Below are 72,089 nucleotides of genomic sequence, written 5' to 3'. Positions count from 1 at the left end.
GTAGGTGGGAAAGACCTTGGGAGACAGGGGGAAGAGACGCTGCTGAGGGAATGGTCAGATAAGAGACAGCATAGCCCACAGCTGGATAATGGGTGAGGCAAGAGGCTCAGGAGGGACTCTCCCTAGTTTCTCAGGCTGTAAAGGAGATGGCATAAGGGACGTGGTGGCATGGCTTAATGACGCTGAAAGTTGCCGGCCAGAAATGGTCGACACTTCAGCAGTTCAAGCCCAGCTCCGTGTGGCAGAGTGAGCTCCTGTCTCCTCCCCAGCTTCTGCCAACCCAGCAGCTCGAAAGCATCTGCGAGTAGATAAATGGGTACTCTCACCCCGGTGGGAGGAAAAACACTGGTGGCACCTTACACGGGAGACGGGACCAGTTGCTGGTAACGTGGAAGTCACATGCGCCCGAAAACGGCGCAAAGCAACAGAAAACCCCGCCTTCTGTGCTCGCCAGCTGGGCTCTGCTCTAGGAAGGAGGCAATGGCAAACCACTTTCGAAACACCTTGCCATGAAAACTACAGGGACTCGTCCAGGCAGTCGCCGCAGAATCAGCCATGATTGAGTGCAGATAAAAAAAAAAAAGGAGATGGCGGGAGAATTGTCATCATTAAGTGGGGCGGTCATTAAGCAAGGCATCACGTGACTGCACATGATTTACATTTTTTGTGGCTGTCATCAAGAAAATCACCATGTTCATTAAGTGAATCACATGGTTCCCCCTTGATTCTGCTTGCCAGAAGCCGGCTGGGAAGGTCACAAATGGCAATCACATGGGACACTGGGACACTGCAACCATCGTAAGTGCAACTGGTTGCCAACTGCCCAGATCACAATCATATGACCGCAGGAACACTGCGATGGTCGTAAGTGCAAGGACCAGTCGTAAGTTGCTTTTTTAGTGCCGTCATAACTTCAAATGGTTACTAAACAAGTGGTCATTAAGCGAGGACTACCTGTAATATAGCTTTACAATAAAGTAGAATTAGCTTATCCAGTCATGTTTCCTGTCTGATCTACCTGGTAAGGCTGACACTAAGACTCAAAAGGGCCATGTATGACACTTAAGCAGATCAATGAACTGGGTCAGTTTACCTAGCAGGAAAATGTGCACACAAAGCCAATTTTGGTTGGGGTTAACCTTGGTTAGAGTTTTGTGTGGCTAACCATGCTGGGCAAACCCACCTGTTTGGTTAGATTGCCACTTGATCTCTTGCGCATATCCAGAAAAATGAGTTAAATCAATAACCCAATTAAGTATATTTGACTAAATGTTTGGGGTTTTGAGCCAGAGAACAGAATGCAATATACCAACAACTGTTAGGGTCTGGGTTTTCAAAACACACTTAGTCCATGAAGCTGCAAATTCCTTCCTGTTGGGTCTGACAGCGTGCAATCATGCCAAAAGTGGTCAAGAGCCACCCTTCTGGGATAGAGGTCCCACCCCTTCCTCCAGTCTTATGAACCCACGAACCCTTGCACCAAACGAGAACCAGAAAGGCTGCAGACCATCTTTTTTGCCTGTTCCCTATTGTCCAGGCAGACAAGAGTGGTTGTGGCGGTGGTCAGTCAGTCTGCAGCCATCGGGCCTCAGCAGCGAGTTTCGCGTATGGAATAGAGCAGCTGGCTGTTTTTTTCAGGCATTTAATTGCTCCCTCTTTTTTCCTTGGAGGATTCACTGGGTGAAGCTCACGCACTGTCTCATCGTTGACTGAATTTCAGACAACACAGCTAATTGGAATGGGCCATTTCATTTACAATTGCCCTTGTTACAAGTTGGTTTTCAGTTGTCTTTGAGAGCGATTCAATGCTCCTTCTTCGGCCCGATGCTGACTTGGCTACCGGCTCACACCACATGCTGCCCCTGCCGTTCATCCATTTAGGGCCATAATGTGTTCCCCGCCAGGACATACCAGGTCATGTCTTTGGTCACAGAAACAGAAGCCCACAAGCATTTTTAAAACCTGCAAATAAACAGAGATTTTTAGAAGGGAGGAGTGGGGGGAAGCCATGAGCCTAATCCTCTCAAGGAACATTCCGTCGCATCCATTTCAACTCTGCAAAAAATGAGGCCTGTCCTTCACTCTTTCCTCCAAAATGGCTTTGGTCTTCTGCCATGGGGAAGTGACATGTATCACCCTCCACCTCCAGGAATCACAGCAAGTTGCTACAGGACCCAAGTCCCCCCACAGTGAAAACTACAGATGATTGTGGAGGATTGATCAGTTCAGGTTGTTAGGTTAGGTGTCCTTTCTTGCCAGGTGGGCAACTACTAAGGAGAAGGGAACTAAGCATCTTTTGCAGTCTGTCTTTCCAGCCTGATCATGTCCAATCGGACTTTTTGATCCAAGCCATTCAACCACTGTCACTTCCTTGAAGACATTTAAAAAGACAAACCAAAGGAAAATCTCAAAAAACAAATGTCAAGAATTTTTTTTTTATTATTATTATTATTATTATTTAGGAGTCTCCAACTCCTGGTTTTAGATACCAAATACTGAAACTCATATGAGAGTTGCCGTATATTGTGCAGTCAAATGAACAGTTCAGAAGTGGTGGCTGTGGTGGTGCTACCAAAGGGAGCTCACATCTGAGCTCTTCTGGATGGGCAGGTGGTCTAAAAGTTAGGAATGACTTAAGCCACCCTGTCCAAACTCGGGCATCATCAGCAGATTCGTGTTAGAATCTTGGAAAGAACTGTTGGTGTTCTGGAAGATCTTCTCAGCTACAGATGAATGAAAAGGTGGCTTGGATGTAGGTGCCAGGTTGAAATTGGACAGTGCCTGCTGGAACCCAGCAGCATACTTTTGAAGGTCATTGCTGAGCCAATTCACAACATTGGCTTCTTCCGAGGAGCCTTGCTTGAAAAGACAGACTGTGTTGATGGCATTGTTCCGTTCGTTATCCTTGATCACAATGACATCTTTCTCTTCCAAGTTCTCCAAGGCCAGATCAAAGTCATTGGAGGACACTGAAACAATGCTGGACTGACTGGTGGTCTTCTTGGCTTTGTTCTGGTCCTTCTCCTTTAAGCTCAGGCTAGCTATGTCAATGAAGCACACCACCTCGCAGTTCTCATCCCTGGGAATGTTGTGTTTGTATAAGTCTACTCGACACAACCCTGCCTGGCTATTTAACCAATCAATTTCCTGAGCCATCTTTGTGACTTGGAAATGGAATAGTAGAGGCCTGAGGTCTTTGGAGGGTTCAGTTTTCAGTTGGCTGGCCTGGATGACTCTGCCAGGTTTAAGATGCTCCCTCCTCACTCTGCTTTTTTCTGCTGCTTGAGTGCAGAACTCTTGTCCTTAGAGTGAACACCTGGTTTCTACAGCAGCAGTGACATCACAAACCAGCAGTGTCCACCACCCACCAGAGATACACGTGCTGTATTTCAACAAGAGGTTTGCTGAGTCTCTTGAAGGACTCAAGGCAAGAATGGGGACCCGCAGGTTTTTGAGCTGTAGCTCCAAGCAGCACCACCACTGGTGAGGGATCTTGGGAGCAATAGCTGAGCAACTTCTGGAAGTCCATTGGCTTTTGCACTGAAGACCAAAAAACCAAAGCCAACAATGACTTTCTACATACTTTCCTAAATGCCACTGTTTGATATTCATTCTGACTCTTTGGAGCCAATCTTTTTTCCCTTTCTTCTTTAACCTTTGCATGTCTGGTCTCCACAGATGGTATCAAGGGCCAGTCTTCCTTGTTTAAAAAAAAGGGGGGGGGGAGAGTTCTTTAATAATTTATCCACAGGTTTTGGAGCATAGAAGACCAGTAGGAATTTTTTGCAACTCAATTATCGCCTGCAACTATAACAGGCTTGTTTTTGTTTTGTGTTTTAGTGGAAATGCATTAAATTACATTTGGTGGGCAACTGATGTCTTAAGAATACTATTCTCTGGGGAGGCGTTTATTTTAAGCAGGAATGTTATAATTCCTCTCTCTCTTTCCTTGGTTCCAACTTTCAAAAGCTACTCTAGATGTGGCAGAGTCCTTTTCTCCCCCCATTCCTTTGCTTTATGGTTGCTCTCTCTCAAAATACTGATTGCTTTAGATAGTATGGAAAGCAACTAGTGTTTACAGTGTGATGGTTCAGTAGAAGAAATTTTGGCATCGTAGACTCCAGATAGTTTGACTACTGCTGAGAAAGCTTTGTGAAAGATTCAGTTCATCTTTGATGAACATCTTTCATGTTCAGGTGGCAACATCTAGCCCAGGATCAGCAAACCTCTTTCTCTAAAGGGCCAGATCCCACCTCTCCTCCACCCTTCCCCCAGCCACAGCTGGCAGGTCTGCAGGGCAAGGAGCACAGCAGCCATTGGATGGTGCCAGCACACCAGCAAGGAGGCTGATGATAGGCTGCTGCTGCTGGCACTGCCCAAAAAGCCCCACCCCTACCCCTTGCCTTGGGAGCTGGGCTCACATGCTGTATAAGGACAGGCGGGGCAGATTTGGCCCATAGGATGTAGTTCGCTGACTGCTGATCTAGCTGAAAAAAGAGCAGTCCTGATTAACAGGTGGACAGAGCTCACTTACTATCAGTTGTCCCCTCCCACTTCACCTCACATCTCGACTTGGCAACCGGCTATTTTTGGGCACGGATTTCAAACTCTTTCAGAAGAACACTACGCCCACATTCAGAAATGGTTTAGATATGACCAGTAATAGGTGTGCGAAAGAACTTAAGATTGCTCATCCTATACCCCCTTAACACCCTACCTGTTTGACAGACAACCTAAGGGGGAGTGAAACCCACTGTTCTAAGCATCCACATCAACACATCCCGTCCCATGGTAGGGAGAATGCTCTCCTACTGGCAGGTGATGCTTGGTGGGCGGGGGGAAGCTAAGTCAGGGACATCCACCCATCCTTAACCTGGCCCTCAAGAAGGAAGGGAGGAAGGGAGGGAGGAAGGAAGGAAGGAAGGAAGGAAGGAAGGAAGGAAGGAAGGAAGGAAGGAAGGAAGGAAGGAAGGCAGGCAGGCAGGCAGGCAGGCAGGCAGGCAGGCAGGCAGGCAGGCAGGCAGCATTTTCAAGTCTCATTACAGGAGCAGGGAGTAACTCATTTTATGCCAATATATTTTACTGCCTGGTTGAGGATAACTCAGCCCTAATGAAGAGACCCTAGTCATCTACCCCAAAGGAAGTTAAGCTTAGGCCAAAAGAACCCAGTCATGCATAGGATTAAACTAACTCCGCCCAGTGAGTCATGTCCTGGGAATAATTAAATCCAATTAAGTTGACCCATTTTCCATCTTTAGGCCTGTGCAAATTTAAAAAAAAAAAAAGCTGGAGAGAAAGATTAAGTGAAAATGTAAGCCTCTCCTCTCTATTACAGAATGTGGATTGCTTGCAGAGGCCAAGCCTTGTCTTCTGTTGCCTCCCTGACAATGGGGAAAAGTCTAGTGATGTCCTTAAGCTTGTGCGTTTTTGGAAAAAGTGGATTATATCTCCAAATAATTGCTTTTGACCCAAGGAGTGTGCTGGCTGCATCCAGAACCACCATAAAGCAATTTGACCGGGTTAGTGGATGGATTAAGTGTGTTGTGAGAACAGGACCATTGGGCAATTACTGTATGCATTTAATGTATCTGTACTGCTGGAATTTATTTTTTTAAAAAATAGCTAGAGTGGACTCAGGGCCAGAAGACATCATGTGACCATGAGAGGAAGAGCCATTTTTACCTACCGCTAAAACTGCAAAGCCTTATATATTGAAACAGGTTTCAGAGCACCCCCAAGGCCAAATTCCAGGTTTGCAAGAGTCCTGTAAAGCGCCTTCTGTGTTATGTGTCAAGGTGCAAATTTAGACCACAGGAACATCCATGTAAATATGCATTGCAACTCTCCCTACCCGATGTCTAGATATGTAGCATTTCTCTTTAAACTGGACAGTCTGCAAGAGATTGGCATCTGCCCAGTCTCTTTCTTAGTGTTATCTGCTTTCTCGCTATTTTGAAAACATCCTGTTTTTGAAAAGCTAGCCATTCCATCAAAAGACTGTCCTTGTAAAGCAGGACACAGTGCCAAGACAGACAGAGCAGTTGCTAAATGTCTGGGGCATAGGAGCTTTCCCGGAGAGAAGGGCACTAAAATATTCTGCACTTCTTGGGATCTAAAGAGAGAATGATAAACCACATTAGAAAAAATGCAAGGAAAAAAGGGTGTCAAAAAAAGTCGGGGTGGGAGGAGAGGATCCTCTTTAGATAAGTACCAGATGGATATATTGCCAATCAGGTGGAAACAAACTGCAGACAGGCTGAGAGCCAACACTTTTAGCAAACAAATCTTAAAAAGTACAAAGCTTCTCTCAAGGCAGACTGGAGAGAAAAATGCAGACAGAGCATCAAATTAATTGCACTGCAAGAGACAGTAGCGGGTTGAGCCACTTCTAAAGCTAAACTACCTGAATGAGGCGGCAATTAAAATGAGAGAACCACTTTGCATATTTTCAATAAATGTATTTTGAACAGTACACTTTCCAAGAGAGGTCTAACTTTTGAAAACACTCATTCTAAGGCAGAAAAAGACTTGCACCACTTTGGCTTGGTAGCAAAGGTAATTTAATTACGCTTAGGAATGAGTGACTAAGTAGATATAACTTTGCTTAAGTCTCATAAACCTCAGTGGGAACTAAGTGCATCTTTAGCTGAATTCACAGGCCTCATTAAGCCTAAATGTGTTTGGTTGCTGGCTTAACATTCTGTGTGAATGCAGGCACCTTGTTTGTAAACATTATTTCGCATTTTATGGGTTCTATGAACCCAAATGGTTGTATTTTACTCTGGAAAACCAGGTTAAGAAAGCTGTGACTCACTGTATTGTAGAAGGATGGTCTACTTGAACCCAGATCTAAATAAAGTTTTTATTCTCAAACTGGGCAAGAAAGGTGGTCCCCACATATGACCCACATAAAAAGGGGGTGGGCCTTCAATCTTGGGGCCACACCCACCAATTTTACTTCTTTTTTTTTAACCTCTCCTGCAGACACCCCTATATTCAGCTTTGAAGAACTGGTCCATCTGATAGGTTCTTTTTTATATGTTCCCCTAAAGTTCTGTTGAGCAACATTTAAGATTATCAACCAAAAAAAAAGAGGTGGACCAAAGCTGTGGGGAAAAAAGTTCAAATTGTCTTTCTTAAAAAAAAAACACAACAATGGTATCTGTGTTCTGGGACTTAGTTAAATCAGAGGTCAATGCTGGAGACACAAACCCTTTACTTATTCCTTCCTGTGCTAACTGCTCAAATTTCAGGACTGCCAGATTAGTTCAATGCCCAATTTCTACTTCACTTAAAAATAAAATAGAAGTGAATTGCAATATAAAACAAGTCTCTACAAAGTTTTCTTCTATATACACTGTGATGCATGTAAGATGAGGTTATAACAACAGATTACCAATCCCTTTTCAAAGCCACTTTTTCCATGAATCCTTTGGCAAAAGGCTGCTGTTCTCATGGCCTGGGCAGACAAACTTTAGCACCTGTACAAAAAAATTAGCATGTCTTGGTTCCTATTTGGCTTGCCAATCATTCTCACTCTATCTTTTCTGCCTTTTTTTCCCCTCTGTTTCAAGTCTTAGATTATGGGTTTTATCAGGATAATGCTGCAATAACAATACTAAATAGTAATGATGTCATGAGTGATGTTGCAATCTACGTGGTTGTGTTGACTAGGAATAGCAACCCCCATATATATGACTATGTGTGAGTGTGTGTGTGTTTGTGTAGAGAGACAGACAGACAGACATTAAATCTGTTAATTCTGGGGATGACTCTGTTCCTCATTTTTGTGTACATATCAAGTTCAGTTTCTTGAATGTGAAGGGTGGTGTTTTGTTTTTTTTAAGTGTGCTTATTATGGGCAAACTTTTCCAAACAAACTGTTTTTAGTTTTGCTTAATGAGGAACGGATGGACAGAGAGATAGGTATCCTATCTATTACAACCAAAGGTGCTTTCCAAAACAGTGCAATAATATAAAGGCCATAAATTAGTCATTACAAAGTGCACATATTAGCACAATACACATAAATCTTGAGTAAAGAAAATGAGTATACGTACACATGCACAGACAGACATATACATACCCACACAAAACACACACTCTAAAACAAGACAGACCAAAGAACAATGATGTTGTGATAAGCTGGTGGTGCAATAGCTAAGTCACAAAGGCAGGCTAGACATGATCTTGTTCCAAACTATACACAGGATCAGGTAAAACTTTATAACATTATATGTCATGGAACTGTTTTTGTCTGACAGCAACAGGGAAACATAACAGCTCTGATCGACTCAGCATAACGTGCACAATTTTTGCAAAGCATTTGCCCTACCATAATGCAGTTCTCTATATTGTGTTGATGACTTTGTTGTTGTTGTTCAACACATTGCAACGGTAGGACAGGTTCACATTCTGAATAATAACCAACTTGGTTCATGTGCTGGTCTCAAACCTACATGTGTGCTATGAACCAGTGGGAGTTAAACTGATACCAATGATCTATACATTTAATAAATTTGCTTTTGTGTTTTGGGTCCAGTGTGATATAAACTCACTCATCATGGCTTAATGTTACACATGAATGAGCGATGGTAGCATGTTTAACAAACCATGGTTTAATGAAATCATGACGTTGTGCTTTGTATGAACACAGCCAGGGTGACTTCTGTGTTCATAGAGCTGAAATTGGTTTGGTTGGTTCCATAATATCTACTGAATTCTGCCTACTTGATTGAGAAAAAAATGTCCTGGGTTTCAAAAAATGTCACATCAGTAATTAAAGGGGGGGGGGTCAAACTGGATTTCCTTTTGAACATCTTGTGCAGGAATCCCCAGGCGTCTATACTACACCCTACTCTGTGTGTTCTGGGGGGCAGGGGGAACAGAAACTTGTGATTTCCTGAGACACAAACTCTTTCTCTCGCTTCTGACTCTCAGCTATTACCCACAAGTTTAGTTTGGATCCAGGACCTCAAACCAGGGAGTATTTTTAGACATTAATGATCTGCAGATATTTGCAAGTGGCCAAAAGTGAAGCGATGCAAAAAATGTTTTTTTAAAAGGGGGCACCAATATAAAAACAGACAAGCGGTTCTTGTTTTTCAAGCCATTTAGGTAAATAACGGTGAACAAGCAACCCAGATTCTTTAGCGTTATATTTGGAGAAAGCAGACCTGTTGTCCACAATGGCTCTATCAGGCTCGCAGGATCCCCACCCCGATGAAAAATGCAGACCTCCTGTGTTTGTTGGAAGCCATCCAGCCCTCTGAATTTATGGCAGACCACTGACCACCTCTTTCTTGGCACTCTGGGGAGGGAAAACAATAATTTCTTCCCTTTGTTGCATTGGATAGATTTCCAAATATCTCGTCCAAGAGTTACGAAAGGCAAGAATTAAGGCATATGGATTAGACTGCATTTCCCAGCACTTGAGCACAAAATAAAATTGATAAACAGAATCCCATGGAATGGATTTTCACAGTAGCATGTAATCTATGGCCCTCTGCTGTTGATGACCCACAGCTCCCATCATCCTCAGCCAGCCCAATCAATGGTGAGGCATGCTAGAAGCTATATTTCAACAGTAGCTGAAGGGCCACCAGCTCCCCGACTTAGTAGAATCCAGTGAAACTGATGAGTGAAACCCAGTGAAACATTGGCAAAACTCAACATATTGAATCAAACGAAGGAATGTCCTGCCAGTCACTCTGTTCCCCTAACACCGTTACCTTGATTTTCCATTCTTCTCACCCCATATGCACACACATATATGCAGGCATACATACAATGGTCAGTCACCATACTGTGGCCACCACATCGCTGTCTTCATGGAGTTATTTGGGGTCCTTCTGTCAGCATTAGGTGTTCTGAAAAGGTTCCTTTGTGTTTCTACATGTCTCAGGACTTTTCCCCAAATGTGCAGATATGGGCTTTCATATCATGAAGATCCAGAATAGGAGGAATGATAGAGAGAGAAAATGATGAGTGCCTTTCTAAATGCTACGCAGAACTGTTTTATGGAGTTTCTGCTTTGGAGCCATGGCTACTAATCTCAACAGTGGCTTCCTCCTCCTTATCTAAGCCAACCCCCTCCCCAGGTTTTCTTATTTGTCCTTGTTTCTGATTGTTCAACATTTCTTGGGTTGGGAAGACCTGGATAGCAGGATACCTCTGGTACTGTTGATTTTGGCCTGGTTCATGTGATATGAATGACTCATCCATCTCCTCTCAGTGTCATTGAATCCATTTTGGTCCACCAGCAGTAACATGAGCTCATTGTGGGCCACCCATTTTACAGTTCTCCCAACCAGGAGGCTAGGAGACAGTAGCAGTTTCTGGATCCCTTTTGTTCCTCCTATTGTCGCGTGACAATAAGATTAAGAAAAGTCTACAGCAGTGCAACCAGGATCGGTGCCCAGCATAACAGGCAAGGTGGTCTTATCACATAACCATATCTGCCCCATGTTCACCTCTCCAAGTGGCTAGGAGGACAGGTGAAAGTCAGAACAATGACAGAGATGAGATCCCTAGAACAGAAGGGACCTGTCTAGGATACTATATTAGTCCTGGGAGAAGAAAGGTTCTGTTAAACTAGGACCCACTCCAAAATCAGCAGTTCAGCTTAGTCAACAAGGCGGGCCACTTGGGGGAGTCAATTTAACCCCAAGCAAGGCTAGGTCTGTTTGGGGCTAAAGGTAACTCTTTGGAGTTAAAACACTAAGTCACAATATGAGATGGAGGAGTTCACACCACATTTTCCTGCCTACTTTTTGAGTGGTGTGAACAGGACCTGGTTGTTCTCATCATAACAAAAGCCCTTAAATAAACTGCAGATAAATATTACTTTATTTCTCATATTCCCATCCTATCCTTTCTCTAAGATGCTTTAGGATGGGGCTATCCCATCTATTCTCACCTTTTTGTAGGAAAGTGGTTGGCTCCAAATCATCCAGCACGTATCCCAGTTCATACAGGACTTTGAACCTGGCTCTTTCCTGTTTCATTGTTTCCGCTCAGACACGCCAGCAATTAAATCACCCTGGTTGTAGATAAAATCAGGGGAACAGAAGAACCAGACACATTGCAAACCCAGATGAGAAAACCCTTTAGTTGATCGCTACCTATTGTTATATTTCTCAACACAAAATAAGGCACAAAGGGAGAAATGAGACAGTTGTTAAGACTATCTTAGATTGGCAATAATCCATGGGCTTCAGGTTTTCCTGTATTGTCAGCCATTAGCAATAACGGTATAAAATATTGCTGCTCCATTGAGGACATTCTTAGCACACAGCCATTCTTCTAGCTCTGCGTCAACAAGTTGTTCTTGTTGTAGGGGAAAACAGGAGGGAGAAGCACTGTGTACATTGGTTTCAGCTCAGAAATGAAAGGTGGATATAAATCTAAAAAATAAACTTGGAAGCTTAAAAATAAATACTACACCCCAGACAATCACTTATTTTAAACCAGAAAATGTTTAACTCTGAAAAAAAAAAAAAGGCCATTTATAACATGGTCATGGAAAACTGCAGCTAAAGCCAGAACAAATTTGTTTGCATATTTCTGAAGCGTTTAGCTCCTGCTCTTTGAAATGCAAATAGGCACACTGAATCATGAAAATGAGACAAATTTGTAGTCTTTGGCCACACTCATACAACAGATGGAACTTAGTCCCTCAATTTTCCACAATACAGTGAACCCTAAACAAGCAAGAACTAAATACAGATAGTCCCCAGTTAAGAACGAGTTCCATTCCCAAGGTCTGTCCTTAAGTCGAATTTGTACTAAGCTGGAACAGTATTATTGTATAATGCTGTAGAAGTAATATTGTGTAATGAACTCCAACCACTGTGTATGTAACTCAAATCACTATGTCTTTAACTCAAATTTTGCTACAGTAGGCTCTGTTCTTAACTATGGGCCGTCCGTAAACCAGGCATTCTTAACCCGGGGACTCCCTGTACACAAAGAAGTAGAACTATTGAGTATGGATGATTCAAAGGTTTGTGTTTTCCCTTAAAATTACATTTGTATTCACAACTAAGCATATTTGTGTACATCGGAAGTGTCTTTTATTTCTTTTTGCTTTTTTTAAAAAAAATGGTTTAGTTCCCTTTTTAAAACTCTGTTTTAGATTTTGTTTTGATGTTGTGTTTGTTGAAAAGGGCAAAAAGGGAAATGAAATGAAATGAAAGTAACTTTGACAAAGCTAAGATCTTCCTATCTCTATTGTTACACTCTTAGTATTACTAGCTTCCAAAGAAAGTGAAGCCGACCAGGGTAAATTGGTCACAGGAGCTTCAAAGGTTTAGTTTGAAGATTCAGTTTAATCGACTCGCCCTTTCAGATCAAAACTTTGAATCAAATGACTGGACTGATATGATAATGCAACAGAATGGATCATTTCAAACTCATTCAAATATTCAGTGGATTTTTATGCCTGCACAGATGTACTTTTACTGAATCAACTCTTTCAACTGAATTAATTCAGCAAATCAAATTGCAATTTCAAATCAAGTAAACTGATTGGGATCCTTCCTGTTTCTCTTGCTTTTCTTGGTCATCGCTAAATCTGTACCCATATATATTATTTGACATGCAGGACGGTCCACGGGGCATGGTCCAAGAAGTCACAATGGTGGCCCTGATGGTACAATCAAATCTCAGACCATTTTTGATGTGTGTTATAAGAAAAAGGCTGAGATTTGACTGCAGGATTGTGGCTACCATCTTGACGTTTTGGACTACACCTTGCAGAGACCCCTGGCTGCATGCCAAGCTCTTTTAACAGGCCCATGAAACAACCAAGCATTTGTGTGTGCTGGCACGCCACCTTTGTCGATTTTCATGGTATATCCTCTGGGGCATCTTTGCTCACTTTAGGTGGCAGTTCCTAGGCTGATCTCAGGAAGCTAAGCAGGATTGGCCTTGGAGTGAGAAACCACCAGAAAAATCACAGGATTCTAGGTCACCCGCAAACTCCAAAATACTAAAAACTAAAACAAAAATCCAAGAACAAGGCTTTGGCATACCAGTGCCACATGATTTCTTTTTTTATTAAAAGTTTTACAAAGAACATAAAAGCTAACACAAACGAATAGTAAAAAGAACAAAGAAAGAAAGAAGAAAGAAAAAAAGAAAAAGTGCAGAAAGAGAAAAGAAGAAGAACAGAAGAAGCTTCCAATTTACTTTGCAGCAAATGTAAGTGCAATTACAAAGTTATCTCTTATTCTACGATTACAAAAAAAAGCTCACTTTTTCCTATTATCCATTTTTTTTCTAATCTTCAAAACCACAAGTCATAAGTGCATTTTTTTCCCATTTCATGCAAAAGGTCCATAAGCCAGCCATAAATGTAGATATCGCTTTTTCTCTGATCACAGAAGTCAATTTGGCCATCTCCGCAAGTTCAATCATCTTCACCAACCATTCCTCCATTGTGGGTAGTGCTGAACCTTTCCAACCAGTGCTGCGTTATTTCCAAGAAAACTGCATAGATACATCCAGGTAGTTACCAGGAGTTGAGGTTGACTCAGGGAGATGTTATTAAGGATTCCCTGACTTCTTTATTTCTTCCATTTGACATTAACGCCAGTCCTTCAGGCAGCTGAGGGGAACTCCATCGTGTCCCCTGGAATGCAAGAGCCATCGCTCCAGTGACAAAGTGCTGAACTGAAGTTGTGCCCCTCTTCCCCCAGCGCAGACATTGTCTCTGGCTCAAGCTAGTTACCAGGTTAAGGCAAGAATGCCAGGAATTTTGGCCTCCCTGTTCCTAGTCTGCCTTTGCAATTTGGCTGGTCCTCCACCAACTGCATGTAAGTCATCAACCCAATATCCTTTTTTAAAGACCCCATTTTTTCTGTCCTTTGCAGAAATAGACACGAAGGTGGGTATGCAGCTGAAACAATTCTGTATATCCGTTGTTTGTATGTGTGTGTGTGTTTTAAATGGATTTTTTTGTTTTTAAAGGCATTTGCTGGAAATAGAGAAAACTGCTGTATTCCCTTGCCAACATACACATAGTTAGCACTGAATCATGCCCACGACTTGTTATTTACCTTTTGGCTATTTCCAAGAATGGAGGAAGTCATTGAGCTAGATGTTGGGAACATCTGTTAACCTACAGTACCATTCACTCCCTGTTGCATCATCAGGAATGAATAGCCAATTCTGACATGCTCTGGGCTTCATTCCATCTGAGTTGCTTGGAGGGCTTGACAAGCTCCCATTGATGGATGGATGGATGGAGAGGATTAAGGGAGACCACCTTTAAGTACAACTTTTTCAAAGCAGAACAGTTGCTCCACTATCCTTGGGCTGAGATGTCACTTGGCTCCCAAAGACTTCGGACAACAGTTCAGAAATAGCCAGGAGCAGAAGCCCAACTACTCAAGAGGAGCCCCAGGTCTACTTCTCAGTGGTGTAATGGAACGTGAGGATGACCTTGGAAGAAGGGGTGGGGAAGAGATGCTGCCTAGGGCATGATCAGATAAGAGGGGGAGGAGCCCGCAACTGAGTAACGGGCAGAGAAAGAAACTTAGGAAGGACCCACCAAACTGATCAGGCAGTAAAAAGGGACAGCAGAAGATTTGTATTTTCAGACGTGCAAGATTGGTGTTAGCTGTCCTGGGTAAACCAGACAGGAAATACGACCAGTTGTGCTACTTCTATTTTATTGTTAGGCTACATTAACAGAATCTTGCAAGTCTGGAAGTACAAATCTCCCGCCCTCCCTATTTATCACCTGATCAGTTAGGGCGGGTCCTTCCTAAGTTTCTTCCTCTGCCCATTACTCAGATGCGGGCTCCTCCCCCTTTTATCTGATCGTGCCCTAGGCAGCATCTCTTCCCCACCCCTTCTTCCGAGGTCATCCTCACATTCCATTACATCAGAGACCAGAGCAGGAGGAGCTTCTAAAGGCATCTTCATGCTTTATCCCAAGGACCACTTATTTATTGCCCAAAACAGAGGTTAGAACAAGATGGACATTTGCACATGTGCGAAAGATGCTCATAAACACTTCCCTTGGAAGTTTCCAAGACCCACCTGCTTTTTGAAAAAGAGTCTCTTCACCATCATAACAGGCATGGGCCAGATAAGAAGGAAAAGTGCTCACGTGTTGTCTTTTTTCCAAGGAGCATTGAGTGTACCCCAGTCCTTGATGCTCCCAAAATAGGACCGAAGCCAAGCCACACACGTGCTTGCAAGGTTGACACCCAGGTGAGAAAATGGGCAAGGAAGGCAGAGATAAGGCTTGCCTCCCTCAGTCACAGATAGTTAAGACAAAGTCAGCAGTTCAGCTTTTGTGTGCTCAAGAGATTGAACCCAAAGGCGCAGATTTTCAGTGGGCGGAACAGATTTCAAGCCCGCTGCATCTAATCTAGTAGCTTTTAAGCAGCCATTGTGTTTGACTTGATCAGGGAGTGACTTGTAAGTACTTGTCTCTCTCGTCTCTGCCCCTGTTCCCAGATCAGAATCCAGATGTCACACATCAGGGGCTTGGGATTAACCAAAAGATAGCAGCGGTTCCCCCGCATTGCTTTCTCTTTCATCTGTGTAATCCTTGGTGTGTAAATAAGACATGACTCTACCTGTAACAGGTAGTTCAAATAAAGTCATTGGAAACTGCCTCTAGAAACGCACTGGCTTCCCTCTGGGTTCACAGAGTTTGCGGAAATGAAGCTGGGGCTAAAGAACAAAAAAGAGAGATGCCCCTGGAAGTTATCTTAGGCTGACCACGGTTCCATCTAGGCTGGGGTGGGAAATTGAGGCCCACAAGAAGATTTTGCTTTTCCTGTAATATGTTTTCTTTCCTTATACACTCTTGATTTTTCTGTATTGCACTGTGGTGTGTTCTTCCCTGCTCTTACTAACTTTCCCACCTTTAAAAACATTCTAGGCTGGTTTCACGTGGTATATTTGGCTGAAATGGAGTTGGTGCTTCCTGGCTGAATATTTCCGAAGAACCTAGCCATTGACTTAGGATGCTGGGTCAATCAAGCCACCGTGTTAAGGCAGAATATAGGCACCGTAGGTTATGTCAACATAGCAATGGTATTTTTGGTTAACCTGGCTTAGGGATTTGTACGTTGTTCCAGGCATCTTTCTACCCACATTTTTTTTCTGCCATTTCTGCATTTTTTTTCCCCTACCATTTCTCACTGAGGTTGATGAAGGACAATTGGCTTTCAGGAATGGCTTTCAAAGCAGAAAGATATTTCAGGGAAATTTTCATGGGGGGAATAACGCAGGGTACTTGCACTTATCGATTGAGCTAAAAGTGGCCCAATACTGTAAATGTTCTTAGTGCACGAGAATGCTGCCTTTCATTACATGATATGTACTGTCCTCTGCAGCTGCTCTAGATTTCCCACCTTCCATTAAGTACAAAGGAAAGCCATGTCAGTCCTTTGAGGTAGGCCGGGTCAAGAAACAAACATTGTAGGAATTCCAGGGATGCTGGGTTTTTGTTGTTGAGCAGTGTTTCTCAACCTTGGCAACTTTAAGATGAGTTGACCTCAACTCCCAGAATTGTCTGGCTGGGGAATTCTGGGAGTTGAAGTCCACTCATCTTAAAGTTGCTAACGTTGAGAAACAATATCGCAGAGTATATTAACAGAAACTTGAAAGCCTGACCCAGAACCATTCTTGACCCTTTTTAAGGACCACAAGGTCAAGATGAAGCTATCCTTAGCCCATTCTCACACTTTCTACTCTCCCAGGGCTGAGTAACCATTTTCCCTCTTCCACCCCATTTCAAAGCCAGAGCTAAATTCCCCTATAAGCTATTGGAAGGGAACTCCTCCCATTTTCCCCATAACCACCACCCTGTTAGGTAGATGGGGCTGGGAGGGAGTGACTGATCCAAAGTCACCCAGGGAGTTTCCATAGTTAAGGATGAACTTGAATCCAGTCTTCCAACTCCTGGCCCAACACCTTAATCATTGGAAGAAGTGGGTGGCTTAAGATTCTACAAAACCTAAGACACCAGTTTCACTCCTTATACCCGCACACACACAAACCAGCATTCAAAGCATGTCCCTGCTTACTCCAGGGATGTTCTGAGAGCTCTTAGAGGTGTTGTGGTGATGTAAAGATGTGGTGTGCATGCAACACACAGCACAGAAGTTGTAAACTTATGGTTAAAGACCTAGAAACTATGATGTCGATTTATCTGGGCTGTTTTAGTGCAATGCCTGGTTTATTTAAAGGAAACGTTCAGTTCAGTTCTTTGGTACAACTGGGGGATTTTACCCTGGCTATGCTCAACTTCTATCCCACTGCCCCATTGCTGCAGCCCTCTAGCCCCCCCCAAACCTGATGTGCCACCCTTAATCATCAAAACGACTGTTTACCCCAGAAGCATCAAATGCTGAAAGCAAAGCATGGGGTGGGGGTGGGGGTGCAATCAATAGCAGAATACTTCTTTTGTGTCCAGAAGACCTCAAGCTCCATCTTTAGAGTTCTAAGTATTTATTTATTAGACTTGCTAGGAGTTCCTGTGGCTGAGAGCAAACTTGAACCCATGTTTCTGCTGGCCCATTCCTACACAGCAGTGGCATATCCTCCCTATGGTATAAAACTGAGTAATGCTGAGAAAGAAAAGGGAGGACAGCAAGGGGTCTGAAGATCCAAAAAGTCAAGATGGCTGCCACAACAGTGCAGTCAAAGCTCCAGCCATTTCTTAATATGCAGGCAGAGCTTCCATTGCACTGTCACAGCCTGTGGACAGCCTGGAGGAAGCAAAGGAGAGTTGGTGGTAGCAAGGAAGCCTGGATGACAACATCTCTCCCGGATGTTCAGATGTTCTCTCTCCAAACATCTTAGTCAAGGAGGGAATAAGCAACTAGTTTAGCTCGTCTGCGTTGATTTTATTTGGAATTCTGTGTTTGAGTCTGTTGCCTTCCCATCTTTTCCTGGATTCCCCTTTTCCCCATAAACTTTATTTATAGGTAGCAGACAGAGCACCAAGTCTCAATGAACTCCACAAACGAGAAAACAATGAGAAATGATCTTCTTCCCTGGGAACAATTTAGCCCATCAGTATTTTTAAAACATTTGTTTTCTTTATTTCTCTCTACATCTGAAAAATACAAACATACACAATTGTTACACTTCCTCTATATAACAGCGTATCTTCTTTCAACCGTGAAGGACAAATAATCACATGGGAATACTCCGTGGGCGTATTCACCAGCCTATTTTATTTCTAGGACTTAGCAAAGTCCTAGAAATGCACAAGCTGATTTCTGTCTGCCTGGACTATGGCTCCTTGCTGAAGTTATCCATCTTGCTTTATTTTCCTCTGTTCAAAAGTTATCTCGAAGGGCTTGGCACTGAGTATCAGAAAGAAGAAAGAGAAGAAAAAGGGCAAAAAGGGCAAAAGAAGCAGGCCCTGAATTTCTGCCCCGGGCAAGCATATGGTGAACATTCTAGGCCAGTGTTTCTCAACCTTGGCAACTTTAAGATGGGCGGACTTCAACTCCCAGGATTCCCTAGCCAGCATGGTTGAGAAACACTGTTCATTTAAAGATGGCATCAGTTAGGCTAACTTTAGATAGAAGAATATTAAGTAAGATAAAAGTACATTCATGACAGTTAGGAGAAGCTTTGAAACCTAAAGGTCAGTGGTAAAAACTGTTATTTCTGGTTATAGCCTGATTTTAATATGGAAATCACAATACAATTGTATTTGCATATTTTTTGGGCATAAAAGTTTAAGTTTCTTTGTATCACGGGTCCTTGACTCAGCCTGTTTGCTGGGAGGCATCACATTTGATCCAATGTTTATGGTTTGCAACTATAAAATAGTTGTTTTCCTACTGTTGTCTACTTAATTGGGACAGCTGCTGGGCAATAAATAAATGTTTGGAAATCATTATTTCTGTGACATAGGACAAGCCAGATTTGATCTGGAAATGCTCATTCACACATCATGTATACCCAAGGTTTACTTAATGATGGCTCAGGCTAAGCCATAAACCAGGGCTGCAAAAAAAAGCTCGTGTGCATGAAGTCAAACATCTGGAGGTTTTTTCATATTCAGGAAGTTATGAATGACTTAAGGGGCATCCATTTTATCCCTTAAAACTCCTGAAACAGATCCTGGACTAGCCCATTGCTAGGCTCCATAGGCCATACAAAGCCTGCTGTGGTTCTCTAAAGGAAGCATATTCCTGCCCTAAACCGTGGCTTACAAACTGAGTGGTTTCTCACAACATGCTAAGCTAAAACCAAACAAACCACTTTACCATGTGGTGCAATATGCAGTCCAGATCAATGAGATGAAATAAGGAGATTCCTGAATCTCAGACATGGCAAGAAACATGTATTTTGTACATTTTAAAAGAGCTTTGCTTTTATATATATATATATCCAGGGGCAACTGAGAAGAACCATGGATAGTGTCTTGATGATAGGCCCAGGCATGAATTCACAGTCACGTATATACAGACATTAGAATTGCAGGGAGGCAACATAATAAAGAGCCATCAGCCAAGGAGGAGATAGTGGCCAAATTCTGGGGCAGAAACAACCCGTCAAAAGCTCAAGCTTTGGAAGTTCATCTAAGACCATGGATGCTTTCTAAACTGCATTGGCAATTTAGAACAGGGCATTAAAAAAACCTGCTTTGCAACAAGATATGTTCCCTTGCATTTCCCTTATGATTGGAATGCTTGAGAATTTCTTTCTAGTTCCTCTTAATGGGGCCTTTCAAGTTTATGTTGTTGAAGGTAGCAAAGAGGTCTACTGCTGATATATTCTTGTTTCCTATGCTACATTTTCCCATCACCCTGAAATCTCCCAGGTTGCCCTTATTACTCAATTTGCAATGACCCCATTGCTGTCATTCTCTCCCAGTGCCTTCCCTTGGGGTTTTATAAGAATGTGGGGAGAAGACAGAAGATCATTCGATGTAGACTGCTTGGGGGAAAAAAATGTGTACAATGAAAGAAGAGATTCACCCAAACACATCCTTGGGCTACCTCATAAGTTCATAACTGCAAAACATCCTAAAATTCTCCTCAAAAAAAAAAAAAAAAAGCAAACACTCTTCTATCAGCCTGAATAACAAACTGATTACGTGCCATCAAGTTGTTTTTGACTCCTAGCAACTACATACTGTAGACAGATTTTTTTCCATGACAATCTATCTGGTCTTTCAGGTCTTCCAACGGTGCCCTCATCACCACTGTAACTGAGTCCGTCCATCTTGCTGCTGGGCCTCCTCTTCTTCTCTTTCCTTCCACCTTTCCCAGCATTACAGCCTTCTTCAGAAGTCTTCACACAATGTGTCCAAAGTAGGACAATTTGAGCCTGGACATTTGTGCCTCGAGGGAGAACTCTGGGTTGATTTGTTCAATGATCCATGGGTTTCTTTTCTTGGCTGTCCGTGGTATTCTCAAGGATCTTCTCCAACACCAAAGCTCAAAAGCATCAATACTCTTCCTATTCTGCTTCTTCAAAGTCCAACTTTTGCTTCCATAGAGTGTCACAGAGAATCCTATGACTTGCACGAATCTGAGGAGGAGAATTTTTCAGCCTAACACTACTTTGGAGCACAGTCAGATGCTCACGGAATTTAGCCAGTTCCCACCATGACCTTCCCACCTGCTCAAGACCTTTTGGGGCCTTAAGTCAGGCAGTCACCCACTCTCCAGGGAAGGGATCTAGTTCCAAAATGTTTGGGAAAAAAATTCTACAAGTGCTTTTCCCCAACTGAAAAAATTCAACAGCAGATTAAACAGCAAGAAATGTGCCACCTGTCCCCAGTGACCAAAATCAGCTACTAAAGGTAACTGTTTTGCTCTGCCTAATGGTAGGACCGGCCTTGCACTAGGCTGATTTGTGTATGTTTCCCCCTGAAAAGCTTAAAACACAACAAAAATAATGATGTGTCCAAAACAGAAATGCTGAAATCATAAAACACTGCCATCTAGTGGTAATTCCTACAAGATAACTCACATCTCTCAATGAATGTACATGCATTCACACAACGTGCTTAATTCTAAACCCGGGTTAACAAATTACAAATTCTGTATTCACCTAATATGCTATGCTGCAGCAAAAACCCACATTATGCCTTCAAGTGATGGTCTGGTTTACACAGCTGCAAAGAGAGTGCTTCCCATAACAGCACAATTCCCCAATCCCATTGGAGTTGGACTAAGCTAGCCAACGGGCAACAGCAGAGGAAGAGGGATCACTACAATGCAGGTGAAATTAACTATCCACGTGCAACCATGTCATTAAAGCTGATGACTGGGGGTTTAAATAACTCTTATTTCTGAGACTGAGACAGGGAGCTGCTCTAAGAATGTCAAGAAAACAGAGCTGCTCTAGAATACAGTGGTACCTCGGGTTACGAACGCCTCTGCTAACGAACTTTTCGGGTTATGACCAGCTCCGGCCGCAAAAATTTACCTCGGTTTGCAAACTCCGCCTCAGGTTACGAACAGGATCCGCGGCCATTTTCCCTCCCGTGACACAGTCCGCGGCCATTTTTCCGCCCCTGACACATGGTCCGTGGCCACTTTCCGCCCCTGACATGTGGTCCACGGCCATTTTTCCGCCCGACACGTAGTCCGCGGCCATTTTTCTGCCCGACACATGGTCCGTGGCCACTTTCCGCCCCTGACACGTGGTCCGCGGCCATTTTTCCGCCCGACACGTGGTCTGCGGCCATTTTTCCGCCCGACACGTAGTCCGCGGCCATTTTTCCACCCCTGACACGTGGTCCATGGCCATTTTCCGCCCCTGACACATGGTCCACGGCCATTTTTCCGCCCCGGACACGTGGTCCGCGGCCATTTTTCTGCCCGACACGTGGTCTGCGGCCATTTTTCCGCCCGACACGTGGTCCACGGCCATTTTCCCGCCCCTGACACGTGGTCCACGGTCATTTTCCCCCTCTGACACGTGGTCGTAGGGAGGGGGACTTTCCCTCCAAGCAATAGCCGCCTCCCTGTCCTCCACACCAGAACGGATTAACAGTAATTACATTGAACCTTACGGGGAAATTTCCTTCAGGTTGCAACCAATTCGGGGTGCGACCAGAGTCACAGAACGAATTAAATTCGTAACCCGAGGTTCCTGTATCTGGACTTTGAAAGAGGAGGATAGGAAGAATATTGACATTTTTGAACTTTGGTGCTGGAGAAGACTCCTGAGAATATCGCAGACAGGCAAGAAAACAAACAAATGGATCATCAAACAGATCAACTCAAAGTTCTTACTTGAGGCACTAATGACCAGGCTCAAATTATCCTACTTTGGACAAATTATGTGAAGACCTGTCTGTAGAAGACCTTAAGCTGGAAAAGGTGGAAGGAAAGAGGACAATCAACAGCAAGGTGGATGGGCTGAGTTACAGTGATGGGTGCACCACTGGAAGACCTAATGGACCAGATTAGGGACAGATCGTCATGGAGAAAATCTATCTGCGTGGTTGCTAGGAGCTGACACCGACTTGATGGCACTCAATCAATCAATCAATGCAAGACCCAGCACTCTAGAGAAGTCTATAATGCTGGGAAAGGTGGAAGGAAAGAGAAGAGGACAACCAGCAACAAGGTGGATAGACTTAGTTACAGTGATGATGAGTCCACAGTCAGAAGACCTGAAGGACTAGGTAGGGGACAAATTCTTCTGGAGATGATCTATGAGTCAACAATGCCTTGATAGCACATAATCAACCAATCAATCTAGGAATATCATCTCTTTCATCCTTTGGGTTTCCCACCTACCCTACAGACTAAAAATGGGGCAGAAATGGGTGGGGGTGGGTGGTTGTTAGTCCCAATCCTGAATGCATGTTTTTGTTCTTTTTTTCTTTTCACTCCACCAACAACAAAAAAGGAAATGAGAGAGGAAGTAACAGCTTCCTTTCTGCCAGCTATACAAAGATTCTAGACATGGTTGGTGTATAACAAACCCAGCGATCCTGGCATTTGGAGGTGAGTTAAATAAATGGCCAGAAGAGGGGACTACCATGTAGGGAATAGAGAAACTCCCATTTCTGATACCACCATCATGCAGACATGATAGAGACAATGTTACCTTTAATAGATTGTGTAAACCAGCTGGAATCACACAGACTGATGAAGGATTACTGGCAATAAAGACCTGGCTGGATCCCTAGAATGATAGATGACTTGGCAGATCTCCTGTAAATGCCTGCTCTTCACAGATGAAAGTTCAACGTGTCTGTATTCGTTGTTTAAAATAACCTAATTGCTTTCCTTAAATGGGTGCAAATCTTGAGTACAATGGAACTTGAGGCTAGAAAGTGGGCTGCCAAATGCCCTCAATGGCTCTAACAGTTTTGAGGCAGGAGCCTTTGATTGGAGACAGAGACATTGCAAAAGCCAATTCTGTGTGTGCCTGACAATGATGCAAGGACGGTGAAAGGAGATACTCCCTTGGAGATCCAACAGGCAGAAGGAAATGCTTACATTTCTCCAACCCATGGCTTTTTCCTGAGTTTCTCCCAGCCAGGAGATGGAGGAAATTTTCAGTCAAGACTGTCCAATGTGTATCTGACCACAGAAGATGAAGTTTCTAATTTTCAGACCTACCGGCGGATAATACCCGGCCTGGCAAGTGAGAAGGCCAGAGGGCTGAGTCACTGTTCAGCCATCCTCCAGCCCTCCCAGCCAAAGACCTACCCCACTCCCTGTTTTTCAGTCAAGTGGCAACCAAGATCTGTAGAGGAGAGACCAGGGTCAGCACCATCACAGACAGGGCCCACTGCCACCCATTTCTTCCCCTTTTTCACATGCCATGGGATGGCCAGGTGAAAACCTAAATGGCCATAGAGATGGTGCCTACAGCACCAGGATGTACAAGGGGCTCCCTAGACCTTGTCTCTGTCATGGAAGGCAGAGGAGTTATTTAGATTATTAATTTGAATTTATTAGTCACCCAATTCCAGCAGATTGATCAATCCATCAGCTGGAGCTATTTGGAGGTCAACCTGACTCCTTAGGGTTAATCGGATAAGCCAGTTTGCATTTAGCCAGGACCCAGTTAAATGTGTTGGCTGAAGAAAGCCGACATGGCCCTTTCTTCCCTGTTCATCTTTTTTTTTTTTCCATTGTGAGCCTGAGATCCTTGTTTGTCTCTCTCATTTCAACTGATTCAAGTCTCTATGGATGATAAGTAAAAGATAAAGTTTCCCTGGGGTTGAACCGAGGTCTGGTGTCTTATTTTCTAGAAAGCAACATGGAAGTGTTTTTCCAGAGAATCCAGGATATAGTCAGTTTCAAAGTTTGAATTTAAAAATCTTCACAGGGGCTATTTATGTTGTAGGATTCTATTGCTAAGCAGAGTCTTTGACTTTCCCCCCAAATATGACTCTGAAGGTGCTATCATAAGCAGGAGTATAAAAATTAAAAATAGCTCAAGGAGACAATACTTATTGGGCCACGTAGAATTGTAAGAACATGGGAAACTCTTGTATCTCAGGCTGTCTGTCCAACTAGCGGTGCTGTAGAATAAGATCCTCTTTCCTGGAAACTGCTTTAGTATAAATACTTTTTAAATGAAAAGTCGAATGCACGTTTTTAATTTTAAAAAAAAATGAATTAGACTTTAGTGGTGACTCTTTGGCAGAAGATCTTTCCCAATCCCTGCTACTGAATCTTTTAACTGGATACTGTATGCCGAAGGCTAGGGGAGTGTGAGAATTTTACTGTTCGCTTTTCTACAAGAAAGCACTGAAACTTACAAACGTCACCATAAATAAAAGGGAGAGAACCTGAGATGGAGGAGGAAGGCGAAAGCAGAATTAATTTATCTCTCCAGACAGAAGGGCTCATAAAATGTTCGCTTCAAAGTTACATTGCCGTTTCTTTCTTTTGACAAAATCTGGTTGTATTTAGTATAGAATAACCTCCACTCAAACACATTCAGGAACATTTACAATCAGGGCAGACAGTTAAAAAGAGACGAATCAGAAGCAGTGGGGTACTAGCATTTTGAAGTCAAAATGCATTAGATCTCCATTTCAAATTTAATTCTAAAAAAAAACAGGCTTGCCTTTCCCAGACAGACAGAATAGGAACATTTTTTTTCTTCCATCAGGGAAAGATCTCAGAATACAGGATTTGTCTATAGCAAGGAGCATTTATCCTGCAGTGTTATGAATTCTCTCCTGATGCTTTTGCACTAAATTTGGTGGAATTTATACAAGCGTATAAGACTGCAATCTTTGAATGCACACCTATCTCAGATTCATCTTTAGCACACTTAACTGTCCTAATTAGTTTTTCTATTATGTTTTCAACTTTCTTCCAGCCCTGTAAATCAACTTAGTCAACTCAATGAATGAGTTTGATCAGTAATTCTTAAGATTTTGTAAGGCTACAATTTAACATTTTCTTACTTTCTCCAAAGCCTTCAGAACTTCTAAAAATGAGTGGTAAATGCCAATATTCACCTAATTATCCACCATTTCTCTGGTCTTCTCAACTGAGCAAGCAGATTCTTGCCTACGAAATCTCACGCCAGAATACACAAATAATTATTTTTCTAGATGTGATTTCCCACACAACAGCGATTGAGCTGTGGCAACACATGTTCCTCAGCATTTCAATCAGAACATTACATTCATGCTCAGGATGGCCATGAGCAAGCTAGGAAAAAGCAGAGCTTCTTGTTCAGAAGCAGCGTATCCTTCTTTGTCAATTCCTCAGAATCAAGAAGTCTGTTCTCCTGAGAACCCAACTGGGGAAGAAATGTGGTGGGTCAGTAAAGTGCTCAATCATGTACTGACTCTCTTTTACATGTAAAATTTAGAATCCTGCCTCCCCCAAAGTGCTTAACCAGGTCATTTAAAAACCCAGCTGCTCTGCACATTAACCTTAGTTAGTTTAACCAGTGAACTCAAGGCATTTAGCTGGCTTAGGGTTCAGTGGCTTGTGTACTCAGACAATGGGTTAATTCAGTAATCAAGCGTGTTATATGAACACAGCCATGTTTGCCAATTTCCAGAGGGAGAACTGTGGTCTGTTGAGGCAAAAACAATAGACAGTGAAGGCTTTGTTCACACAAGATAATTATCCAGGGTGAGTCGAACTGCGGCTTGATCAAATCACCCAACTTGGGGGGATTGCATGACACCCTGAACCGATCAAATCACCCAACTTGGGGGGATTGCATGACACCCTGAACCGTCAAGTAAACCTCAGAGGCTGCATTCACACAACTCAGGAGGCTATAATGTCATTGGTTTGTTTCTCCTCCATTACGTAGGTCCCCATCTCATAGGTCCCCATCTCGCAGCATCTGAAAACCTAACCTTGGCTATGGCACAAGCTCTTTCCAGGTAATACCCGCTGCATTTAACGATCCCCCCAAATCTTATGGCCTAAGCTACAGGGGCCTGCTGAATGTGCCCTAGGGGTCCCTTTGGCTGGATCCTGAGCAGCATTTCCACTTCAGAGAAACTCAGGTGAGACACCCAGGTGCCCGGCCTCCCAGGCTGCTTTTCCAGGGACCAGGGCGCCCAAGGCGACCCACGAGGCCGAACTGAGCCTTTCTCAGAAGCCAGCAGGACTGGAACGTGAACCGTTGCTCGCTACAAAGCAGGAAACCGGAAACCAATCAGACAAGGCGACTGTGTGTGCAAGAGCAGAAAGAGAGCCAGCGCGTGCAAGCAGGATGTGCGAGGTTGTGCGGGATGGCGCGAAGGGGGGGCGGCTACCACGACTCCGCTCTCCGCTCTCTTCTTTCCTGTCCCGTTTTTGCAGCGAAGGCGCCCCCTCCTCCGCGCCGTCTGCAAGCTCGATTCCCCCCGGCGGGAGCCAGCCTGCTCCCTCGCAAGTCGGCCCGCCCCGGGCTGGATGCGGCCCGCCCGACGCTCGGCCGTTTCTCAAGCCAGCCCCATCGGTTTGAACGCGAAGACGCGAGGGGCACCGCTGGTGCTTAACCGCCCGACCCCGCGCGCCACGCCGCGAAGGGAGACCCGGCCGCCGCGGAGCTTGCGAAGGGGGCGCCTTTCCCGGGGAAGAAAATTCCAGACCGGGCTCTGCCACTCGTAGGCTTCCCTCGGTCCCAGCCTCGTTCCGGATTCCCGGCCGGGCGATTTTTACAGCGAGGAAAGGGTCCGAGGGAAGCGGCACGTGCGCGCTCGCGCTTCGTTCCTGCTGCACAACGGGCGCCCGCTGACTCGCGAGGAGGACCCGAGAACTCGGGGAGGCTGAGAGCGGCTGGGCGGGCGCCCGCAAGGTGTTCTGGAGCGGCTGCCTCCCGGCGAGTAAGGAGCCCTCCGCGGGCTCAGACTCGCGGAAGCAGCAGCCCATCCGCCCGCCCTCCTCGCCGGTAAAAAGCAACCCAGTGCGCGAGGTATTGCCCAGCGGCGGAGTAGCCAGGGCCGGGGTAGGCAACCGGGCGCCCGCCCGATTAGGCTGCCAGTCCCGAGCGGCGGGCGATGGGGGTCGGCGTCCAAGGCGCTCCTGAGGGGCTTTGCGCCACGTCAGGCAGCCCCGCCTCGCGGAGGGGGAAGATCGGGGCGACTGGACTAAGGGCGCGTACGGGAATAGTCGCCCAGTTTTGCATTGAGAGGAAAGCTAACTTCTGAGCCGGGCAGGGGTCTGCGCCAAGCACGTGCACGATACACACGCCGAGTTTGGAAAGAAGCAAGGAGCGACCGCACTTCTCCAACGGCCCCGCGGGCTCGTCTCCACGTGACGGGCGACAGCTCCCATCCTCCGCAGCCAGGACCTTTTGAAGACCAGGAAAGGGCAAACACAATTACAATTGCACTTCAAAAGGCAAGGTGAACGCTAGTTACGCATAGCACGTGTGAACGCATTCTCAAAGAAGCTTTAACTGATCCAGTTAGACATGTTTAGTTCTTCGGAGGACCGTCCGGGTGATGCTACGCTTGCCCAGCACGCTTAACCTGATCACCTTCTCGATTCCCATAATACGCCCTCGAATGAACCCAAACCAAGACAAAACCCAGTCAAACATTAAGCTTAGCACGTTGCACAACCCTTACAGCTGCCAGCTCTCCTCTGACCCGGGTTACTCGCTCGGTGTGAAGTGGGCTTCCCACTCCCCCGCTTGGAAAGGTTTCCTTCCCCTGCGGGACCCCGAAATAAGTTCCCTCGGAGGGGGGCGCTGAGAGAGGAGACCACCCCGAGATGCATCCGGCGCTCCGCTCGGAACGCGCGCCTCTCTCCTGCCGCGCATGCGCACCGCCCCTCCCCGCGGGCAGCCCTTCGGCGCGGCTCTCTGGGCCATGTACCTTTTCTTCCCCTTCTTTAATGGGCGGCGGGCGGAGGGCGGGGAGGGAGGCGCCGCGCACGCGCGCCGGGGAGCGCTCGCTCGCTCCTCTGGCGCGCGGCGCCTCCGCCCCCTCCTGGTCTCCTCAGAGGCTCCGAGACGCCTCAGCGGCGGTAGCGTCGACCGTTGGCCGGCCGGGCGGGCGGGGGCCTGCCTTCTCCCGCGCTCTCCCTACCTGTCTCGCGCCGCCAGCCGGCTTGCCCCGGGCGCGCAGGGCGGCGGCGGCGGGACGCCTTTGCTGGTCGCCGGCCGGCCGGCTGGCCGCGGCGCCTCCCGCGCACCATGCCGCGCGTCGTCCCGGACCAGCGGAGCAAGTTCGAGAACGAGGAGTTCTTCAGGAAGCTGAGCCGGGAGTGCGAGGTGAGGCGACGGCGGCGGGGCGGAAGTGGGGCGGCGGCGGCGGGGGCCGGCCGGCGCTGCCTTTCGCGCTCCCATCATCCCCAACCAGCCTTCCCTCTGTGGCCCCGGACCCCGCTTCCCTCCAGTCGCCGGGTTTGGATTCCCATCATCCCCAGCCAGCCTTCCCTCTCTCCCCCGGACCCCGCTTCCCTCCAGTCGCCGGCTTTGGATTCCCATCATCCCCAGCCAGCCTTCCCTCTCTGCCCTGGACCCCGCTTCCCTCCAGTCTCCGGCTTTGGATTCCCATCATCCCCAGCCAGCCTTTCCTCTCTGCCCCGGATCCCGCTTCCCTCGCTGGGTTTTGACTCCTATCTTCCCGAGCCAGCTTTTCTTTTGGACACCAACTACCCCCTTCTTCCCCCTCCCACAGGTTTTTGGGTTTTCATGCGCCCATCATGTCCAGCCAGATTTCCGGTGGTGCTCCTGGACACCAGCTTCTCGTTTCCCTCCCCTGATTGGTGCTCTCTAGAGTCGTTGGACTTCCTCTTCCATTATCCTCAGCCATTCATCTTTTTGCAGCCATCTTCCCCCCAGTTGGTGCTTTTCAGACAAGTTAGATTTTGATCCCTGTCATCCCCAACCAGTCTTTGTTTTGTCTTCTGGATACCAGGTCCTGGTTCTCTTCCCCTCTCCCAAGTTGGCCCTCTCCAGATACCTTGGGCTTCTGCTCCCATCATTCCCAGCCCATCTTCACTTTGTGGTCCTGAACATCAGTTCTCCTCCCATCAGGACCCCTCCCCTTCTCCCCTGTCATCCCAAGCCAGTCTTAATTTTCAATCTTGTCACCCAGCCAGCTTCAAGCTAGTGCCTCCAGACAGGTTGGATCCCATCATCCACAGCTGCCAATAAGTTCTGCCCCTGCACACCTGCCTTTCCTTAGTCTTTCCCTAAACTGGTGCCTTCTAGATTTGCAGAGCTTCCACTCCCACCACATTCAGAGGATGAGCCGCATGCAGAGGATGGTAGGGGAAGGTCATGCCTTTGGAGGCACCCACATCTAATGAGATAAGTTAGAGAGTAGAAAGCCCTCACTCTTCCCCCAAGCATTTATTTGGAAATAAGCCTCCCCTCCTCTGGCAGGCAGCTGTCCAACTGAAGTTGTTTCCTCATCCACAGTGTAAAGATGGAGCTGAATTGCAGTCCCCATCCGGTATGGTCATCAGTTTAGTTCTTTGTGGATCGCAGGCTACTCCATCAGATAATGAAGGGGTTGGTCTGTGAAGTGCCACCAGAGTGCTTTTTTGTTGTTGCAAAAGAGCTAATATGGCTACCCTTCTGGAAATGAAATAAGAAAAGGAAACATTTGGTCTTCCTTTGCATTTTGCAGGGGAGAAGGCTGTACGCAGGTATCTACATATTTTGAATTTTTAAAAAGTACTTTTGTCCTACTTTTCTTTAGCTGAGAAAGCTTTGAGTGCTTTTGAATGAACAGGTTGCCATCCTATATCTGGGCAGGAAGAAAGCCCCTATCAGCTCACAGAAGTTACAGCCTATCTCACACACACACACACACACACACACACACACACACTCATTTGTACTCCAGGGTGTTGATGCCCTCCAGATGTGTACTGCTTCAATTCCCATCATCCACAGTCAGTCTAGCCAATTACTGTACAGCCTGTAGATGATGGTAAAGAGGTGCCCTAAAGAGGTTTTGAAGTTGGAGAAGGTTTAGATTATAAACTGAAATAAAACCCATCATGTATAAGATTTCAGCCCCATTTCCAAGTACCTTCCCCGCCCCCATGCAGGAAAATTCTTAAAGTTGCAGTTACATGATAGCGTGAGCCTCAGAAGTAAAAATTAAAGGGGATCCTTACTAAATTTAGGGATGTGAAGCTTCTTCCAGTTCCTGTTTTGTGCATACAACTGATCTCCAAGGCCCTGTACAGAAAGAAAAATTTACTTCTCCCCTCCCCCATTCCATTAAAAAGGAAATGTACATTGCCGGGAAGTTGAGGAATGGTTACCTTTGTCTTCACGGCTAATGATGTTGAAAGGAGATCTGCTCTACAATCAGCTTGGTTATGACTCTTGGAGTATAATTTATGAGACAACTATTTGATAAGACAGTAATGGTATACTTCAACACATGTTAATTTGAAAGTGAGCTCTACTGTTTTCATTGGGTTGTACTAGTGAATCTAGGATGGTAGTCTAGATGAATATGACTGTAACTTAACGTACAATGGAGGAGTGGTGCAAAATCCACCTTAAATGTCTTGATTTTGTGTGTATGAGAGCTATGGTTGAATGCAAGGATTAAGAGTTAATTGTCCATATTATGATTGTTATTTTTGATATTAGCACAGCAAATTATGCTTTTGATATCCTTTTGTATCATCCAAGGAATGGGTAAGAGTAGTTCCTGGAACAGGATAAAAAGAGGTCCAGTGGTTGTGTCCTGACATACCTAACCACTTTTTTATATAACTTCGGCGTATATTGATATTAAATAACAGGAAATTCTGTCTGTAGTGTTGGTATATTCCCTATCTATGTATGGGCCAGACAAGTAACATTTATTCCAGATTAAAGTCAGTTAAAGGTGATCCTTGTATATAGTAGGGGTAATCAGCACTAGTTAACACCACACATTTCAACTAGAATTTTTGTTCCTATGTATTAAATATGCAAATATGACAGTGTAAATAAATATCAAATGCTAGAATTTATCAAATTTTAATTAGCTAAAATTAGTAAGAATTTCACTTTTAAGCATAAGAGAGCTGGGTGCTATTTTAACATTTATAACAACAAAAATATATTGTGGGAACTTCCCTACAATATTTCTAAAGGTGTCATGTTGTGAATATGCCCCAGCTTCCATGTGGACACATTTTTCTCTAGAGTGTTCCTGATTTTGTGCACCCATGGCAGCTCCTGTTTCCCCTTTTTCATTTTCTATTCATAGCATCCCACTCATCTCTGGCATTTATTGCCTCACATCCTACCAACACCATTAAAACAGAAGTTCAGTTTCCTTTATACTCTTAATTTCTGCTACCGGAGCCAGGCCTTCTCAATTTCTTCCTTGCTGTCCCCAATTGAATGGTAGACACATGGTACATTTTCTTTGCCTTACACACCACATGCAGTTCAAGTCAAATATAATGGAAATCTAACCTTTATGTGTATGTGCATTTGCACTAATCTCATATACAAAGCATTGAATCAGTAATCTGTCACCTATTGTTGGGTTACTGTGAAGGATATTTTTGTTAACTAGGCTGATTAATTGAAAAAAAAGTTTAGTGTCTCTCTTCATTTATGTATGATATTCTGCTGTCAGTTATGTTTATGCCTTATGTTCTTCCTATGAAGATGGCTGGAGTTTTGTTTTTCATGGCCATAGTCCCATCCTCTGACTACAAAATTCTGTAACTTTAGAAGGGCAGGCCTCTCTTTATGCATTTCTGTGCTTCTTGCACAACCATGTTGATATCTTTCCTCCCAACTCCAATAATATTTCTTTGCCTTTTACAGTTTGCTGCAGCACCTGAATACAAAAGTGGTTAAGTAAGAACTTGGGAATTCTGTAAAAAAAATAATTTTTGTTAACTAAAAGTTGGGACTGGATAGTGACATATTGATATTTTGGAGCATCGTCCTTGCTTGGCTTCCATGGAAGTAGCATATTCACATTCTGTCCATGATCTCTGCTGGCTTGCCCTTATCTCTTTGTTGGTATTGTAAAACAGGCATGATTCACTTTTTGATTTAGCTCCTGCTCTTTGCAGATTAAATATACTGGCTTCAGGGATAGACCACATGAAGAAAGACAGGCCAGGTTTCAGAATGCATGCCGGGATGGACGATCTGAGATAGTAAGTTTATGTACTTATACTTTTATTTAAGGTGCTTGTGTCTTCACTTTGAACTGCTTGGTGACTCAGGATAAACTGCATAATTCTTAGGAATCTATCCCATTTCTTGTGCTAGTTCTGAGTTGTTAGTATTGTTCTTCTTTCTCTGTATCCCTCTCCCTATCTGCTTGCTGCACAACATGAGGGAATTAAGGTACAGATTAGATAACTAAGTCTTATTTGAAATAATATAGAATGTGAACTAATTAAATTCAAATCTATAATTTAAGCTGCGTACATTGCCTAGCTAATCAATGTGTTACCTCTTCTTAGAGTCTTTTGTAGCAGTTATTATATATAAAATAGTTAGGAAAAAAATCCTTCAAATTTCCTTCCAATTCAAATAAACTACAAAAAAAACCTGGTCATTTGCATTGTTTTTTCTTCTGTATCATTCCTTTATTTAAGCAAGGCATGATGTATAGTTTGTACTCATACGTTACTGGCCTAACTCTTTATGCATTTGAGTTATTTACAGCATTTGAATGTTCTTGCAGTTTAAAAAAGTATGTGTTAATTATTTGACACTTTTTAGCAGTAAAAAAAGTTGATTCCCTATCTAGGTTCAATTACAATAGAGTAAAAATTGTGGAAGAATAAAAAAGTGTAAACTAAGTAAAAGTTCATACTTGCTGTCAAAAACACTGATAACTTTCTTAGCAGGAAAAACCCTCAGAATTAACTATTTGCTAGGCAGGAAAGACTGAAAAAGGGCTCTTAAGAGATAAGTTCAAACCGTATGTAACCTATCTTCATTTACACTAATAAAACATGTAGCTAAATGGGGGAGGGGGGAGAGCAGAATGCTACCATAACTTCTCTACCTAGTTGTTTTTTAAGATGACGTTTTAGGGCTAAGAACACTTCTGTGAGCTTGGTTGCAGGAAAGGGGATTTGTCAGGGTTCAGGACTATTTGATGCTTAAAAAGTAGGTAGTTCAGCCATGTAACTGGACATAATATCGATTTTTTAAAAGAACTATGTGGAATTCATTGCTTGGTCTTAGTTTCTGCTTCTTAAATGAGATCTACTTTCATTACATAATAACATGATGTGCAATATTTAGTTACTTGGATTTTCATAAGTTTTTGTATCCATTGTGGTCTTCAGGTGTACCATTAAAACAGCAAAGAGGATAATCGTATGTTTAGTATGGTGAAGGCTGGCATAGACACTTGTAAGTGAAACTCTTGGACACCCTGACAGCATATATTCTATGGAAGTTATGGCTTCTGGTTCTGCTGAGGATATATGATTTTATCTTTCATGAGACTCATAATTAATCTAACTTTAGCTGAACTGTTGTTGTTCAGTAAGTAGCATGGGACTTCAGTTTAATACTATTTTTCTCATTGCAGACTGGTCTCCTCCTTTTTTTTAATTAACTCGGCCTGTTTCATCTGAACCTAACAAACTGTAGTTAATCTAATCACAGTTTAGACTTTGCATATAGAGTGAAACTACTGCTGTTAAAAAGTAGAAGATTCTGGTTTAACTATGGCTGAACTGGGGAAGGAGGAGAAAAGTATGAGTCCCAGAGAGCCCTCTATAACTTGTCGACCCCCAGATGTATTGGACTGTGGATCTCATAATTCTGAGCCAACATGACCAATAGTATGGCTAAGAATTATGGAATGTGTAGTTTTCCACATATGTAGTGCAATGCATTGGGAAGAGTTGACCCAAGGTGCATATATTTCTCATTTTGATCCATAGTTTCCCATAATGTTCAAGAATAAGCAGTAGTAAGTATGCAACATTCATACTTACTCTCAAACTGTATTTTGTTGGTCAGTTATATTAAATCTTGCATAAAGTATAGATTTTAAAAAGTAAAAGGATGATAGATTATGTTTAATTGCTAAGGCAAGTAATAATATACCTAGAGTTTTATGATATCCTAAAAATTTAGTCATATCAGAATAAAATCCGTTTAATCTCACACATTATATCATATAAAGTACCCAAGAAGATTGTCCATTGGCTGCTGTCAAGAATGTTTTATGATACACTGTTTGAGTTCTTTTAATTGAACTGAGATTGAATGCAGGTAGTTTTCAAACCTAATTAGCACAAAAAGACTTAAAAGTTCCCAGCAACTACTTTACTATTTCTTGTTACTAACAAAAATGACTGACTTATTCCTCTGCAAATGCTATCCTTCCTATGATTCGCACTCACAGATTTTAAATCTCTTAAGAGTTATTACAGAACTCTAAGACAACTGTTCTGATAAGATAATCTGGAAGAATGCCATTTGGTTGAATGGTTGGCTAATATTTTAATGTATTTTAGGGACAAATTTCAAGACCATATGTGGTTACTTATATTTATTTAGTGGCTCATTTATGTGTTTTTAATGCAAAATTGGTAATAAAGATAGTTTGTTTAAGCCTTGTGTCTAAAGAATTAACAGCAACAAATACTCTGACAACCTTTGTAGGCTGCAAGTAAGTAACATTTGAATCTCATCTCACAATCTGTAGAGATTTTGGAATATATTATTTCTGAGGCATTACTTAGTTTGCTTCACACCTGCCCCTCCTCCATTTTAACACAGAGCATAAGGAAATTCATATTTATTCCTTCAAATGCAGTTTTCTGAACACAGTAGGATTCTCTAGTCTGTATTTTGATTCTGTCAGTATGTACCTATCACAAAAGGATGTAGTATAACTTTAGTCCTAAGTAGGAAATTCCAATTCCAGGGGAAAAAAAGGAATTTCCCATTCAAGGCTTTATCAGCCAAAACCAAGAGCCTTGTACTGTCTGTGACCCTTTTTCTTCTCATCCTCCCGAAACCTTTGTGTATCATGTTACATAATGCCAAAAGTTCAGGTTTGGAACATTTAACCAGCCTTGAACATTATCATTTAATTACCATATAGTTTGAAGCATGGAAGAATTACGTGTAGTTTATAAGCTCTAGGAAATAGGTTATACACCTCCCCAGGCCCTTTTTTGTAGCTCCTGGAGCCCCTGTGATTTCCCACTCTAATTTGGCAGGCGATGTATGAAAACTGCAGTATGTCCCCTCAAATAGAATTACTACAATTTTTTTTTTAAAAAGGTCCTCACAAAACCTTCCATATTCCACATTCATGATGTTGTGGTCTATTTACTTCATCGCTATACCCACTGTTGTCCTGAATTTCCCCCATAAGCCCCCTCCCCATGTTATGCGTAGCCTCTGGCCACCAAAGTCCTGCCTTTTCCTAATGTAGGGACATTAGTTAAATCCCCTTCCATTTCTACATATACCTCAGCATAAACATACTCCTTCTGTATTGCATGGCTTAACTATCGTCAGCTATTGTCTTTTGCTGCCCTTAACACAAACTGAATTATTTCTGATTCTTTTCACCCCTGCCCTTATATTTCCATTGTTGCAGAAATGAGAAGTGTAGCTCAGATTGGAGTAGCAGATCTGATCCTCCTCTCCTATAAAAAATAAAACATTTTTTAAAAAACAGCCAAAGATGAATGCAAAGGGGAGGAGATCTGGCTTCATGGTAAATGCAAATGATGGAAATTTCTCTCTAGCTTTCTGTTTTCTGTATATGCGGTATTTTGTACATTTTGAAAAAAAATATGAATGGGATTTCTATTCTTTGTCTTCTCATTTATGAAGTTAATACCTAAAGAATCTCTTAAGGAAGCATTATATCTCAAGAGAGGGCTACTGGTTTGTTGTCTTATTTTCTGGAATCGTATTGATTTGAGACAGATACTCAACCACCTGACTTTGCTGTTAGAGGAGTTGATTCTGGTGAACTGCAGATCCACAGTGCAACCATTTTCTCCCTTGCAGAGTCTGTTTTATTCTTAAATTGTTTACTAAAGCACCATTATATATGTTCTGAGACTATTTGTGTTTGCTTGGTTTTCTTTGGCATATGATTTGGTTTGATCCTAGCTTTCAGTTTTTGAAGAAATACAGCTGTTGTCTGTAAAGACTAAATTCTTGACTTCAGTGGAAAGGGTTAATTAATACTTCTGGCCACATATTTAGAGCCATAATGTTTGAATCAAAATGTTACTTTCAATATCTGCATTCATTTTCCTTCCTGCTGTTGGAGTTCCTCTAGTCAGCTTGTGCAACATAACATTAGTCTTGTGTTCCTCCATTTGTGTGAGTGATGTGAAAAAATTAAAATTGACTGAAGTTTCAGTGAAAAATCCTCAACCTTCTGCTTGCTGTATAGTTTCCCACATGATTAAAAGTAGTAAAGCAAAGGTAAATGTATCTAAAACTGAAAGAGTTTTTTTTTATAAAATTACTAAGAGCAGGAAAATGTGTCTTTTGAAACAATTTAGCTGCTAAAAAGTAGTGCAGGATTTTCATAGTACTTTGAACTAAGATTTTAATATCTTCAAGAACAATTTATAGTAAAATATTGTTTCTGAATAAGTATCTTATTTCTGCAGCAACCTGTAGCAAATGTTGTCAAAATGAAATCAGATGTTTGTAACTTACTACTTAAGAAAAATTATGAGTGCATGTTTTTGACTTTCAATATTCGCTATGCAGTTCAGCTTTAAGACATAAACTGATGTAAAAATAAATGACTGCCTGCATAATTTATGTCATGTCTTGCTCCCTGATCCTGTTTGTATTGATTTTTCTAAAAGGCTTTTGTGGCCACAGGAACCAATCTGTCTCTCCAGTTTTTTCCGGCCAGCTGGCAGGGGGAGCAGCGGCAAACACCAACCCGAGAATACGTTGACTTTGAAAGAGAGGGAGGCAAGGTAAGGACTAAAGGGGTAGATGGCAGCAATCTAGATCTGTCTTCCAGGGGTTTTAAAATATGAACTTGAAATCATTATGTGGAATGAATTTGCTATTGTCATAAATATATCCATTTTTATGGAAACTAATTGCCTAAAAGTCTGCTGTTTCCAGCAAATAGTCCACACTGTCTGCAAAATATTCCTATGCCCTACATTACTGTTTCAGTCACAGTTCTGCATATAAATTTGTATCTTTATTTATAAAGGATACATTTTTGCTTATTTGGAGTGTATTATCTCTGGAGGCCTTTAAATATTTTTCATTATATAAATTTGTATCTTTATTTATAAAGAATACATTTCTGCTTATTTGGAGTGCATTATCTCTGGAGGCCTTTAGATATTTTTCATTATAAGACCTTGTTTTAAAATTTGTACACACAGTATTATTCTTAAGAACTGCAATAGTTTCCTCTATAACCCTGTATAATATTCCTTTTGTTGAACAGTGGAACATTACATGGCATGGAAGGATTTTGGGTGGATGTCAGTAGACAACAATGATGTGTTAGGGTACGGAGAAAGTAAAGAGAAGTCTTCGGTAACATTGGGTGATTTTCAGAGTGTTGGAAAAGAAAGAAAAGAAAATTGTGTTGCATTTCCATGAAGTATTATATCTGTTTTAAAAAGCAGGGTAAAATTTGCTTGCTGCAGTTTAGTCCTTCATGTACTTTCTGACAGTATTCAAATGAAGACGTTTTCAGTTGATAGTCATAGGTCACTTAACATCTGGCAGTTCATCAACATAGATGCAGGAAATACTTGTAGAAAAGGGTACAGCGTCATGTGCAAACTTTTGGGGAGGCATATTGGAAAACACAGATAATTATCTTTTTTCTTTCAACAGTGTGCAGTGAAGGTAATCACTCCCCCTTGAATTTGGAATTCCATGTGTATTTTTAGAACTCAAAAATTGCCTTGGTCTAGTTTTGCCTAACATTTTTGTGTTTTGCCTATTGAAATGCTTAGTGTGGTTACATTATAGTAGATAAAATCTGCACAGAATGTATTTGGTAACTGTACCTAGGGCAAGCTACTTTCAACCTAATATATCTTATAGGAATAAAATGAATTATTGCTCTTAGTTGTAGAGTTTTGCATAAAAAAATTAAATGTAAAAGGTGAATGTGCTTAAATATAATTCTCCAAACATGAGTGCTTCTTTAATATCTGTATGTTGCTCTAAATTCAGAAGAAAAATCATATATTAACCTTTTTTTCTATGCATGGATATATAGGAATTATATAATACATTAAATTGCTGTTTTGTTTCTGCTTTTAATTCTGCTTCTTAATGTGACGTTTAATTCTGTTCAGTAGTATGTATTTATGAAGGAAGGCCTAAAATCATTTAAATAACAAAGTGATTCACTTTACTCAAAGCTACTAAGTTTCAAGTCAAAGTGAAGTCAAAGTCTATTCCTACGTATTCCAAGAAATTCTGAAAGAAGCAAAAAGTTTAGATACTAGAAAATTAGGAGGTAAGGAATTGCACATATAGTTTAAATGTGCTTTTTTCATTTGACTAGAGGTTTGCATAGTGTTCAAACAATTTAACATTTCAGGCTGTTTCATGTACTCTGGAAGCGATCCATTCTTATAAAAGCGCTCAAATTATTTTTGGAACAGTTCAGAATGTTTTGCACCCCCTTCCTTTTTAAAAAATGTATTCCTTTTTCTTCAAGCTTCACATTTAAATTTCACCTGTAGACAAATATAATTATTGATCGTAAAAAATCTTAAGTGGAGGGGCATCCAGTGAATGCTTGTCATGATTTTTAGTTTGTTGTGACCACATATAATTAAGTATGCTGGCTTCTCTATGCAATCCTTTGCAGTTCACCAAAACCCAGTGAAGGCTTATGTTAAAGTTTTCATGTCACTTTCCACAGTTTGGGTCTGTTATTGTCAGGGAACGCAACTAGTGGCAAGTAGAAGTTGTGAGCTAATAGCAAAAGAACCCTAAAATAAAATCACTTTTGCCTGATATATTCAATTTGGATTGAATTTTTACATGGAAAAATTCCCCTTAATTTGTTAGCCCCAATTCTGCTTTGGTTGCTGGCAAAGTGCAACTAACATGCTTTGGTAAGGTGGTGGATTGCATTTTTTAGCATTCTAGAGCTAAACCCTGGATATTGTGGGTTGTATTTATGAGAAATCCTTATATACTTTTGTAATTAACTCTACTGTGCTGATCTTTGTGATTGTAATAATAAATATTTTTAGGAACATTTTGTTAAAGTTTTCTTTAAAAAAAACTAGTGTGCTAAGTGTACCACTTTTGAAGTAAACATTTAAATTGGCAGTGTTAAAATTTGAAGGTACATTACTTGTAAACGTAATTGAAGCTACTTTACAATTGTCCTGTTTCATTTTCAGTGTATTCATTTAATTTGTTGTGGGCTTGTTTATCTTTGTTTTAAACTCAATAGGAGAGATTCAATTCAATTTATTACAGTCGTAGGCCAGTATAAGCAGAATCCTCTATGAATATATATAAATTTATCGTAATAGATAATAAATGAAATAAAATTTAAGACAAAGTTAAAATACATTTATAAAACAACCTAACTAGCATCTATGAGTGATGCAGTCTATATTTAAATTATAAAGTAAACACTAAAATTATATAAAGGAGAAATTCAAACTCAAAGAAGTTATGACGACTATTGCTTTTCTTCCATGGTTTGGCAAAGTACTATAATGAAATATTAAGCTACCCTATTGTACTTAAATATATTGGGACAGTCATAGTGCTGTATCAGTTATTCAGATTTTGTTTCTTATTAATATTTGTACAATAATGTTTACTTTGTGGAAGAAGGAAGAAGCTAAAAACATGCATTATAGTCTAATGTTTTGGTTCTTAGAGGAAAGCATTGCTCTTTTGATATTTATCCCTGATTTATGTGATTTCCAACTGGCATGAAGACACTAGTTATTTGAATTAAATTCTTAGTAGTGGATATCAGCAGGTTTTATGAAACCAATACAGTAGTTACAATTATGCATAGCATTCCTAAACTGCAAGCTAAAGAGCGCAATATATTAAGTATGTCTCCTGCAGGTGCCTTTGTATTTCTTTCATAGCGTATTTCTTTTTCAATCTGGCAATGGAATTCTCAAAAGTTACCTCACCCAGTATCATATGTCAGGGCTTAAAAGATGTTCCTGCATGGTGTGTGTGCAAGTGTGTATGAATTTTTATGCAAGAAATAATCCAGTGAATATGATTAACTTTCCTATTTTTGTGTACAGTGCCCTTAATATGGATCAAGCAGCATGCAGTTATTGTAGTGTAAAGAACAATAAAGAGTAACTGCTTGCTACATATATAATGTGTCATTTAGCTCTATGGCAGCAGGTTTTGTGCCATAGAAACGTAGCCTGTTGAATGGAATAGTTCATTTTAACAAAAGTGGTATATTAAAGCAGTTAGTGCTTGAATAGTGAATCTTGTCCTATATGTAGAATTTATATATACAACTTTAAAATATTCACCTGTCTGCCCCAAAATAGAATTCCTCCTTAATGAGAAATTTAGCTTGCAATAATAGATGCACAATTGACATATTCTAAGTGATTGATCATGAAATAATAATATAGGAAACACTTCAGTATGTCTCTGTACTGAAATTTCTGATCCAGCAATTCCCCATCCACAGTTTATGAAAACAGTTGCAGTGGCTGAACTACTGCGTCAGATATTTAGTTAAAAGTGGTGAAACTTCTAAATGTTTCGCCACTGTGATGTTGTGAATTGGAGTAGATTGACTGAAATTTCTGTTGATAAGTATATGAAAATTGCTGCTGGACCTGCTATAAGCTACCTAAAAGAAATACATGAACATGAGATAATTATTTTTCTTCTGACTCATCATGGCCTTAAGCTTTACTTAGTATAATATGATCCAGCCATAGTTTCACTAAGTGTTCAGGTACCAAAGATAACATCAAGACTAACTGATCAGCTTCCTGTGGTAGGTTGTCAGTACTAAAGGGGAAATAGCTGGTGAGAGAAAGGTGACTAGGACAGCAACAGCATTAAAACATCAATACTTCCTTTTGCTTTTTATAGTTTATCCTGTAAAACATATTCTCAATTGCCATCTTGTACAGAACTGCCTGTTAACAGTTCTGAGAGTGAGAGCAATTCTGTTGGAGAAAAACATGTAAGAAGGACATATTATAATATTAATCTCGTGGGGCTATGCTGTTTTTATGATTTTTTTTTAATATAGGACAATGGAAAGTAGGCTACTTTTAATGAGGTAGAGGAGTAAGTACTCTTTGTTGGTTATGGTAGGTGTGAGAGAGTCAAATGGAAAGGTGGTTTATAATGTGTCTGAGTATATGTGAATAGAGCTCCAAGCAGCATCAGTGATAACAGTGGCTACAAGTGAGAAATTACCCAAAGCCACTATTCTGGAGCTGTTGATTGCTGAGACCAAGGTGCCTGTGACTTGGGTAGCAGGTATGGCAACAAACCTTGGTAAGCTCCTTTGGAAAGTAGAGACTGTTGTGTTTGGAACAGATGAGGCTTCTGTGGATCAATCTGGGGAGCAGTTCATTGGACCAGACTAGCACACTTGGAGTGCTGGCAGAGAACACTTGATCTGCTGTCTTTATGGAGTGTGGGTAGTGGGAGCAAAGTCAGACTGGGCACTGAGTCATATTCTGGGCTGAGCCCTGCAACTGCATAGGACCACCCGTGGTCCTATTTGATAACTCAGCAACTTTCAGTGCCACTGATCATGGTATTCTGAACAATTTCTAAGAGTTGGAGTTCAGGCACTGTGTTACAGTGGTTTTCCTTTGTACAGGGTCAGTTCTAGTCAGGATTGAGGTATGGAGAGAGTGAGCCCAAAGCTCCTGCTTTGCAAGGTCCCTCTGGGCTTGATGTTCTTTCCAAGTATAGTCATCACCATAGAGCTTCCAATGTTTTAAAGGTCTGAGTTTTATCTAGCTTCTGTTCTGTTTATTCCGTATGTGGTTTGGAAAATCCAGAAAAATAAACAGAGTTTTGACAAGCTTACTTCTACGTATGTTTGTATCCAAATGTTCATGCTTTGATTAATTATTTTGTGATTAGGCTTGTGCATGCTTCAGATTGGATTGGGAATAAGTGCTTCAGACTGTGTAGGAGCACAGATGTAGCATCTCTATGTGACTCATTAAAGCAGCTGCACCATTTCCATGAGGGTGTGGCTGCTGTGAAAACCTCCCTGCAGCAACTGTGCAAATCTGGGAACAGATGTGGTTGCTGCAGCGAATCAGAGGCAGGTGCTGCTTTTATTCTCTACACAACTGAAGCACTTTTTTCCCATTGAACTGGAAGCATTACACAGCTCTGCTGAGATTTATTACTATTGTTGGAAGTCTTTTGTGTGCTTAGAGTGAAATGGAGTAACATAATCCAAAATGAGTAGGCAATTGTAGTCCAATAGCTGTATTTGGTCTTTCCTAATTTCATCCCAGTGGGAGAGAAGGAGTATTAGTTCAGCAAAAGCAGTCTTTTCTTCTGTTTGGTATGGAGAAAGAAGGAGAGATATGAGAAAAAACTAGTGGCTTTATCCATTGCTATTATGGGTCCCCATTCAGAACCTGATAGGAAAAATGTCTCCTGCTCATGTGGCAACAAATTCATGTTGACTGTTTTTAAGCCTTACTGACTTCATAAACAACAATTGTCAAAATCACAAGACAGAATCTCATCTGCTGTCTCTTCAGACTGTAGAATAAAAATTAGTCTTTTATTTCTGTTAATCAAAATGTTGTCACTGGAGTGACATTATTCCAAAGCTGAGCAGTATATTGGTTATTCCTGTGAGGTTTGTTGTCCAGATGTATGGCAGAATGCCAGCTGGCAATCATGGTGGTCTTACCATGAATAAGTGCTTAAGGGAAAACACTGCAATTCATTTGTAGACTTTTATTCATTCATTCCTCCTCCTCATCTCATTGGATTATAGTGTACCATTTATTTACAGATAAAGGAAGTAATTTTAATAGGGTTTAATTACATTTCTGTGTTAAACTATTCATAGAAACTGACATTTCTTTGCTGGTCTCCATATTGTAATAATTTGCTGTGAAGATCAGGATAACACCTTCAGTTCTCAGCCTACGTCCGTCAGTTTTACATGCACATTCAAAAACAAGTTGTACATTGTAATAATTGTGATTATGGATCGTGATGCTAAGGACCTTTGAGTTACTTGTGTTCTCCCTGTGAAGGTAACATGAGAGACATCTCTATGGTGGTCTGGCTTCTTTTGATGCTTTTCTGTCTTCATACTTTGGAGTAAAATGTTAAAATAAAGGCATGTTGGCTTCACATAAGGGGACATGATTCTCCAACATAGTGTGCTTTATATTTAAAAAAAAAGACTGAGTTTGCCATCACCACTGCAATAAAAAAAAAAATTCATATACACACACACACATACACACATACATACAGTGGTACCTCTAGTTACGAACTTAATCCGTTCTGTGACTCTGGTTGCAACTCGAGTTGGTCTCAAGTCAAGGTAAAGTTTCCCATAAGGTTCAATGTAAATACGGTTAATCCGTTCCGCCCTCCGAATTTGGTCGCACCACGAGGCAAATTTCCCCATAAGGTTCAATGTAAATACGGCTAATCCGCCCTCCGAATTTGGTCGCACCCCGAGGTAAATTTCCCCCATAAGGTTCAATGTAAATACGGCTAAACAGTTCTGAAACATATGCATTTTATTTTTAAACCTCAAAAACCTTCCAAACGCCACAAAACACACCACAAGCCTCACCGAACGTCTCCTTGCTACTGCAATCTCGCCCACAGGAAGCTGCGACCGTGTGGCAGCAGGGAAAATGGCCGCGGATCCGGTTCGTAAGTAGAGGCGGAGTTCGCATGTCGAGGTAAATTTTTGGGGCTGGAGCTGGTTGAATCTTGAAAAATTCGTAAGGAGGGGCGTTCGTAACTAGAGGTACCACTGTATATTCATTCATTCATTCATTCATTCATTCGGCAACAAATGGGAACAAATAAGCCATTTGTGGACATTATGATGTCAATTGTATTTGTATCAGCCGGATGTTTACGAAGATACAAAAAAAATCCTGATTTTTAACCTTTGAGCCCAAACCTTGAGCCCAAGTGTCTGATGAGTAGAAATGAATGAAATTTAAACCTGACTTCCTCTCAATTGCTTCTTAATATTCCTACTATACTGCTTTGAACATGGACGTCTTATTTTGAGCTTATTTTGGCATGAGATGAAAAATACTTGGCATTGTTTAGTATTTTGTTAATGACCTATAATTAACAGTGGGTGACTTTCCCTCATCTCTGTCTAGAATACGATTCAGCCTATAGTAGTGATCCCTCTATGCTAATGAAACTGTACATGTGCACTTAATTGTCTTTGGGATCTGTTTTTCACCCCAAAAGCCATGTCTTTGGATGACCTCTAAAACACACCAAAGAACAGAAAATTAGATGCTGCAACAACATGAAATCTTATCTAATATGAGGCTGAATAAATTGTATTACAAGTATGAATTGGTATGAAATAATGTGCTTTAAGGAAGAGGGAGTAGGCAGCAACTTCAGACAGAATGTGTCAAGTGTACTTTTAGTAATGGAAGATAACATTAGACTAGGTTATTTGAGGGATGGCCTCCCCGGTTACATCTACTCATCACATCAGGACTGGCAGGAGAGGCATGTTATGGGTCCTGTCTACAAAAGAGTGTCATCTGGCAGGATCCAGAAAGAGAGTCTTTTTTGCCATCCTGTGGAACATCATCCTCTGGACCTTAGATTGGCCCCAACCCTCCCAGCCTTTAGGAAGATCCTAAAGACATGGCTGTGGCACCATGCCTAGGGGTCCAGCAATGGTGCGGAGCTCTTACAATGGCTGTATTCAGCTGATGTAGAATGAATTCTGTTGCTGATTATGATTTTCTGTTTTTTATAAATAAATAAATAAATAAATAAGGAAAAAAAGAAAAAGAGACAAAAAGAAGCCATTATAGTTTAAAAACAATGGGGAAAAGAAAAAAAGAAAATCTATGGGGCAAAGGGAAATAAGAAATATTATTATCCTTTTTTATGTTCTTTCAAAACCCAGCAGGTAATGACAAGGCACAGCGGAGGCAAGGTAGAGAAGTTCTTTCCTTTGGCATTGCAAACCTAAAAGAAGAGTGAGGTGGTTCTAGGTGAGCATTTCACAGAGACAAACAAAAGAGTCACAACTTTCACTGAGTTTGTTATTACAAACTGAGATATAGGAGATTTGAATTTCTGTAGTTTCTTGTACAGTTCCCTTTCCTCTTTATATAGCTGACTTGGATGACTTTAAAAAGAACTTAGGTAGATTCATGGAGGATGAGAATAGTAAGTGCTACAAATCATGATGGTCATATGCTATATTCTGGGAGAAGTATACCTCTGAAAACCAACTATTAGGGAAGATGTTAGGCATATGTTGTACCCAAGTTATAGTTCTGGATTTCCACCTTGCAAGCAACAAAGTTATGGACGAGGTAGATATTTAGTTTTACTCATCTAGCAATATAGCTCTTACTGTTTCATGCTGAGCTAAAGAACTAGAGCATAATTACAGATATTTCTCACTTAATGGCTGTTCAAAGTTACAGCGGCCTTGGAAAAGGTGCTTTACAACCTGTATTCACAGTCGCAAACGGTGCACCACCCACCACCGTTGAGATTTGTGACCTTTTTACAATGGTGGTTAAGTGAATCACCGCAGCCTTTAAATGAAGCACATGATTGTTAAGTGAATTCCAGCAAAAAAGTCCATTGGGGAAGTTGGATTCACTTAACACCCGTCGTAAAAATTGTCTTAAAATCGGGTATGGTCACATGGTGACTCGCTTAGTGACCACCCCACTTAGCAACCAATTTTACAGTCCCTATTGTGGTCAGTTCCATTCAGCTTTTGTGCTATCAGACCATTAAGGCAAAGGTAGAACTGTTTTGAACTAACATATGAAGAATTGCTTTATTCCCATCTCTGAACTCTTCCTATCCTATGAAATCCACTCCTGGAGTGGAGCTAAGATAAGACCTTAGAGAAGAAGCAGCTCCTAACACTTACATGCATCCTTATGAATATGTTGATAGTTTAGTTTATGACCTATGTGTTGCTGTGCAGCCAAGTAGAGAATCAGGCTGATAATTATAATGAACCTTGCTAATCTTACAACAATTTATTAGAAAGCATCCTTAAACTAATGGCCTGTAGCAATAAAGTGCAATGGAAACATATTTTTAAATCTTGAATGTTAACCTCATTTCCTTACCAGCTCCGTAATAAAATTCAGATGCAGCTGTTCACAATATAAATGTGACTGTCTTTATGTTTAAATTCATTGCTTGCTTGTTGAAGGAGTGTTCTGTTGACTACTAATAGCTAATAGTTCAAATGTCATCATTATACTGAAACCAATGACATTTAAAATTTTTATTTGCTAATACTCTTACTTTAGCTGAAATTCTTCCCCCACATGGTTGCAGCATATACATTCTACACACTAAAACTACAATTAAATAGTTGCCATTATTTATAAATAATACTTCTAATAATTTACATGCCACCCAACTCCCAACAACTCTGGATGGCTTACAGTTGTTAAAACATTTTTAAAAAAAGAACAGTAGAGACACACAAACAGCACAAGACAGAAGAACAACGATGGCAAAGAAAATAAACCAAGAAGAGGGAGGGAAGGGAAGGGAAGGGAGACAGGTCTTTAAGGCCATTCAAAACACCAGCAGGGTGAGAACCATTCAAATCTCAGGGGGAACTTCATTCCTGTGATGGAATGTGAGGGTGACCTTGGAAGAAGCCGGGGGGGGGAGATGCCACCTAGGGAACGATCAGATAAAAGAGAAGGGAGTCCGCAATAGAGTAATGGCCAGAGAAAGAAACTTAGGAGGGACCTGCCCTAACTACTCAGGCGGTAAATAGGGAGGGCGGGAGATTTGTACTTTCAGACTTGTAAGGTTCTGTTAATGTAGCCTTACAGTAAAGTAGAATTAGCTCATCTAGTCTTGTTTCCTGTCTGGTTTACCTGGGAGGGCTGACAATTACAGAGGGCAAGCACTGCTACAGAGAAGGCGAGCTTCTGGGGCCCCAGTAGGTGGCATTGTTTAATCCATGTAACCCAGAGCATGCTAACCCTGCCAGATCGAACCAGTTGGGCAGATACTATGGGAGATAGGCAGTTAATTTTCTTTGCTATTATGGATAAATATATCAGTGATTTTTTTAACATTTGGCCCTCTTAAGTTTCATATGTTGAACTGCTTAAAGACCAGTGAATTCTGAAAATTGTATTTCAGAGTTACTTTATTGATTGTAAGTCAGTGAACCTCAGTAATTAGCACATTATTCTTTTTAGATAGTTTGTCAACTCACTTGCAGTGTTTATATTTCAAAATCTAGATAGCTTTAGAAATGAGTGCTTATAATTAGAGATCTAGTAAGGTTTAGAAGGATATGTATATCCCTTTTAAAATAGTGATGGCAAGTTGCCCTTCTGAATAATTGATGTTGAGTTTTGCCTTGGAATGTTTGTGATGTAAATAGTAGAGAACACTGTTTGGCCTGTCACAAGTCAAAGTGATCCAATGTGCTGTTGCTTGGCAAAGATTTCAGGGTGTGACTTCTAGGTAGACATCAAATATATTATCGTTAACACTACTGCTATTGTAATTACAGTAATGAATATTATTTATTTTCCTAATGTTGCTGTTACTGATCACAATCAATATTTGTCAATGCTTTGAAAGATTTCTTCTGAAGAAGTGAAAATTGCCGGTCATCAGTACGTTTGTCAGACTGTACCAAAGTTTTCAGCAAAACTGATAGAAATAAGCCATCCTTTGTTGCCACTGTAACACTGTTTTATTCTATGAATGGTGCTTAGTAAAACTATAACATTAGAATGCCATGTCATTTGTATAGTTAGTGAGATGATTCAGGGTCAGCTGAGATCAACATTCAGGCTTCATTGCTCTAATAAGCAGACAGGCTGTTCACTGTATCCTATGAATAGGAGAAGTTGTACGTGGCGATATTTGAGTAGTGACTCACCTGAGTGTCTTCTATAAGAATGTATGATAGACATGGGTGCTGGGAACAAATACAGTGATATGTTCTTACCATTTTACTGTTTCCATGTGGTGATTGTGGCTATGCTGACTCATTAACTGATGGATGGTGACTGGTGAAGTACATGCTATCAGTTGAGTTAAAAATGATTCAGTTGTTTTTTTAAAAAGAAAGATCTGTGACAACTTTAGAATATATGGAGTAGAGTAATGCTGTTTATTTCTAACAATCTGAACTGGCTTTCTGTAGAAGCTTACAGATAATAGCTTAGTAATAATACTGGACCTGAGTACTAAATTAGATATCAGAATGTAAATGTTCTTTTCATGTGCATTCTTGTGTAGACACCATAACATGCAGTTGATAGAGTGTCACAGAATATGTGCTTAATGGAATTAAGAGTCCATTGGTGTTGGGCCACAAGGAAGGAAGGAGGGAAGGGAAGGGAAGGGAAGGGAAGGGAAGGGAAGGGAAGGGAAGGGAAGGGAAGGGAAGGGGCCATCTGAGAAACATTGGGACATTTTTGAGACAATAAAATATGCTTGGTTTCATCATAAATCAGGAGCATTAATATAGATATAACTTATGTTCTTGGGTATTGTTAAAATTACTATTGGAATTAAAGCTTCTGTAGTTCATAACATTGTCTTTCTTTTATAAGTTTTATATCCTACCTTTCCACCAAAACTACGCTTCAGCAGGTAGTTAGTGAAATCGATCTGTAATCCAATGTACTACAATTTCAAGTTGCTGAATTGGTTTGCAGTAGATCTTACATCTGTTCAAAGCAGCTGTTTGTTAACACATAAACTTCTAAACCATCAGTATTGATTGCTTACTGTCGGGTACTGAATGCTGATGTTTCCTTTAAGATAGTTTTGTAAGAGTCCCATCTTTACATCACTGAGTAGTTGTCTATATTTGTGTATTAAACTTGTATGTCTAAAATTAGTGTCTGTACTATTATATGTAAGTTTGCATTAATGATGAAAAACAAGTTGATAAATAACAGGGTTTTTTAATGTCATCTCAAAGCTAAAGTAGCTTTCCCTCTTAACAATCTGAATACTAGAAAATGATCAGCTATTGCATATTTGAATGCCAGGCTTCCAGAAAAAATTAATTACTGTAGCCCATTCTAGCTCCCTTTTACCTGAGAAGAGAGCAAGAAAAGTTTGTATAAGCACTTGCCTCAGATTCCTATCCTAGCTCTTCAGTGGTATGATTCCTGGACCCATTTACCCTCAAGGTCTCCAGAAACCATATACTGTACCCTATTTTTTCTGGTACACATTAATTGGATATTGTACAGATTCATAGTGTTTACCTAAAGTAAAAGGAGCAGAGTTTGGAGTTCAGGCAAGTGGAAACTTCCTTGTAAATCTTGACTAAAGCTGCAACAGTAGTTTCCAGTCTGAAAATTGGATTTTATCACCTGTGTACAGTACCTCCTAGCTCATTTTAAGCAGTTTCTTTGAAGTTTCTTTATATCGTACTACAAAAATGTATTTTTAATAAAAAATTGTATATAATAGGTACTGTTTTTAAAATGGATATAGCTTGAAATATAAACATTATTTCTGTGTACAGGCTAGAGTTAATAATGTTCCCAGGATTAATTTTCATGAGATAAAACTGGCTGCTGCTTTATTTTGTTGTGAAATAGCACACACTGTTCAGATATATCACTAATCAGAATTCTTTAGAATTCTGAGATATCAGAAATGAGCAGGTCGTCCTTGAATCTTCCTTCCAGCTAGTGTAGATTTGTTTAGCATTACCTCCACTCGGACCCCAGGCTTCAAGCATGTTAGGAGAGAAGAAGAGAAGTGTCATTGTTGGGGCTTAAAGTAATAATTCTGTAAATAGAGGCATCTTATTTGTTTCATGGTGCCACTGGCAGGGGCACAGGTGAAAAGCAGCATATACCCTGATTAAGACTCCTGACTAAAGTGTTCATATCATTCAAAAGACTTCAATATCCACTCAGGTAATTTTATTTGATTACTAGTTGGTTTTATAAGTTGGAACTGGCTGTGAGGAGGATATGACAGCTATAAACCCAAATAGGGTTAGAAATGAAGAGGAAACCATTTTTATCTTTAAAAAGGAAATGTGGTCAAACGGCTTCAGTGATAGCAGCAGTTTCTTCCAAGCTGTAGACCTATGCTTCTTTCTCTGACAGGGAGGAATATTCATTAACATAATTTTAAAAAATATGTCAGAACAAGGGGATATAGGGTTTGCCTGTACACTGGGAAACATTTCAGTTGAAAGGCAATTTTAAAAAGTCAGCAAGCTGCAAGATTTAGAGGCCTTCTCTAAAATACATTCAGGATTACAGCAGTGTTACCAGGATAACTCAAAATATTTATCTGTCAGCCATAAAAATGCAAAAAAAATGTTGATGTATTACATTCATTGATTGCTTTTTTATACTGTTGACTCCACATGGACTCCTGGTGGTTTATAACATATTCATAAAAACCAACAATTAACACCATAAAAAGACAATAATCAACCCTCCCTTGGCAACCAGATCCCAGCCATTATAGATTAAAAACTGTAGAATCTGTTTCCACCATTTTCCTGAACACAGTCAAGGAGAGCACCATCTAGTTGTTGGGGGCATGCTATTCCACAGGGATGGAGCACAGACTGAAAAATAGTGTCCCCCAGCCCTTTCCCCAGTTTGGGATGGGCATACTGGACAGAATGTTCTATATAAAATCAGATGAAACAACAGATGCACTTTTTAAAAACTTTGCAACATGATGGATTATTGGGGGCAGTGGTCTGTTGCAAACGTGTGTAAGATCAGAATATCAAGACTGCTGCTTCCAGCTGTAATCAGCCCATCTAATATATGTACTGTATATCATAGGAGATGCACCTGGTAATCCTGTATTTTCAGGGGAATGGGGCGGGGGGGATGCTGAAGCCGGGAGGCAGAATGTTTCTGCTGCAGCACCAGCATTATGGAACAGCCTCCATTTAACCTCACTGTGATGGCCTTCTGGAAAATACTAATAGCATAATTATTCTAGAGGCCTTTAGGAGTTGAATATTGTCTGTTGCTACCTTATAAACTGATCTGCAGGATGTAGTGTAACTGTTATCAGATTGAGCAGTAGGGATTATTAATGTTTTATGATAGTAAGGTGTTACTCTGCTTGTTACACTATTCTGTAGGTGTTTCATTGTTTACTGTGGATTCTTTAATGTTTTATATTTGTTTTTGATGTTTTATTGTTTGCAGTGCTGTATGTGCTAAGGATATTTTCATTGCTGTAATTCTTCATGAGCCAAATGAAATTGGCAACATACAAATTTGGTAAATAAATAATGTATAATGCCCAACTGCTGGGCCACTGAGCATATTTGTGGGCTGTTCTACCATTGTAAATTGGAATCTGTTGAAGAATGGGATAAACCCTTATTCAGCAGTTTAAATAATTCCCACAAAGATATGTAAAAAGAACTATAGGTAATGATTATTTGTACTGAGTGCCTTGGCTCATAGACATGAGTGGAGTATGTATGAAATGGGGGGAAAGTAATTTGTTTTGAACTCAGAGCAAAGCAATCCCACTTGAAAGGTTCTGAGTATTCTACCATAGCAAACAATGGGGACTTGAAACAAGTCTCTTGCTGCATTGTTTTTCATCATATAGAGACAAAAGAAGTGTGAAAGTCCACACTAAATGCTACATATCCAAAATTAAGAAAAATTAGCAAGAGAAGTGCTTTTAAGAGTCCTATAGCAGAAGATTCAACCAATAATAAAGCATGATTTTTGCAGCCTAACTGTACAAATATCCATAGAACTGAGTACAGGAAATATGCAACAGTTTCACTTTAAGACAGCCTATGAACAATATAATAGCAAAAATACACTTCCCTAGTAGTGTGTGTGTGAAGTAGGAAATAAATGTTTGAGCTTGGAACCAAACTTCAACAGATTCAGTGTTTTGCTATAGTGTCAAAACAAAACTCTCAGAATATATGTGGGTTGGGTGGGGGGGGTGTATTTGTTTGGAATTTTAAACAATCAGAATTGCTTGCTGGGGGCTAATTTTCTGTGGCTGTGACTCTGAACAAAACTACTTGAATCAGCCAAGTTTAGTTCTGAGATTGGAACAAAATTATCGGCACACATGTTCTCACGCATTTTTGCATACTCCTGTTCTTCCCATATTCTTAAGGCTTCTTCCTAATAGACATGCTCATTGCGCAGTTTACATTTGGCAGTCTCCCTAAACAAGAAAGCCTAACACATGAGACAGTATTGCACTGCTACTCATGAATAACTTTCCTATTGTAAACAATTTAAAACAGCAGTAAACTTACCTGCCAGGCTAGCGGTGGTCTTTTAACTTTTAACTGATCCTCTTTCACCTCCGTTTCCCTGTAAATAGTTTCTGACAATAACAGTGGGGATGAAACCTGTGGCTGCTGCTTTATTGGCTAAAGTACTCTCCAAGATTTCTCAGCTTGAAAGTTGTTGTTTTTTTAAAAGAAAAAGTTTAGTACCCTATTTTATTCCATATTGGGGACAAAACTCCAGAACACTGAGTGTTTTGTTCTAAGCTCTGAACCCTCAAAACAGTCATTTCAGAGTCAAAACATTGTGCGCTTGGGATGATTTTGACACTCCTGCTTAAAAAGGACACTGTTGTCCTAGAAGCATTATTGCTTCACTGTGCTTTTTTTCCTTCCTCCCCTCTATCCCATTCCCTTAAAAAGTCTTGTTGATATTGAGTGTAAACGTTCTTTAGTCATAGCATCATGTTCAACTTTCTTTAATAACCTCCCTCTGCACAGGCATTTTTAAAACAGAAAATTGTACTGAAATCTCATTATTGAAGACAGAAGCTCCTACTGGTAGGTTCAGCTTCAAAAAGCAAGCACAGTTCATTCTGCAAACTCTTTCACAACTGTTGGGAAACAGTTTAATAGGAAACAGGGATTTTATTTCCACCCACAATAAGTAAGTTGTAATCAGTGCAATACCATACCAATCTTATTTCAAGCCTCTTGTGCAGTTATGCTGTTTCAGAGGCATTAATGGGTTAAAGGAGGACTTCAGAAACAACCTATACTTTCACTTGTTGGATTTGTTGGTGTCACTTCATAACCTGATATTGATGTGTGTTTGATAGAGCATCAGATTTTTGATCCCTGCGTCTGGATGTCTAGGATAACCTGCTTGTGGCCTCCAGATTTTCAAACATGTTTCTCTGTGATAAAATCCTATTTATTGGCAATACAATCACCATCATCATTCTGGGGGGAAGATAACAGTTGTTGTTTTCCCTCTCAATCAACCAGATGAAATACAACTTGTAAAAAGGAATCTTCCTGCATCTCCAAGTCCTAGAGAAGTGTTTCTATGTCCAATGAATTATAAAAAGAAATCTATTTTAAAATTCCCTAAACTGGAGATCAGAAAATCTTTCATGATTCTGATGGATTTTATGGGTGGTCCTTGCTTAACAACAGTAATTGGGACCAGAATTTCTGTCACTAAGAGATGCAGTCGTAAAGCACGACATCACATGACTACACTGCTTAACTTATGGCAGTTCTGGCAGTCCCCAGTCATTGTCATTAAGCAAGGACCTCATATGATTGTGACTTCTGCCTAACCCCATTGACTTTGCCTTCCCCATTGACTTTGCTTGTGGGAAGCTGTCAGGGAACATCACAAATTGCAATCACCTGACTGCGCAACACAGCAATGGCCAGAACTTTGAGGACAAGTCATAACTACCTTTTGTTCAGCACCATCATAAGTTCAAATGGTCGCTGAACAAGTGGTCATTAAATGAGGACCACCTGTATTCATTGACTCAATTTTCTTCTCAAGTGAAGCCTGGAGTAATTTAACCCAGTTCCTGAATGGTCTCTCCCCTGCATGGTCAAGAACTCTAACAACTTTTTTAAAAAGCTGTTTCCAGGAACAGTATTTATTGTGACAGCCCTTGTTACAAGGATACATTTTTTCAACACAATTGTTATGACCTAAACACTTAGTATCGACTTAAAGTAAAAACAGTGTTATAAATCCTAACAAGCATGTGCTTGTTTCATGATTTTTTATTCTTAGTAAGTTTCCTTTTATTAAATGTGCTAGGCAATATTATATGGATTCTTGTATTTACATAGGGTTAGGGTTAGATCTGGGAAAAACACACATCACAAAATGAAATTATCTTTGTATTTGAATATCTGTTTCGCTGTTACCATATTGTACATATTTGAAAGTAAACTTGTAGCTTGGATCTTTATTTTAAAGTATGAATATCATAGCTGAGTTTACATATAATTCTAAACTAGGATTTGTTTCACCCGTGGTTTGTTTGGTGTGTGTGTGCATGCACACGCACATGCCTCTGTCTTGCTATTATCCTGATAGAATCCTAATTGTTATAGTAGCTGTAAAGGATAGTTTTGTTTGTGTTATCAGTCTGATTGCTATAGTGGTATGCACAAAATGAGAGAGAGCTCAAAACAGTTCAAAAACACCTTGTTCCAACTTTAAAACAAAACTCAGAACACCAGTGATTTGTTTCATGCTGTCTTGAGGTAATTTCCTGCAATCCAAGAACTTGGAACAATGCTGCTTGAAGCCTTCAAGTCTGGACTGTGCTTTGTTTTAAAGATCATATTGCTTTGCACATCCTTAATTTCTTACATGGTGGGTGACGTTAGTCTCATGTATGCAGATTTTGTGGAGGAAGATTCTGTGTGTCTTTGGGTTTATATTATATTTGGGTGTTATATTTTGCCCATTTTTATAGGATTTACCATTTATGTGTGCTAATGACGTTTTTATATAAAAGGTTGGGATTTTACCTTTTATTTAAAAAAAATCATGTTGTATGTCCAGTGTAGCTGACATTAAAATTAAAGATACAGAAAGAGATAATAGCATAACATGTTTAAAATCTCTGCCTAGATTCATGGGCTTGGACATTATCCCCATTATCAGCATTTGTTTTCTCATTTTTCAGGTCTACTTAAAAGCACCCATGATCCTTAATGGGGTTTGTGTTATTTGGAAAGGCTGGATAGATCTCCAAAGGCTGGATGGCATGGGCTGCCTAGAATTTGATGAGGAGCGGGCACAGGTAAAGAAGATAGCAACAGACTTCTCAAGTACTATTTTGTGATTTTAAGACAATGTATTTTTGTAAAACTGTATATTTATAATTTGAGGTTGAAGGAATCATATAATGCATTGAAAACATAAGCAGAGTCGGTTCAGCATCTTTGGGCCTGTCTGCTTCTTTTGATTTTAGATTGGGGTTTTTTTCCCTTCTCCCTTTAGCATTCATTGTCCATAATTTAAATGTCCACAAATCTAGTTTCCTGACTCGTGTGTTATTCATATGCTTACTTTGTAGCTGTAATGGTATGTGGGAAAGACCTTGGGAGACTGGGCCAAGGGACGCTGCCAAGGGAACGGTCAGATAAGAGACGGCATAGCCTGCAGCTGGATAGTGGGCAGGGCAAGAGGCTCAAAAGAGACCCTCCCTAGTTTCCAGGACAATAAAGGAGATGGTTCGGCGGGGGCAGGGGGAGAATTGTACTTTCGGACTTGCAAGATTCTTTTAATATAGCTTTACCATACAGTAGAATCAGCTCATCTGGTTGTGTTTCCTGTCTGGTCTCCCTGGTAGGGCTGACAGTAGCTCAAGAGATGGCTTCTGGAAGCTTGCTCATATCTCTTTGGATAACACTAAGTTTATTTGGGCTTGGGCTGGAGAATATTGCTAGATTATTGCACTGTGTGCTTTACTGGATGTTAAGTATTTTTCTCGAGGTAGGTGATACTTTGTAAAAGGACTAAAAAGTCTTATTTGTAAAACTGTATATTGGGACCTGCATGGCTGCTTTGTGGGCTTCTGATCTGACATTTGTCTTCCCTCCATCCCTTTTTACATCATGAAGTGGCAGCTACTTAGACAGTGGCCAGGAACAAGATTCACAGATGGCAGTTGATTTTATGTTCCACACTGGCACATTGGAAAGGGATTGCATTATTTTGTATCCAGATAAAAATTGACCAAAAGGGCCTGATCTGCTATATGAAAGCAGAATCTAGTATCCAATGTGTATGTTGCCCTTCAGTGCAGATTGCTGAGGGCTTCACTTCCATTTATTGATTAATAGACGTTGGTATTAAATTAGGCAAGGCTACACGGATGCTCTTTTACATCATTTCCCAAAATAGCTTAAGGGTTCAGGAAATGCCTTAGGCATAAAAGGCAATTTAATGTTTTCTTGGTGCAGTCATTTGATTTTAGATTTAAATTTTAATGTGCTGAGTTTCAGAGTATATTAAAATATAGTTGGATTCTCTGGAGCAAAGCAATTATCAACTGTAAATCTTTGGAAAACCTGACTGCTAATGGAATATGTCAAATTAAATGTAATATGTGTATATTAACAGTTATCAGCTTTTGATTATTACCAGTGTAAAACATGCTAAAAAAGAAAAGATCTATTTATTTATTTATTTAGAAATAGTGTGACAGAATTACACGTTGCCATATATGGTTGGGTATGTAGTTCCTCAGCACAAAATAGTTAATTGAGAAATTTTAGGAGGCACCCCATTATAATTTTTTTTAAATGAATATACTAGGCTTACGCAATAAAAAGCTTTCCAAATTATAAAACATATGGTGGAAGATTCTCATGTTTTGTTTGAAAATGTCAGACTGAAATTATAGACACTGATATTCAATAAAGCCTCTGGCATTTGAATGATATAAGGAATTTTACCCAGTTGTGCTACATTTTTCTTCTGATAACGACCAGTACTTTATTATTGTAAACCTAGTGCAATGCAGGAGGGTTAGCATTATAAAGAGATGATGCCAAGATAATGCCTTTTTAAAGTGTCATACTGACAGTTAGAGCAGGCGTATTTCTTAATTTTGCTAAGATATAAATCAGGGCTTTTTTCACACACCGGTTGTAAATTATTTCCTATTCTTCATTGCCCGCATAACAGGGATAGGCAGCCTGTGAGAATTTGCGTGTGGTTGCTGCAGCCATAGAGGAATTGAATTGTGCCCATATTACATAGCCAATTTTACAAACTCCATTTTGAACTTGGGAAGAAATAGAATGAATAAGGATGGGCTGATGGGGACCCTTATTTGCTTATTGAGACTACAAAGTGGCAACCCTAAGTCTGAAAGATGATATATAGCCATCGGTCTGCATTAACAGTATCTGGCTTTCAACAATATGCTCTGTTTCACTGCGTGTCATACAATCCCCCCCCCCCCCCCATGGGAGAATTCAGCCAAGTGATGGCTGCAGTCAAGTAAACATTTGATTCCAATGCAAGTAAAATTACTTTTTTTCCTGACTCTGGTTTCTGGTTGGTAGCAGGAAGATGCATTAGCACAGCAGGCTTTTGAAGAAGCTCGGAGAAGAACTCGAGAATTTGAAGACAGAGACAGGTCTCATCGGGAGGAAATGGAGGTGAGAGTCTCACAGCTGCTGTCAGTTACTGGTTAGTACTCTACCAAACATCTAGATTTTCTTTTTTTACAATGTCTTACATTTTATTTCAATCCTGTGATTTTGAGAACTGTTGTTAAGTGAAGGATACTGCACGTATATATTAAAAATGTTAATCCTTCTATTAAAGCAAGTTTTTTTACATGAAATATTGCTGATCTCATAGTCCCTAGGCTAGTTAACTGTTTGGGTTTATCTATTTTGAATTTTTTGTTGCATGGTTAACTCTTGGTGTCTGCTAAGATAAGAGTGTCCTATGATATTCTGTGGCACACAAGGGGCAGCGTACAGTGGAATTCTACACTGAATTATATATTTCCATTATTTAGTGACAAAACTATATTTTTGTGACATTTGGACAACTAACGAATATTATATGTTTATAGTTCTTTGATTTTCTGCTGGCACAAGCTAGTTAAAAAAGCAAATGAGATGCGGGTTTATATTTGAAGAAAGCACAGTATATAAGAGAAACACATAATAAGAAACGGGTATGCACAAAATGGAGAAAATGTTTTGTTTCAAACCCAGAATAAAAGGGTTGTGCTCCAGAGGTTTTATCAAACCATTTTGGAACAGAACTAAAGCCCAAAATGCTTTGCTTCCTCTGGGTTTCTAGATGGAGTGCAGGACTACTGCATTTTATGTTCCCTCTTCTCACTTCAGTGGCTTCTAGCATGATTCATTCCACCAGCAGCCCACCCCATCTTCCCAGCACCACTCCTTCCCCCCCAAACACACCAACTACCATCACTGCTAGCCTGCCTTCCCTCAGACCCTGGTGTTATCCACTGTTTTTCCTTCCCCGCTACTCACAAACAGCTCCATTTCATTCCACACACAGACCAAAATATCTGAAATGTGCATGTTTCAGTTTGGGCATCAAACTACCTGAAACTAGCTCTCTGTGCACAAAACAATTCATGCACAGAAGTACTTTAACAGTGCTTCTCAACCATGGCAACTTAAGATATGCAGACTACAACTCACAGAATTCCCCAGCCAGCATGCTGGCTGGGGAATTCTAGAGGTTGAAGTCCACATATCTTAGAGTTGCTAAGGTAGAGAAACACTGCTCTAAAATAGTGTTTTCAAACCAAGATCCTTTCTAAAACTAACTCAGATGTTTTGATTCCAGAACACAAGCGTTTCTTTAATTATTAATGTCAAACAGGTAGCCCTCAACTTAAGACCACAATTGGAACCAGAACTTCCATCACTAAGTGATGTGGTTGTTAAGTGAGTTGCGCCTGATCTTATGACCTTTTTTTTGCTGCGGTCGTTAAGAGAATCACATGATTGTTAAGCAATCCGGCTTCCCCCATTGACTTTGCTTGTCAGAAGCCCCTGGGGAGGTTGCAAATGGCGATCACGTGACTCTGGGACACTAGAACCATTGTAAATGCATGCTGGTTGCCAAGTGCCCGGATTTTGATCACGTGACTGCGGGGACGCTGCGACGGTTGCAAGTGTGAGGACTGGTCGTAAGTCACTTTTTTCAGCACTGTCACAACTTTGAATGGCCGTTAAACGAATGGCCGTAAGTCGAGGACTACCTGTAAACATCTTGATATTTTATTGTTGTAAATATGTTTAAGTAAAAAAATTGTGTAACTCTGAAACAAACTATCCTCCAAAAAGAAGATCAGATTGTTCTCCCCCACTGAGAATAAAAAGCCCAAATCTAGAAGCTTATAGGATTTGGTTTCAGAAACCATAAGATACCATTCTTTCCCTGTTGCAATGAAATATGGGAACAGGATGGGGACACACAGTGGAATGATCCTTCTTGGATTTGATGGGGAACTTAGAGAGTGATTCAGTGCAGTGGTGAAAATATTTGCAAAATGTATGGAAGATCTGTGTATAATTCACCATCCCCCTCCCCATTTTTGCTAAACCATTCAAAAATCCCTCCAAACAGTACGTTCAGTACAGTATGTGTGTATGCATCAGCAGCCCTATTCTCTCAGCTAAACCCAACAGTGCCTTCTGGTGACTTGTGACCAGCAACTCATAGCCCATCCCTCTCTCTCCAGCCAACATTGGTTGGGAGACAGCAGGGAACACATCTTTCTGGTCAGTATTCATCCCTCCTGCCCACTGTGATGCTGCTGTCACCACAGTCTGCCAACCCTCCAAGGTAGACCAAACTTGGAAATCAAAGACACAGAAGCTATTACTACTTTTATTATAAGGTTACAGGTATTCCTTGGGTTATGACCACTTGGTCAGGAACCATTCAAAGTTACGATGATGCTGAACAAGGGGAACTTATGACCGGTCCTTGAAGTTGTGGCTGTTGCAGCGTCCCTGTGGTCATATGATTGCCATTTGTGACCTTCCCTGCTGGCTTCACACAAGCAAAGTCAATGGGGAAGCTGGTAGGAGGTTACAAGTCGCTCCTGCAAGTCACATCCACTTCCACTGCTTTTTTGCCTGCCCGCATTCCGTAGTGTCCACCCACCTGCACTCTGTAGTGCCCACCCACAGCACCCGCCCATCCACACTCCATAGCCCCTGCCCGCCCATAGCTCTCACCCACTGGCCTGCTTGCCTGGATTTTTGCCTCTTCCCATGTTGCAGTCACATGAGGTCCTTGCTTAATGACCCATGCAGTCCTTGCTGTCACCTGTCCTTTATGACCATATCACTTAGCAATGGAAATTCCGGTACCAATTGCTGTCGTAACCTGAGGACTATCTGTATAATAGAATCTTGCAAGTCTGAATGTGCTTCTCCCCTCCCTCCCTTTATCTTCATGTGAATTTGGGAGGGTCATGTCTGAGACACTTTCTCAAATTATATTTCTGCACTGGACTTGGATGTCTTTTATCTGACCATTGTCTTGGTTGCAGCTCTTCCTCCTGTTCCTCCAGGTTATTCCCTCTGCCCACTACGCAGTCTTAGGGATTGCTCCAATATCTGAGTGATTTCTTTGAAAAGGCTTTGCTCATCTTTCTGTTTCTTTCTGTATGCTAACTTAAAGAGGAGAGACAGATCTTGCCAAAGGCCCTCTGCACACCATGAGTGGAAGCCCTGCTCTAAATAACATTTGTTTGCTGCAGGATCAAAATCCATCATTTAGAAAATAAGACTGGTTTGAACATAGGCTTAAAGTTGCATGATCTAATTATATTTGGAGAACAATTTTATTATTTTCATCTTCCTTGCTTTTCCTCAGTTTATACATTTCAAATGAATGTGGAATATTTGAAAAGAAGACTCAAATTGCTAGCTTGAATTTCAGCTCTGTTTTCATAGAAGGATAATGCAGAAAATTTGTCTGCTTTATAAAACTGAACTTGAAGCCATCCACTTTTCTGATCGCAAGGTTATTGAGCACATCCAATAAGAATGCTTAAAGATTAAAAGTCTCATTGTTACAAATTTATATATTGGATTGCTGAAAAGTCTGCATAAAAGATTTTTTTTAAAAAAATCATGCATAGTTTAAATTACTTTAATAGATACCACATTTGAGCTCAATAAAAAGGGAAATCCCTGCACTACTTGGTCTGCCACTCCCCGAAAGAGGCGCCAGCTCTTCGGAAGTATTCATCCAACTCTTAGCAGCATATGAAAATGATCATAGATCGTATTCTTTATTTATACAATTTCTTTCCTATAAAAGATTTTTACTTGCTTTAGTCTTCTGCATGTGCAAAAACATAAGAAGCATTCCTTCCTAAAGCATCCATAGTGTTCTTATTTTAGATTAGACTCTGCCAATTTTGAAGGTTAAGAATGAATATAGTTCTTAGACAGGTTGTAACTACCTAGAGTGACGCTTGTTTAAATGAAAGACTTCATTAATATTCCCATAAGTAGCATTTATATACATCCTCTTTTTAGTAAACTCAAGTTAGAGAATAAGATATGAAATACGTATTTCATTTAATATTTAACCAATTTAAATATAATTTGAAAAATGTTTTCTGAATTTGGCTCATCAATTAAAAAATTAACATTAAAAAATTAACATTGAACAATAAATTATCTACATCTTGTAGAAACCTCAGTAACGTATTTTGGGAAAGAAGAGGTATGATTTTTAGCACAAGAACTTGCAGTATCTAATCAGTTAAATGTACCACTGAATTTTAAGAAAAGCCATCTTTAATCATTTTTCCCTTGAAACTGGGAATAGGAAGCATTGGAAATAGCTATTAATAGATCAGAATTGCAGCGGCATTTAAAGCAAATGATAGAGAATTCTAAAAATTTCAGCACGACCAGTAGCAGATTTTGAAATTAAAAGGGCAGTGGTAGCTGGAACATAGGACCTAGGGTTATAGTCACAGTCAGGAGACAAAGATTCATGTGCATGGATGCTGCATACCATGTGGCAACATCTGGAAAATATTACCTACAAAATTTCTTTTATGTATGGATAGTAAAATGTATCTTCCTGTTTGACTATTTTAAAGTCACAATGATGTTTCAGAGTAAAGTTAATGCATGCAATGTAATATTTAATGAATGCCTTTTACAGAGTTTATCACCTTAATTTTGATGCAACTGAGAGGCTAATATTTTTATTATAATTTAAATAATGCTTTCCCTAGCTTTGTGCATCTCCTTATTGACCATAGAAGCAAAGCAAACATTCCCAACACAGGCAGATGTGCGTATATCTTCTTAATTTCGATATTTGCTGCAGCTCTTTGTACGGAATGAGGAATCAGATCCTTGTACTATTTGTTATCTGCCCTTGTCCCTTGTTCCAAATAGCCAGCAGGGCATTGCAGAAGCAGAGATAGATAGGCAAATTCTTCTTTCCTAGCTGCTTTTCCCATTTATATGATGCAGCAAAACATATAAATCAGTTCAAACAAGAACATTACAAGGATTTTGTTTGCTGGATATATTTTAATGCCACAGACAGGAGATTGCCAGTGTGCTGCTGCTGCTGCTGCTATTCTTGTGGTAGCCGTGTCTCACCACAAGTCCTGCCACATAATGGGGATTTTACAAAAGATTCTGTTTTGTGTTGTGGGAAGACAGTAAATATACTTGCATTACACTTCCAAAAGATACGTGCTTTATATAATTTTAGTCTTTTACTGCGCCATAGAAATAGAATTCCAAGTAGTTGAAGCAGTTCTGTATCGAACTGAGATCCTCTGTATGGTAAGCTTTTAAGTTGTGTAGTCTGGAGGCAAGAAAAATGTTGCCTTGAATATAAATATAAGAAAAAATATTATGTCTTACCCTTTAATAGATGGGTTGCTGTAGAAAACAGAGAAGGGGAAGTGTCATTTAATATCAGGCTATATGGTCATGGAAAAATTGCTTTGCATGTTTTGAAATACTGAACTCAACGTTTAATTGATGCTGTGATAGCCTTTATTTATTTAGGAGATGTTTAGCCTGTTTTTCAGGACACACAAGTCTTACAGAGAAGCTTGTAAGATTATAAAATAAAAGAAAATACAATTACAATAAAAAACAAAAGCTTTCCCTTGAAAAAGTAACATGAAACTATAAACTGTGGGCAATTTCTCATCTGAAAACTGAATCCTTAGCACATTAGTTCATTTTTCTCAGTTGCACACATCTTTATATGCCTTTTGAAAGTCTATTGCAGTTCTTAGCTTCTTATGGATTTTTTCCATTAGGAAAAAAAATGCTGTTATTTGAAAAAGAATGTTCATGTTGATAGTGATGCTATAAATATATAATTACTATTGATCACTGTCAGTCAGTGTTTCACTGTTGCTCAGCCCTTTTTAACCCGCATTGACTAAAAGAAAAGCATATATTACAGTATTGCTTGACTTGCAAAGATGATCTGCTCTGTGCTGCTTTCAGAACAAATTCTAAGAAAAAACAAAGTGGTTTTCTTAGCAGCTCAGTTTTGTAGCTGCCTCGCTGCTGGTTTGTTTCGCCAGCACTTTTATACGGCAGTCCAGCCTGCTTTTTCAGACAGAGGCCTTCAGCGTTTCCATGGACATTAAATAAACCTGCGGGCATTAGTTGTTTTTCCCCTTTGGAACTCGCAAATCAGAATATAATTCTAAAATACGGAGGGAAAGGCACTTTCAACAAACAGTGTTGAGTATGCATAGAAGTGCAGAGGGCACATGTAATTCAGATCATTTTGTCTTCCTTTGGAAAGAAAAAAATGATTTTTATGTCCACATTTACTGTCATATCTACTATTTTATTTATTCATTTATTTTATTTTATTTCTTATATTTACTTGTTAAGTTTACATGCATCTGCACCAGATATAAAAGATACGACCAGTCTGCCATCTACTAATTTTGCAGTACAGACTTGATCATTTTTTCACATAATATCAAAGACATTCATGTGGAAACTCAGAAATCTTTACCTTTCCTGGGTTGTGGTAGTGAATTTTAAAATCCCCTTTAGATCCAATTGTACATGAAAAGAAGATGAGAACCCAGAGATCCCCACATGATTTCCTGTTTTTTTCAGTTGCTAAGTTGAATTTCATCCAGCCAGACCATGAGACAAGAAAAAGACTGGAAAGAGTTATTTATGGGATTTCTCCTTAGCCATCCGCTTACCTAATTTGAACTGATGAACAGTTGGCACTTTTCAGGGTGTTCTTAGATAAACAAGCACTTCTATGTAGGTTGAGGTTTGATAATAATTAAGGGCAACTCCTTTTTTTTAACCAAACCTTGAGATACACGCTTGTAATTGTCTTTACCATTAAAACTGATATAGTAATAGATGTGCCTAGGTTTACTTTAATTGATGTTACTAGAAAAATATAAAACATATTCAGATTTTTTTTCTTACTTCTCTTCCCTTACTCCATTTTTGGATTCACAATATTGTAATATTCAAAAGTTGTATGAAAAATACTTGAGTACCTGAAATTCAGTATTGGACTAGAGATGTCTATCCGAAAGGAAACCTTTGGTATATGAACATGACTCCTTTTCAGCACACAGTCTGATTAAAATTACCCCTAAGGATTAAAACTTATTGTGTGGCAAACTAAAGAAGCCTCCGATCTCTCCCCCCAAAAAGTACTGAAATGAAATAAATCTGGAATGACTGCCTATCAGGAATTATGGTGATATCGAGCATAGGGAGTAGGTAAAAGAATCATAGCAAAAAATTGGAAATGTGATATTCCAGATAGGAAGGAATGGTTGTCAGAAATGTGTGATCTAGCTGTTTTAAAAAAGGCAATATTTTCTATCAGTCAAAGAATTATAGCAGTGTGTTACTGTGGCAGAGATTTTGTGGTACCTTGCAATAGTATCTTGTATTGTTCATATTATAGTAGTGAATTTATTAGTAAACCAGTGACTATTGATCATTATAAAATATAAGATGGATTTTCTTTTCTTCTTTTCTTTCCTAGTTTTTATTTTTAGTTTGTTTGGGGTTGTCTCTTGTCTATTTTTTTTTTAAGTTTAAAGATTGTTTTGTTAATTGTGTATGTTAAGAATGCGAAATAAAAAAATACATTTTTTTTAAATTGAAAGGAAATAAAACTTTTGCACATTTAATTCTAATGATGTGTGTGTGTGTGTGCATATTATGTTAATTTAAGTAATTTACTTAAATGTTTCAGTGTTTATATAAATTGCCTGAGATGCTTTAACAATCAACGGGCTTTGACATTTGGGGGCAGAAGGAGGCAAAGTCCAAAATCAGACTGACAGGTTTCATGGGGGTCCAGTAAACAGAACAATACTAACAATGACATTTTGTTTGCTCCCAGAAATACTGAAGGGTGAAAGTGCATTTTTTTTATTATTTCTGGCTATCTTTCTGTTTTAATGAGTTTATACATTATCTATGATGGCTTTGATATTGTATCTGGCATGCAGAGCTTTGATTTAAATGTACATAGTATGAAGCTTTGATGTCTACTGAACATTCCCTTTTTTTAGTGAAAAAATCTAATCTGGTTTAGAGTTCCCAATTTGTTTTGATTAAAAAAAAACACTCTTGCAACAAGGTGTTTGTCATACTGTCTAATTTTTAATTTATCTACAAAATTAGAAAAATTGAGCTTAACCACTGTGTTCTCATAAAATAATCTCCATTGTAATGAATAATGGTAATGACCAGTGAACTGTATTTGAATGTAAAGATACAAACTTTGTAGCGCACATGCTGGTAATTGCTATGTATGCAAAATTAACTTTAGATAGGGTCAAATGTAAGGTTTTTCTAGAAAGCTACCCTTTTTTGTTTTCACTAAGTCAGTCATTCATTAGTTACTAACTGAAATGATAAGGAGATCTGGCTAATTCAAGCAAAGACAGTGATACTCTAATTTTGTTTAGGACCTGTTCAGGAAGCTTCCTTGACTTAAATCAGTAAAGCCCTTTGCTACTGTTATTCCCCAACAAATGGGACTGCAATAATGTGCCAGAAGGGAAAATAGAAATCATAATTTAGTTATGTACAGAACTCTGTGTTCTGGTCACAGAACATTCCTGTGTTCCCCCGAGGATGATTTTCACTCAGAACTGCACCTCAAGAATTTGCTTCTGGAAAAAGACAGGCCACCAGGTCTGCATTCTGGGAAGAAAAAAAACGTTGGTGACCAGAAGACAGAATTTTGTGTATCCCAACAAGCACTCTGCATTTCTCAAAGAAAGGATTGCTGATACAAGACTGATGTCAGTGTCGTTTCTTCCTTGTCCCTATTTTTTCCTAGGAATACATTTTCTATGTAATTAAAAGAAGAAAAAAACCATTTGGGTCTTCTGACCAAAATCTGTTTGTCATTAAATATTCTTTTTCAAAGGTGGTAATAAAATAAGATGATTTTAGCTTTTCATAATGGTAATGCAAAAAGATGGAAGCTGTGAAATGGAAAATTCTAATATTAGGAAAGTCTGGAGTTAGAGAAGACTAAATCAATGTGGAAATGAAAAGGCAGATCTCTGGCACTAAAGTTTTCTTGCCTGGAGTATCTAACTCTTTGTAAAATATCGGAACCAACTCTTCAAAAGAAGAGACAAGTAGATAAACATCTAAATCTAGAACGGGGTATTCTAAAGGCTTCTGATTTGGGCGTTGACACAAGCATTATGAGCTCAGTACCATCCATCATTCTGTCTTCTGCTTGTTAGTTGTCCCTGGTGGTGGTTTCAAATGTCATCTAAAACATTATTTTGATTTGATTTGCAACATTCCAGACATCTCTGACCTTTTTCCTCCCCCTTTTTTGTCCTCTTCGTCTTTCATTTAGGCAAGAAGACAACAAGACCCTAGCCCTGGATCAAACCTGGGAAGTGGTGATGATCTCAAATTACGTTGAGAAGCAGTGCTGGGCTTTTTAAACTTTGGCAAATTATGGAATTAAAAGACCAGAAACTGTGATGACTGGATATATATAATAGTCTTTTCCCTGATCTGCGGCAGCCAAACTATCATGTCCTGCCATGGTTTGCACTATGTTTGTGTTGCATTACCTGTGTTTCTGTTCTTTAAGCATGTCGCCAGTGGGAATTTGAGATTCTTGTTTTTCTATGCAAGCTTATGATTTCTTGGCACTATTTTAGCGAAGAGAGAACTTTACGCAGCCATAAAAACGTTCCTCAGCTGATACTTGTTCATTTCAGGATGGGTCAGAATAAATTTTCGTGAGTTCTTAAAAACCAAAACTTTCTAAACTAATTTTATATGAGATGTTGGAAGATTGTCATAATGTTCTTGCTTTTAGACACACACTCTTTGTGGTTGTCTCTTTTTGCACTTTTTTCTCAGTTTGCAAAAGATTTTACCCTTTTACATTATGCAGCCTGAACCAAGTAACACAGTGTTGTCTGTTGATTTACTGAATTACATGATTTTATTTTTAAAAATACCATAGTATCATATTATTTTAGTTTACATTTCCAGTGGCAAAAAGTTTAAAGGAATCTTAAACAGTCAGCACATTCTGATGTAAATTGAATTCTGAAACTGTTCTTCCGAAACTTTTTTCCTCTAACTTAAATAGAAATGGAGACATTTAAATAATGGTACAGTATGTACAAAATCTCATACTGGTTGCAAGATTCCTTTGTGTGTGTATTTTTACTTCATATTGTTTCAATATTTTCCAGTAGGGTAAGATTTTGGGTAAATTTAATCAATATTCACCTAGCCCTGTTTTCTTGCATTTATTACTCAACAAGTATTCTTTGCTTTATGTTGTATCTAATAGTTTTTCTCTGTTTGTCTAAGCAATCCACTTGAAATACTTACCTGCAATATTCATTTAGAGTTTTAGAGCGAGTAGACATGGTCATTTGTAGAAGAGTGGATACCCTTTTAGGTTGAGCCATAGTTGTCTGATTTCCAGTTTTTTTCAATTTTAAAAAGGTCTGCCGTCCATGTAAAACCCAAGGCAAGAGGCAAAATGCAAGGGCAGGATTCTGCCTGCTTATATTGTGAAAAATTACCATACCTCCTGGTCTTTCAGTATTTTTAGTCAACAAATAAAGGGCTTGTTTTGTTCATAATTGGGAAATGCAGCAGTTGATGTTTCTAGTTCATTTTGGAGCCCTGTTCCCCTCCTTGTGAAGCAGCATTGCTGGCCCATCGAACACCATTGAGGACTTTAGCATGAAGGTGAGTGGGCAAGAGTGTAGCTAGCCAGGATGAGCATTGGCCGCAAAACAGGAATGTGAGGTCTTTCCACTTCGGGTCTTGTTTCGTGCTTTTTCAAAATTGACACGGCACCATTCCAAATATGCATGCTGATACAGTAGATGAAAGCTGTGACCCAGGCAGTACAGATTAAACCAGTAACCCAGCATAAGAATGCCCCTGTTACTGGGGAGGGTCAAGTAGAGTCAAGTCAAACAATCTGGTACTGTTCTGTGATCTCTTTCAGTGTTTGGGTGGGGTGGGGTTGGGTGGTTGGTTAGGGAGGTGGAGCCAAAAAGGAGCCTGTGAGATGGATTGTAGCAGGACTTGAGGCAGAAAGGCTCACGGCTTTTCCACCAAGGTAGGGGATCAACTCAAAGGGAATTGTCTTTGGGACCTCCACCACGCCCTGACATATTTCTTAAAGCTGGTAGTTAAGGCTACACATCATTTCAACCTCAGGATTTTAAAATTCTGCTTAATAACTTAATAAAAGGATGTAATAGATGTTATAACTGCAATCATCTCATCTAATAGTTTCCTATCAATTATTTTTTGCATTTATATTTCTATTGGTTTGTATATACTCCTCTTCCCTCTCTCCCAAAAGATTCTACTGATCCCAGTAGAATAACTATGATGCATTATTTCTTAATAATGGGAGCTGAATTAGAAACAACTACAGATTTATGTAATAGCTGGTGAAATTTCCCGGACGTGACAGCCCTGGATTTTGTCTGTACTGTAACGGTTGATTGTTGGTACTGTTCCCAGACTGGTCACTAAACAGTTACCGCTGTCACATTTCATTTTATTAATTTTCATACTCTTTTTTCAATGTGTTTTTATTTTCCTTAAGAAATAATGGTTCAAAGAGTTTTCTAGCTGCTGTTATCATCTGTAATGTTCTCTTCCCTTTTATTCGCAAATAGCATGGTGTTACCTGGTTATTTCAAATACGATTTGCGGGGGGGGGGGGGATTTAAGTATGCAAACTATATTATTGCATATTAACCTTTGTGTGTAAATATTTTTTCCTATTCCTTAGAACTATGCTACTTATGGTCAATTCCACTGATCATGACTTGGTTTAATAAGGTGGGATAGAAGGGGTCTTCGCCCATATTTGCAGGCACTTCATGGTGGAAACAATTAAATCAAGGCACCTAAAACTGATCATAGTTTTCGATTTCCAATTATATAAAGAATAAACCAGAATATGAAAAACTTCAAGCAAGATTTTACAATCTAGCATGTCCTTGTCCTGAAGTTTATTATTTCCTGGTCTGGATTACATGTGAAGCTATGGTTAATTAGGAATTTCCTGATTTAATGGCTTGTGATGCAAAGGTTTATTAAACCAAGGTATGATTGTCAGAATAGGCCACTATATCTTAATGCTGGCATTAAGATCAACAAGTGTTTTCCTTCTCTAGTTAGTGCAGACCTATTGAACTTAAACATTAAGTTATTGATGCAATTTGATATTTTTTCATAATTTCTATTTAAACAGAAGTTGCATCATCTTCATAGAACATCTCTTAAGAGTTGCCTTAAAGCATCAGGATTGCTTTTGCTGTCTTTTTCTCTGTTATGTTCATAATAAACTTCTGTGTAGTGAAACCGAGTGGCTGTCCATTTCTTTGTAACAATATTCAGAAGTAATGCAGGCAATCATATGTTTATGAACAGAAGTACTGACTTTTTAAAAAGAAATATTGGGCAAATTACTGACCATTTCTAAGCAATATTTCTGAGGTGCGATCATTATTTTTTTCCTTTTTTAATGGATTCTCAGTATATAGTTGAAAAAATTAAAAGTTTCAGGTTTTGCTTACGTCATCTGTAACTTTCTCATAGTATATATTTTTCATTAGTTTCTGGAAAACACAGAAATCAGTTCTGAAATTCATTTTAATAAAAATTGTCTTATATCTTCACAACCTGATCCACTTACGCAGCCATTTCCTCGTGAAGAAGATCCTGACAAATATACAAGGTTCCTTTTCCTGTTCTCTTCCACAGTGGGAGGTTTCTGTGCCTGGATTCCCACGTTCCACTAAACCATAATGTGGCATGTCTGATGCTAAGTTAGCACATGTGAACCCAACATACCTTCCTTCTCTGGTTCTTTGCCATCCAAGAGAGAGAGAACTAGATGACCACATGGGAGGTGTTCACATACCTTCTCTTTTCTTCTAGTCCCCCCCCTACAGTGTCTGTTCTCACAACTGGCCGCGTCTGTAGATATACTTGGAATACTTTCTGGGTTACCTTTTTTAACACACAAATTAATCTAGTTCTTAACCAGAGTCTGGGAAATCAATTCCTTAATTTCCAACTTGGTAATCTCATACCGGATTTCTTTTTTTTCTTTTTTTTTACTTTAATGAACTTTTTGCCAAGTGCACTTCCAAATACCTCCAGCTTCATTGATGTAAAGACTTAATGGTTCTTTCTGCCAGACCGGTGCCTCTGAGCTTCATCCATGGCAGGAGAAAAGACCTCTTGTCTTCAGGGCTGGAGAGAGCAATCTTTTCCTTTTCACTGGAAACTAGACATCACCTGAAGTGGGTAGCATCTGCCCTATGCTTGTCTGTTCAGTCTGTGGACTGACTGGTGAAATCCATGGTGGAAATGTTGGGCTGAATGTTCAGACTCCCTTGTTTTCACAGCCCTGCCTGACGAAGTGCCAGTTTGGTTGGTCCAAATAAAGGTCTAGACTGACTAGATTTTAGATCTTTTCTTCCTGGGTCAATATAGCTGGATTTTTTTTTTTAATGTCTCAGTTTCCCCAAGGTCATGGATCTTTTCCTAGAAATAAGACTCCCTGACTAATATAGAAACAAGCTGCATTGAGCTTGGTGGGAATTCTTACTAAAGAACTGATCTATAAGGGTTTTACTGAAGGACATTGATTCATTTAAATATTTCCAGTGCACATTTTCCCAGAAAAGTTTGCAAAACCCACTGTTTAAAATTTTCAAATTAATACAAGTTAAGCTGGTTAATTAAGTTTAATTAAAACGCTCCTTTGCAACCTAAATAAAAAGATACTGTTAAAAGAGACAGAATATAAACAAAGTGGGTGTCTTCCAGAGCCATGACACAATTGCTGGAAAAGCCCACTTCCAGCTGATCTACCTTGGCACAGAACATACAAAGTCGCACGCAGAATATGTTTCGAGGCTGCGCAAATCCTTCAAAAGAGGGTCAGAGGCTGCCTAATGAATTTGTGGCTAAACTGACAACGATGGAACTACTCAACTTTCTGGTTTGGACCAATGTAATTGCTGCTGTAATACATGCCAAGAGCCGACCGCGTGTGCCTGTGATTTTCATCTGGTTGCTGACCTGATACTGGGTGCATCTATTCCTTAACAGAGTGAAGGGAAAAGTACAAACTTTGCCTTGCTGTTTTGGGATTTGTAATTTGGATTATTTCAGTGTCTTCTGCTTTCGAGGAGCTCCAGTGGATGCC

At 40.3% G+C, this 72,089-nt stretch overlaps 1 protein-coding gene across 4 annotated transcripts; it reads left to right on the top strand.

The window, feature by feature from the left end:
• Positions 1 to 28,325: 28,325 nt before the first annotated feature.
• Positions 28,326 to 70,231, top strand: CBFB (core-binding factor subunit beta). Of its 4 annotated transcripts, none has more exons than XM_088135916.1 (6): positions 28,326 to 28,653; positions 32,436 to 32,522; positions 37,194 to 37,310; positions 55,498 to 55,614; positions 57,893 to 57,985; positions 67,224 to 70,231. In XM_088135916.1, exons 1-6 carry the CDS (start codon positions 28,576 to 28,578, stop codon positions 67,290 to 67,292), a joined length of 561 nt encoding a protein of 186 aa, XP_087992042.1. In that variant the 5' UTR covers positions 28,326 to 28,575; the 3' UTR covers positions 67,293 to 70,231. The 4 variants fall into 4 exon arrangements, with proteins under 4 accessions (XP_087992042.1, XP_087992044.1, XP_087992041.1 ...); XM_088135918.1 differs by having other exon boundaries at positions 57,893 to 58,016; XM_088135915.1 differs by having other exon boundaries at positions 28,327 to 28,653; positions 57,890 to 57,985.
• Positions 70,232 to 72,089: the final 1,858 nt, after the last annotated feature.

Source organism: Python bivittatus, unplaced genomic scaffold (assembly GCF_059951505.1).
Source record: "Python bivittatus isolate LINGU-HERP-01145 unplaced genomic scaffold, Pbiv_v1 ctg000190_np1212, whole genome shotgun sequence".
NCBI lineage: Eukaryota > Metazoa > Chordata > Lepidosauria > Squamata > Pythonidae > Python > Python bivittatus.
This window is presented reverse-complemented; position numbering and strand designations above follow the sequence as displayed.

Excerpts from the sequence above, each read along its gene's own strand:
- CBFB (XM_088135915.1), top strand. The coding sequence starts at position 28,576 with ATGCCGCGCGTCGTCCCGGACCAGCGGAGCAAGTTCGAGAACGAGGAG. Across the intron at positions 37,311-55,497 it reads TTGAAAGAGAGGGAGGCAAG|GTCTACTTAAAAGCACCCAT; the intron begins GTAAGGACTAAA and ends CTCATTTTTCAG. Across the intron at positions 57,986-67,223 it reads CTCATCGGGAGGAAATGGAG|GCAAGAAGACAACAAGACCC; the intron begins GTGAGAGTCTCA and ends TCTTTCATTTAG.